At 50.2% G+C, this 68,490-nt stretch overlaps 4 protein-coding genes across 7 annotated transcripts; 1 reads left to right on the top strand and 3 right to left on the bottom strand.

The window, feature by feature from the left end:
- Positions 1-2,596: 2,596 nt before the first annotated feature.
- Atg2a (autophagy related 2A) lies at positions 2,597-22,295 on the bottom strand. 3 transcript variants are annotated; one of them, XM_076847516.2, is made up of 41 exons: positions 22,022-22,295; positions 19,620-19,782; positions 19,381-19,533; positions 19,160-19,262; positions 18,621-18,756; positions 18,433-18,531; positions 18,040-18,136; positions 17,800-17,964; positions 17,560-17,700; positions 16,765-17,002; positions 16,528-16,675; positions 16,354-16,446; positions 15,852-16,007; positions 15,503-15,746; positions 15,138-15,234; positions 14,856-15,015; positions 14,191-14,333; positions 13,972-14,111; positions 13,707-13,867; positions 13,200-13,350; positions 12,908-13,107; positions 12,725-12,805; positions 12,349-12,455; positions 12,148-12,240; positions 10,297-10,367; positions 10,001-10,077; positions 9,342-9,506; positions 9,081-9,207; positions 8,786-8,997; positions 8,144-8,352; positions 7,764-7,899; positions 6,167-6,370; positions 5,910-6,011; positions 5,737-5,821; positions 5,498-5,630; positions 5,340-5,412; positions 5,091-5,173; positions 4,722-4,843; positions 4,427-4,581; positions 3,343-3,495; positions 2,597-3,259 (listed from the first exon to the last, which is right to left on the bottom strand). In XM_076847516.2, exons 1-41 carry the CDS (start codon positions 22,190-22,192, stop codon positions 3,023-3,025), a joined length of 5,784 nt encoding a protein of 1,927 aa, XP_076703631.2. In that variant the 5' UTR covers positions 22,193-22,295; the 3' UTR covers positions 2,597-3,022. The 3 variants fall into 3 exon arrangements, with proteins under 3 accessions (XP_076703631.2, XP_076703632.2, XP_076703630.2); XM_076847517.2 differs by having other exon boundaries at positions 8,786-8,949; positions 9,336-9,506; XM_076847515.2 differs by having other exon boundaries at positions 9,336-9,506.
- A 6,429-nt stretch (positions 22,296-28,724) lies between these two features.
- On the top strand, positions 28,725-36,996 carry Ppp2r5b (protein phosphatase 2 regulatory subunit B'beta). 2 transcript variants are annotated; one of them, XM_076847519.2, is made up of 14 exons: positions 28,725-29,066; positions 29,502-29,958; positions 30,637-30,833; positions 31,335-31,436; positions 31,588-31,680; positions 31,806-31,936; positions 33,050-33,109; positions 33,210-33,318; positions 33,811-33,864; positions 33,936-33,986; positions 34,101-34,220; positions 35,382-35,509; positions 35,737-35,838; positions 36,200-36,996. In XM_076847519.2, exons 2-14 carry the CDS (start codon positions 29,760-29,762, stop codon positions 36,345-36,347), a joined length of 1,494 nt encoding a protein of 497 aa, XP_076703634.1. In that variant the 5' UTR covers positions 28,725-29,066; positions 29,502-29,759; the 3' UTR covers positions 36,348-36,996. The 2 variants fall into 2 exon arrangements, with proteins under 2 accessions (XP_076703634.1, XP_076703635.1); XM_076847520.2 differs by having other exon boundaries at positions 29,507-29,958.
- A 193-nt stretch (positions 36,997-37,189) lies between these two features.
- Positions 37,190-39,611, bottom strand: Gpha2 (glycoprotein hormone subunit alpha 2). The gene is made up of 4 exons (XM_076842941.1): positions 39,594-39,611; positions 37,729-37,831; positions 37,382-37,566; positions 37,190-37,291 (listed from the first exon to the last, which is right to left on the bottom strand). Exons 1-4 carry the CDS (start codon positions 39,609-39,611, stop codon positions 37,190-37,192), a joined length of 408 nt encoding a protein of 135 aa, XP_076699056.1.
- A 925-nt stretch (positions 39,612-40,536) lies between these two features.
- Majin (membrane anchored junction protein) lies at positions 40,537-57,258 on the bottom strand. The gene is made up of 7 exons (XM_076844756.1): positions 57,158-57,258; positions 53,378-53,423; positions 48,168-48,259; positions 46,605-46,668; positions 42,374-42,446; positions 41,201-41,309; positions 40,537-40,582 (listed from the first exon to the last, which is right to left on the bottom strand). The coding sequence occupies exons 1-7, from the start codon at positions 57,256-57,258 to the stop codon at positions 40,537-40,539; spliced, it is 531 nt and encodes a 176-aa protein (XP_076700871.1).
- Positions 57,259-68,490: the final 11,232 nt, after the last annotated feature.

Here is a 68,490-nt window from a genome sequence, read left to right on the forward strand (position 1 = left end):
AACCCCAGACCTGCCTCATAAAGCCGGGAGTGGCCCTGGTTTACGACTCCTGGGCAGCCTTTGCCCACTCTGACACCACACGCCCTCTGTCCCCGAGTTCTTTTGTTTCCTCATTTCTTTTCCAACCAAAGTTGGGCCTCTTTCGGGTTTGGCCACTGTGGCCTCCACCCTCTGCCCTTTGCCCACCCTCCCTGCTGTAGCCATAGGCAGAGGGACAGCCCGACATCTGTCCTTCCCCAGGAACCTCTAAGTGCCCACCTCTGTGAGGGTGGCCCTGTACACGACTGGAGACGAGAGAAGAGGGGGAGGGGAGGCAGGAGGAGAGAACTGGAAGGAGGGCAGAGAACTGGAAAGAAACTCAGAGAGGGGACAGAGAGGAGGCGAGGAGGGGGTGACCAGGGAAGACAGGAGACTTGCAAAAGTGCCCGGGGCTGGGTGCAGCTCAGTGGGAGTAGCTTGCTTAGCCTGCGTGAGGCCCTGGGTTCCTTGCCCAGCACTGCAAATAAAAAAAAGGAAAAGATAACAAAAAGATGCCGACACCCAAATCTGCCTGCCAATTCTAAGAACTGGGCCGTGAGCCGCTGCCTACAACACTCAGGACCTCAGTAGCCTGAGAGCCAGCTGTGGCCCGGGAGCTGGGTGACCTTGAGCAAGTAGCTTGACCTCTCTGATTCCTCCTGTACAAACCAGGGCTTGTGAGGCTATCCTGCACTCTGCTCTGGACTGGTGGAAAGCCACCCATCCTTTGACTCTGAGTCAGTCCCCACTTCAGGGAGGGGAAGGAGCTGCTGCTGGGGGCCCTAAGCTGGCCTGGAGCACAAAGAGCAGTACTTCTGGGAAGTACTCTTTCATCCCCACCTCAGGCTCTGGCCTGAGAGGCTTCAGTGATGGGTACTGGTGCCTGTCCTGCTGGGACCCAGTGGGCATCTGGGAGAAAAAGGAAAGCTTCTAGAATGGATGGAGCCAGGCTCACATTTGTCAGGGGTAAAAAAAAAAAAAAAAAGAGGATCAGAGAGGCAGAGGAGGCTGCCCAGTGTTAACAGAGCAGGGCTCTGGGGTGGGTGCTGCCCTGGCAACCCCCCTCCATGTGGCATCATCTCGAGATGCAGTCAAGACAGGAACAGGGACCCGTGGGTAGGATCCTGGGAGTTGGGGCCTGTGAATGAAGACGCCAGAGCAGGTGACCATCAATGCCCCCAAACCCAGCAGACCCTCCCAGAGGCCTGGCCACAAAACGCCAGGCCACTCAGCTTGACACTGCAGCCCCCTTCCCCCAGGGTGGAATCAGGCACAGAGCAGGAGGCTAGCCCAGGGTCAGCCAGGTCCCTTTCTCTCTTGTTCAGAGGCTTTGTAGAAAGGCACCTGGGCTCAGAAGCACACGGGCACAGTGCTGCAGGGACACTGTCGGGAGGTCTCTTACCTGGGTGCCTGGCTGGCCCTCGAGGCACAGAAGGAAGTGGGGACACCCTGGGCTCAGCGCCTTTTGAGTCGTTGGCCCAGCCCTGGTGGCGGTTAATGTTTAGCCCACTGCCGTCAATACCGATCACAAGTGCGGTTCGAAGGGCAGGAAAGCCTGGACTGTGCCCGGGCAGGTGGGTGGGTCCAGGAAGCATCGGCTAGGCCCCATCTGCCCATCCTGGTGGCCTCAGACCCCAGCCATGCAGTCATCTCCCTCTGGGCTTCAACCTCTCTGCCTTCTTGCTTTGCCTACTTCCTACTGCCCCAAGTGACCATGGGCAGCTAGAACCTGGTCAAAGCTGCTGCCCAATCTTCCCCCAAGGGGCCAGAGAAGGAGCTGGTGGCCCTCTGCTAACTTCAAAGGGATCTGCAGGCGCGGGCTCTCCAGCCCTGACTCCTAACCCAGACCCATCCCTCCACGGGCCCACCTGCTTCTGAGGGTTGCTCTGGAAGAGAGTGGGGCGTGGGGAATGGCTCCCTCTTTCTTATTCACAGAAACAGGGTGGAATGGTGGGCAATGGGCATCTTCCAGCCTCATGGGACGTTCCGTGACCCTTCCAGCCACAGCACTGCACCCCAGCACCCTTCTTCTTCTAATGTTTCATCACCCCCAAAGTCTTCTGCTACAGATGGGGGAGCAGCCTCCAGGAGGCTCAGGGCTCAGCCTTTGAAGAATAGCCCCAAGCGACAGTCTAGACCCTGGCTGGTAGGCTGGGACCACCTGGAGGAACCCGAGGCTCAGAGCGTGGGCCACATCAGTGCCTGTGCCTTCCTGACTGGCTCACATCCTTGCCCTTTGCTCTGGTCTGAACCTTGGGGATCCAAGGGCCATTCCTACTTCCCTGGCAGCCCCAGGTGGCTCCTCCCAGCTTCATTCAGCCTCTGCCAGTAAGAAGTGGAGCCAGGGTGACGGCTCCCTGGCGGGGTGGCCAGGTAGAGCCCAAGCAGAGGCAAGTCAGGTGAGGGAAGATGGCTGGAAGGTGTGGCACCCCCTGGTGGTGACAGGGAGGAACTGGGTACAGGGATGGGATCGGTCCAGAAACCAAGGGGCAGGCGGAGGGGAGGGCCAACAGGGGCCCTTCAGGCACTCGGTATCTGGGAGAGGGACTGGCGGTGGGCACAGTTTATTCCACTTCATGCAGACACTGACCCACGCGCTCAAGGAGCTTAAAAATAATACAGAACCATACGGAGTCTGTCCCCCACCTCCCCACGAGACATGGAAAGACACTTGGCTGAGTGGGGCTGGAGTCCGAGGGTCCAGAAGCCTCGTCTTGGGACAAGGCAGCAGGTGGCCCAGATGGAGGGGAGGGGCAGGGCCCTTTCTCCCCAGAGAAAAAGTGCACAGACGGGGTCAACCCTAAGGCAGGGAACCCCACTCTCACAGCGGATTGGCAACAGGCAGGCCGGGCAGCTGTCCTTCACAGAGGCCATCCCCTGAAAGGCCCAGGACTGGCCCAGCTATGGGTCGCCACTCTCAGGAGGTCTGGGAGCTGGTGGCACCACTGGGGCAGGTGGAGAGGGTGGGTGGGCAGTGTCCCACCAGGTCCTGAAAGCCCTGGTCTCAGTCCTGGGCCTCCTCGGAGCGCCACTTGAGAGCATGGTCCTTGTGGGCATCAGGCAGGATCTGGTTGCGCATGCCCCCGAGCAGATTGGACGTGGCCTCCGTGGCTAGGATGAATGGCTTCACCACCGTTGGGGGCAGCTGGCGGATCACCCCTCCCACGGCGCCTGTCAAACCCTTCTGCTCATGGCCCCGTGACGCCACATCACAGATGGTCTGAGCTGTGTCCAGGATGCCCTGTGGAGGTCAGAGGTCAGTGCAGGGGTCTGAGTGAGGAGGTGGGTGCGGGGTGACTGGGAGCAGGGTTGGGTGTCACTCACCTCTCGAACAGTGTCATAGGCCTTGGCCACGCCTTCCCGGAGGTCAGCGGGCTGCTGGCCCTTGCGCAGCCTCCGAGCAGAGCGCTTGTCCTGCAGGGAGCGGGAGATGGGCGCCGCCGGGGATAGGATGTCGTACACTGTCTCAGCTGTGGCCTGAAGGACACAGGAGAGTTGGTCAGGCAGCACACTGGCACCTAGGCCCCCAGGCCAGCTCAGGGACCCTGCCATCCCTCAGCCTCTCCACACTCAGCCGTCCACTATGCACCCCAGGCGCCTGTTCCCAGCCATTTTCCTGCTCCTCCTTTTCCATGGCTCCTGCCCCCCAGGTCAGGGAATTTCAAACATACTCCTCATGTCTCCCCAAACCGGAACCTTTTCCCCACTAATTGCCACACCCAGGGAGGCTTCTCGTGGCTGCCACCAACGAGCTCACCTGAAGTGGACTGTGCTGCCCCCGACCCCGTTCCTCACCTGGCCCCGGAGACCCCACTGACCATCACTGAGCCCCAGCTTCCTCTGCCCTTGGACTCCTCTGTTCTCTTTACCCCCACATGTGCCCCCGGTATCACTCTTTCCCACCCAACTTAACACACTTGGGGCTCCCTGGGCTTGTCTCCCCAGGTTCCCATTTTGAGACCTTGTCCTCAGCTCTCCTGGGTGATCCAGGATGCACCGTGCCTCCACACACCTGCAGGCTCACCGCGCCCACAATGGTCACCCCCCACCCCAGGGATGACACACTGTGTGCTGCTGCTGCAGGACTGTCCTCACAGGCCAGCTCCCTGATGCCCTTGAGGACCCCTTGGTCCTGGCGAAGTATATGGCCTGAACAAACCAGGGCCAAACTTTACAAATAGTTCTCCTCCTGCCCTCCTTCTCAGACACCCCTGAGCATGAGGACACAGTGGGTGGAAGCCACTGTGTGCCTCAGGGCTACGCAGCTGCAGGCCATCATTGGGCCTCTCCTCTCCAGGACCGTTTCTCTAAAACGAGGGCGCAGTAGCTTTGTGGGCAGACTGAAGGTGCGGGAGGGGCAGGGGGCTTCTGGTGCTTCCTGTCCCCAGTGGCCAGAGCCTGCGCTCACCTGGATGGCCTGCACCAACCGGTTGCTCAGTTCCAGGGCAGCAGAGGCCGTGGACGAGCCGAAGGAGGCGGCCCCCCGCTGCAGCCCTCGCATGAGGCGCCCGTCCTTCCTGTACTGCTCAATGGGCAGCCACAGCAGGTCTCGGAACCCTTGGACTGGGGGAGATGGGGCTGTCAGAGATGCCTGAGGCTGTCCTGCCTCCATTTCCACTGCCTGGCGGCCTCTTCCTCCCTCCCCCATGCAGGTGTCTCGCCGTCCAAGCATAAGGCAGTCAAGGGTCCTCAAAGCCACTTACAGAGTTGAACGACTGAGTGCATGGGGCCCACACCGCCCAGCAGGCCGGGCAGCTGGTTCTTGCGGATGTCCTGTAGCCACTCGTTGAGAGCGTAGCCCAGGACCTTGTCCACACCCAGGAGCCTGGGAGGGATGAGGAGGGGGAGGTGGGGGAGAGTTAAGGGGCCCGGAAGGACCAAGGATCGCTCTGGCAAGTACCATGGGCACCTCCCATGGTCCCACGGGCGTGAGCGGAGCAATGACTGCGCCCATTACATAGAGGAGAAACAGGCCGGGGAGGGTTTTGGACAAGGCTACACAACCAGCGAGAAGCACAGCAAAGGGAAGGTCAGGGACCTGGCGGGCAGAGCGCTGGGGGCTGGGGGCTCACCCGTGCCGGCAGCAGAGTCGCTTTAGCTTCAGCTCGGAGCAATTGAGCTGGGCCAGGCCGATGAGGAGGCCAGCGAAAGTGCCCTAGGGAAGGGGGTCCAGTTCTGCGTGGGCACAGGAAACTGGCCAGCCCATGAGCCACTAGAGACTGATGCAAGCCCTGTCCCCGGGGAGACTTGGCCATAGCTGAGCAGAACTAGGACCCCTAGAGAGCCCAGCCCACCCTGACCTGCCTGATGGCCCTGCTTACCACTTGATCCATGGTGACGTGCTTGCCATGATAATCCAGCCAGATGGGCACTTCAGATGTGAAGCGGAACTCCCTGGGTGAGGAAACAGGGAGAGAGTCCTTTGGGCACTGACCGGTCCCCAGCAGCCTGGCCCAGGATACCTGGGCTACATCCCTACCTGAAGTAGATTGGTTGCTGCTCAACAGAGGAACCGTGTCCACTGCCAGAGGCCTCTTGTGAGCTGCTGGTGTCTGTGCTCTTGGGCTGCCCTTCCTGAGGGCTACTGGGCCGGCCTCGGGTCTCAGGGTGAGCTAAGGCGAGAGAGGCCTCAGACCAGGGACAGACCAGGGATGGCCGGGTGCCTGGCTGCCCAGAGGCAGATACCTGGGCTCTCCCCTCCCTGGCCCAGCCTCTCACCCTCCGCAGAGGTCTCTCCTGGGACCAAGGGGTTGATGCCAGCTGCCAGACTAGTGAAGAAGTCCTTGAGGAAGAAGAGGGCATCCTGCACAGAAGTGTTTGGAGAGATCAGACTCAGAGTTATGGAGACAGCAGGGGACATGCTGGGCTCTGCCTTCACCTGGTCTGCTCACCTGGTCCACATTGAGCCGCAGGGGCATCAGCGAGACACGGAGACAGCACTCAGGTCCACCCACATTGGTGGTGGGGGCCACGTGCAGCGCTTTGATGGTGAGCTGAGGGCAAAGAACGAGTTCTGTGCTTGCTGGGCCTCTGGGGTTCCTGGACCCTTCCCACTCCATCAGGCCCCTTTGTGCCTGCACTGGTCCCCCTGCCAGGCCCGCCCGAGCGCTGCCCTCCCCGGGCCCCCACAGCACGTGCCTGCACGTACCATGTTGGAGTGGGTACGCCGCGGCAGCTGCTCGCTCGTGTGGAGGTGCAGGAACTTGTTAATCTGGGAGGTGGCCAGCCGGTCGCGGATTTCCAGCTCTTGCACAATGAGCACCTGGCGGGACAGTGGCCGCTCTTCCAGCTCCTGGCTAGGGACTGTGCCTACAGCCGGCTCCTCTGGGTACACCTCATGCTGGAAGCTCACCTGTGGAGTGGACCCCGGAGGGAGGGAAGGCCTGGCGCAGGCCCCTTCTCTCAGTGACTCTGTGCCCGTTCCCACCTCAGGCCTGCATCTAGCTGCCAACTGGAGGCTTCCACGTGACAGTTCCACCAGCGGCAAATGACCTGGCTGCGCTGAACTCCAACACCTTCCCCACATCCACCTGCCCTGTCCCCACAGCCTCTGTCCCCCCGTGGCTCCAGCCCACCCTGCCACCAGTAGGGCACACTTTGGCTCCACTCAGCGCTCACCCAGGCCGCCTTGGAACCTTTTTTTTTTCCTTAATATTTATTTTTTAATTATAGTTGAACATGATACCTTTTACTTATTTTTATGTGGTGCCAAGGATGGAACCCAGGGCCTCGCACATGCTAGGCAAGTGCTCTACAGCTGAGCCATAACCCCAGCCCCTCCCTGGAACACCTTTGAATCTTGGACTCGCTCTCCATCATCCTCCCTCCACAGCTGCCCTCGCCACCTGCCCTGGACCACTCCTGTCCACTCTCCACATGCCCAAGAGGCCATGAAGTGCTGAATGTCCCCTGAGTGCTGCACCCCAGTCTAGACAAGCATGGCCTTGGCCTTGTTCTTCCCTCTAGACCTGCTGTCCCCATGCTCCCTGTGCCCCTCCAGCCTGTGTCATCCTCAGGCCCTGCCTCTGTGCTCCACTGCAGAGAACCTTCCTGTTAATCCTAGAGGGCTGCTGGCTCCTGCTAGGTCTCAGGCCTCTGGTCTCTGAGCCCTCGGTGAACCCACTGCTCCCAACAGCCTGGGTGCTGTCTGCCTCCACTCAGAGGGTGGGGCCTCTCCTGCACAATTTCTTAGGACAGAAACCCTCTGAAACATTCTGTGCCTCACATACAACGTAGACCAAACCAGTGTTTCTTCCTGCCATCTGGTCCCTCCAGAGTCTGCCCATCCTCACCATCCCACTGTCTTGCACTGAGACAGCCTCTCCAGGCCCCAAGGGGACTCTGTAAGACCAAAACCATTTGTGCTCTCTGGGCTCTATGAGGTCCTTGCCATCTCTGGCCTCACCTCCTCTCACTCTCTTCCCTCACTTGGCTTTGGCCCTGCTGGGGCCTGGTGGCTCCTGGAAGACCCAGCAATGCTCCCAGATGGCAGCGCTCACATCACTCCGCCGAGGCTCCTGTCTGCCTTTGTTCGAAGGTCTCTGTTTCTTGAAAACAGGGCTCTTCCACCTGATCTTCTTGCCTTTGGCTTTTCCTGACTGAGTCCCACCATTGGCCACACTAGGGCCATCTTGCTTGGCTGCTCCACTGAGAAGGCAGGCATTTTGTCTGCTTCGTTACAGGAAGCATCTAGAACCTCAGCCCAGACGTGCTGACAATGCTGTGCACCCCTCAGCCACACTCACCTTGCTCAGCTGGATCTCCATGAGGACCTGGTGTTGCCGCCCACTGCCTCCCTGCGTTCGCCAGGAGTTCTGGGGCCGGTTGGGACCAGAGCAGCGGGAAGGGGAGCCCCTGGGGCCTGTGAGTCCAACTCTTGCTCTGGGGAACAGGATGAGGGACAAGGTGACAAAGGAGTTCCTGCCCTGCCCCCTGCCCCATGAGGCCTTCCCTCCTGGGGCAAGAGACCTTCTCCCTTCTGAGTCCTAAGAGGCGGCTGGGACAAGGAAGGGGACTCAGGCCAGTGAGGGTTGCATGAGGCTCAAGGTCACTAGCTGCCATGTCAGAGCTGGGCTGGGCCTGGGCCCTGATCTCCACTGGTTGCCACCTGTACCCTCCTCCTCACCTGTGGCCAGGGTGGGGGCCAAAGTCTCGGCCCCCATAGAGGTGCCAGACCAGGGAGACCTCACGTAGCACCACACGACTGCTGGGCACTGGGAAGTGGGCAGGTGCCCGCAGCAGGTCTGTGCTCCCCAGCGGCCGGGAGAAATGTCCATCCTGCACGACAATGGGACCTGGATGCAGCTGCGTCACCACGGGTTCCCCATCTCGGGGCTGCCAGGAAGTCAAGCAAAGATGCATGAGCACAGAGGCAGTCCCCCGCGCGGTGCCCCTCAGTCTCTCCCCAGTCCTTACATCTCCCTCTCCTCTACTTGTTTTTGACAAAAGATGGCCCTCTTGGGCTACCATCCCCAGAATTTGTGTCTCAGTAATCTGACCAGGAAGGGTCAAGAGTCCATATCTCCCTGGCTCTTCCTACTGGCCTGGCAGCCACATGGTCCCCTGCTCTGCTAACCGCCCCTCCTCTTCCTCCATCCCCCATTGTCCCAGTCCCTCTGCTCAGGATGCCAGGCCTCCTTTCCTCTGGAAACCCACGTGTCCCTTCCAAGCCCAGTGCCAAGGCTGTCCCTGCCTGCTCTCTCACTGAGGGGGCTCCAGAAGGGCTGAGCCTGAAGGGTGGCAACAAGGCAGCCCCCACCGCACACACCGGGATGCCTAGGCCAGGAGCGTCGAGGATGCAGAACTCGTCACTGTCCAGGGTGTCTCCATCCCCCTCCTCTTCCTCCTCTTCCTTCGCCTCAGAGCAGGACCCTAAGCTGCCAGCGGAGCCTCCAGGAGGGGTGAAAGGGGGCTGGGCCCCACTCCGTTCACCTGGGAACAGGTAGACTGAGACGGGCGAGGCCTGAGGGAGGGGCCCACCTACGGGAGACAGAATCCAGTTTAGACAGATACCATTGTGGGTGCCTAATTGTGTTTGCTGTCCCAAAGTGTCCCCAGCCCACCTGCAGGCTGGGCCAGCTCCCGCAGGCTGCGCTCTGTGTCCAGAAGGGCATCAGCCAGGTCCCGCTGGTTGATGAGTGCTGTCTCCACTGGTGGGCACGAGGGCAGGGAGGCAGGGCTCTCGGAGAGCTGGCTCGGGCAGGAAGGAGTGATGAGAGACAGGAGGGAGTCCCCAGGGATCCCCAACCCCCCACCCTGAGGGCCATGCAGGGGAGGGACCTGGCCAAGCCCTGGTAGCCTGTGTGGCCAGGCCTCACCTGTACCTTCTGGCCGGCGATCTCCGTGGGGCTGGGGGGCCGGGGTGGGGGGTGCAGGTCGCCTGCGCTCATTACGTACTGCAGCAGATTGGCCAGCATGGCGCAGGAGTCGGCGCAGCTGTGCACATGAACCACATTGTTGGAGCAGCGCAGCTCGAACAGTGGCTGGCTCTGTGGGCAGATGGGCGGTGGCATCAGTACAGGCCCCACTGCCCATCTGGGGCCCATCCTGGGAGGGCCCACAGGTCTGCCCCTGCCACAGGGAGCGCTGGCCAGCCTTCCCTCAGGTGGCAGGGAACACCCATTGAGCACATGTGCAAACTCAGAGAGTGACGGGGCCCTAGCTGAGGCCACCCTGGGAGCAGGAGCGCAACCACCCATCACCTCAGGCCCTCTGCCCCTACCTCAGTCCAGTAAAGGGGCCTGTTTCTCATGAACAGAGGAGGAAACTGGGGCCCTGTAGGGCTGTCAGTGTCCCAGGACCCCATATGGGCCCTCCTCACAGATGCCCTTGGGTGATGGGCTGAAACCTTTCCATTCAGCAAACAGTGTGGGGCAACCAGGGGCCTGAACCTTCCCAAGCAGGTGCTAATATAGCCATCAGGGCAGGGCAGGCCATGCGACCCCCTCAGACCTCCTCAGGCCCCAGTGAAGGCTACACTCACCAGTTTGCCCTCAGTGCTCCCCTTCCACGTTTTGATCACCAGTTCCAGGAGGTCCACGTCCAAGACACAGACATAATCTGAGGCAGGAGGTGGAAGACAGGTTCCTATGGTCTCCCTCCAGCCAGTCCCTGCCCACCACCAAGGGGAGGATCAGGTGCACTTGGTTGTGGCCCCTGTGTGTGCGCATGTGCACTGAAAACCCGGGCAGCAGCGGGGTGAGGACACCTCACTGCTCTGGGTATGGCGGGGGCTGTGGTCTCTCAGAGGGAAGGGAGCCAAGTCCAGGCCCTGCCCACCTCGCCGCAGATCCAGGGTCTCCACCTCACACTTATCGGACAGGTACAAGGCGGAGTCGTCAAGGATGAACCTGGTGGGGAACAGGGCTGAGAAGGGCCAGGAGCCACTGCAGCGGCAGCTTCACGGGAGGCAGGCAAGCGTGGGGCTCCTGGCAACAGGCAGAGGGACCCAGCCCACAAGAAGCTGCTGTGTGAGGAGCCCTCCAGCTTTGGTGCTCCTGTCTGTACAATGGGCAGAGCCTGGGCTGCAGACCCTGTTGGCCAGCAGGCGCTGTGGAGGGCCACACTCGGAGTTCTCAAGGTACTTCCCGCTCCACCACCTCACGTGGGCCTCACACAGACGTGGGAAGGGAGGCAGGGAGGGGTCCTTTTCCCTCTACAGCATGACTGCTCTTTTAAAACAAGTCCTTAGTCAGGTGTGGTGGCACATGCCTGAAATCCCAGCAGCTCAGGAGGCTGAGGCAGGAGGATCATGAGTTCAAAGCTAGCCTCAGCAACTTAGTAAGGCCCTAAGCAACTAAGTGAGACCCCGTCTTTCAATAAAATATAAAAAAGGGGGCTGGGATTGTGGCTCAGTGGTTGAGTGCTCGACTAGCACAGGCGGGACCCGGGTTTGATTCTCAGCACCATATAAAAAAAAAAATAAAATAAAGGCATTGTGTTGTGTCCATCTATAAAAAAGATTCTCTCTCTCTCTAAAAAAAAAAATTATATATATTTATATATATGGGCTGGGGCTGGGGCTCAGTGATAAAGCACTTGCCTAGCATGCGTGAGTCACTAAATTTAATCCTCAGCACGACATAAAAATAAATAAAAGTTGGGGCTGGGATTGTGGCTCAGTGGTAGAGCGCTCGCTTAGCATGGGCGGGACCCGGGTTAAATTCTCAGCACCACATAAAAAAAATAAAAAAGAAATTGTGTTGTGTCCATCTATACCTAAAAAATAAATATTATAAAAAATAATAAATAAAAGTATGGTGTTCATCTACACTAAAAAAATTTTTTAAAAAAAGGGCTGGGGATATGGCTCAGTGGTTAAGTGGTCTTGGGTTCAATCCTTGGCAAATAAATATATAGAGAAAAATAAAATAAAACAGGCCAGGTGATTAAGTTCTTGAGGCTGGCTTTGAACTCATGATCCTCCCACCTCAGCCTCCAGAGCCACTGGGATTACAGGTATGCACCACTGCGCCTGGCTATGTATGCTTCTTTCCAGTCTTTTCTATGCAGTCATATGTGTGTTTGTGTGTGTGTGTGTGTGTGTGTGTGTGTGTATTCACCCACCTGCAGGACCAAGGAACAAACCTTACACATGCTAGGCAAGCACCTTGCCACTGAGCTAAACCCCCAACTCTCATTTTTAAAATATTTTTTAACATTATTCCTCAACTTTATATTAATGGTTACACAGTATCTCAGGGGTGAAGCATATTTATTTATTCAATGGTGATTTGGGGACACTTAAGTTTGAATTTTAATTTTTTAAATTTTGCCTTGCTAAGGATGGAACCCGGGGCCTCACGCGTCACGCAAATGCTCTGAGCTGTGTCCCCAGCCCTAGTTTGGACCATTCTGTTATACTACAGAGACTTCCACTCTACCTCTCTTATCCTCTTATCCTCAGGCAACCCCTAGAAGAGAGATCACCAGGTCAGAGAGTATCCCTTGTAAGGATCTGATTTGGGGCAACCAGCTCCACTCTAAGAAGATGGAAACAACTCATATTCCTGCAAAAGGTACCATCACCTGAACATCAGACAGGCCCAGACGGGCCTGAGGACACAGAGCAGGTGGGCAGCCACAGCCCCACTGGGGTGGGACTGATGGCATGTGGGGCAGCCTGCGTACCTGAGCAAGAAGGTGGATGTGTCCATGACGATGTTGCTGGAGAGGGTGAAGGTCTCAGCAGTAAGAAGGACACGAACAGGGAGGTAGAGGGGCCTAGGGGACATACTTGCGCTGGGGCAGGCTCCTTACACCTGAAGCCTGTCCCTGGCTCCTTCCCCAGCCTGGCTCTGGCCCTGACCCATGCCCACCCAGCCTGGGTACCTGTAGTCCACAGCGCAGGAGAACAGATGTGTGTGCAGGACAGTGATGACTGTTGGGGGCAGATAGCCCAGCACGGGGTCATCCAGCACATCTAAGAACTCCAGCAGCTTTGGAAGCCAGGCCAGGGAGGGATAATGAGCACGAGACAGCCCCTCTTCCAATACCTCCCTGTCCTGGCCCCTACCCAGCACCCCACCTGCTGCCCCTGAGCTGTGCACCACATCCCTTGCTAGGAGGTCCAGCCAAGGTCAGGTCCAGCCAAGGTCAGCTCCAGCCCAGCTGGTATCCCTCACCAGCTTCAACCCCTTTGACCCGCCCACCCAATCCAAAGTCCAAAGTCCTGGGCCAAGTGACTTCCCAGGCCCCTTCTGTTCACCTGGGAGTGCCAGCTCTGTTCAGGTAGGGCCATGTAGTGGCGCAGGGTGGCTTTGTGCAACCTGAGTGTCACCAGGAACTCCTGAGGGGGGGAGCAGTCAGAGCAGTGGGAGCCCAACCCCAGCAGGCCCTGAGGAGGTGGCTGCCCAGCCAGGCGGGAAGGTGGAGTCAGGAAAAGCTGTACCTTGACATTCTTGTGGGGGTCCAGGTGGATGCGCACAGCGGCAGACAGCATGGGAGGGCCCTGGCCCTGGCCCTTGCGGCCTGAGGCTCCCCGCTCAGTCACCCCTTCCTCTGAGGGGTAGATGGTGGGGGCCAGCTGGGTTGGGGGAGTAAAGCTGGGCAGTTCCAGGTGACTGGATAGCAGGTAGTTATCCACAGCCGCTGCAGAGGGATCTCACTGAGCCCATGCCAAGGCCACTGGCCACCCACTCTGCTTAGGGCCCCATTCCCTGAGAGCCCCCCACCCTTCACACCTCGGTGGTAGAGTGTGGCCTTTTCAGCCTCGAGGCAGAAGTAGCCGAGCCCCGGCTGGCCGCGGTACTGAGAGACACTGAAGATGGTGCCCCGTTCCACATCCAGCACCAGCTCCCCATGTGCGACCTCCAGCCGCCTCCCACCTTCGTCCTGCAGAGACAGAGCACCCACCTGTGCCACCTGCTTCGTTCGGTGGCTCCAGGCCTTGGGAGAAGTGTCACCTAGAGGCCTACCTGCCAGCACTTGCCTCTTCTGATATATGAGAATGATCTCTGCCTCCTGCTCCGTCTAAGGGACCAAATTCCCACCTGCCCCCACAGCATGGTTTCACCCAGAGGGGGTGTCAGGAAGTTGCTGACAGGCACAATGGAACTGGGTGGCGGGTGGGTGCTGGTGGCCACCTGGCCTTTTGCTCTCCACATCTCTGCCCTGGAGCTGCCATGCTTGTGCTGTCCCCTGTCACGGGGGTCTGGAGCAAGAGCTTGTCTTGCCAGGGCTGCCCTCACCTTGGCTTCACAGAGGGCTGTGATCCGACCCTTCAGCACCGTCACCAGCGTAGAGAAGGTACTCTGGGAGTGACGGCGTCGGGGCTCAGGGGCGGGGGCCTGGTGGACACCTGAGGCCCCCACTGAGAAGAAGTGGGTGTCCTCATCATCCGAGTCAGAGTCTGGCAGGATTAAGGTGGCTGGTGGGATGGAGACCTGGCAGGCTGGCCCAGCCCTGCCCACACGTGGGGTCCTCCCGTCAGCCTGGCTAGAGCACCCCTCATACCCAGCTTGAAGGCTGACTTGCACATCTTGAAGTTGTCATGCCAGAAGCCGGAGGAGCCCAGGAAACCAGGGGGTTGAGTGGCGGGGTCAGGGGTGGGAAGCAGGTCCGCGGGCTCCCACATGAGCAGATCATTGTTGATCCTGAGAAGGGAGGGGGGAGGACAGGTGAGGGAGGACAGGGTCCGACCCCCGGCCCAGTCCGCCTGCCCCGTGCTGCCACCTGTTGTAGATGCTCTCGTAGACCTCCTTGCTGGGCAGGAAGATGTGGGCGCTGGGCAGAAGCACCTCCAGGCTGCAGCGGGACAGCGCCAGAGTCCGGCTCTGGAACGTCCTCATCTCCTCAGGGTCTCCAGGGATCACCATCTGGACAGGGCGAAGAGACCCCCAGCAGGACACTCATCTCAGCCTGGCTGGGCCTGTCCCTACTCCACACTTGTTCACTCACTTATCCACTCACAGGAGCCCTTCTCTGTGTGAATGGGTGATGCCCATCTGGGACCAGCGCTAATGGCATGCCAACCTTGCTCTGAGGGCACAGACTCTTTTACCCTCACAAGGGCCCTTGAGACAGAGCTCCTTGTGCCTACTTCCCAAAAGAGAAAATTCATCTGCAGGCAACACTCCAAGCGGTCAGAGCCACGGAGAGGCCCGGCCTGCCACAAATATAGGAGTGTGGCCCACAGAACAGTCCCTCTGCTGCCCCTCGCTCAGCAACTTCAAAGAGCACCCTGAGGCCCGAGTATAAACTGCCAACAACAGTTGAGCCGGGCTGCAGGTCTGATCTTCCCGATCACTGGGCCTGCCCTTGCCAGGGAGCTTCCTTCCCTACCCTGAGCAGAGATGGGGTGGGGGGGGGGCAGGGAAGAGGGGGCGGGGCAGACTCACCTCCTCCGTCTCATACATGGTCCTCTTAGAGGAGAAGGGCGAGGGCTCAGGCTCCCGCAGCTCGCACGGACTCTCGGTGGACAGCTCCAGGTCTTCTCCCTTCTCTGGGGCCATCTCCCACTGTGTGCTGCCGGACTGGGGGTCCAGGATCAACACTATCCTGCCAGGGCAAAGGCCTGTCACTGGCTTGTAGGGCCCCTGGGACCCGGGCCTTGGCTGGCCTCCTGCACTCCAGTGACAGGACCCTCCCCTCCAGCTGCTCCTTCCAGAGACTCCACTTACTGGGGGAGGAAGTACTTGTGTCCAGTACTCTTGGGGTCCAGGGCTTTGGAGACACGGAGGCAGGGGACTGGTGGCTTTTCTCCATCTTCATAGATTCCTGGAGGAGATGGAGAGGGGTGAGGATCATCACTGAGACCTCTCTCTGTTTTTCCCCATTGCTGGGTCCAGTCAGACACTCACAGACTGCGGATAAAGGGTCCCCTCTGCCTGTTGCCCAGGAGGCCAGGGATAGTCACGCTAGTGTTCCCAAAAACTGGTAAGAGCCTGTGCCAGGGTCTGCTCTAACTGTGACCTGCCTGCCCCAAGTCCACCTCTCCCCAAGGCCCAGGCCCCCTGCCCCGGGTGTTGTTCCCAAGGGCTCTTACCATGCAGGTCCGAGCAGGTAAGTTCCAGGCGGGTGGGGGCTGGGGGGCCAGGCCCACTGCTAAGCTCTGACCGGAATTGAGGATCACTCAGCTCCAGCCGCAGTTGCTCAGCCCGCACAGCCTGGCCTGCCCAAGGGTCCCGCTCGGGCCTCAGGTCAGCGATGGGGAATCGCAGCCTCAGTGTGGCCCGGGGTGCTGAAAGCCGAAATACTGTCTGCTGCTCAGTGGCTGGTGGAGGCTCTGCCTGCAGAAGGGTCAGGCGTCAGAGATGCCAGGGCCCTTGATACTATGGTCAAAGGCCAGAGGATCAGAGCTCTGTTCCCCATCCCAGTTCATTGGGATGTCTCACCAGAAGGCCAGCAGGAGGCTCAGGGGGTGTGGTGGCCATGTGCAACAGGGCAGCCAGGCGATCCAGGGCCCCCAGCTCCACATCTGCTTGAAAATCGGCTAGGTCCAGGGACAGTTCTGAGTGGCAATGGCGGGCAATGGAGCGCCGGGGCCGGCTCTGTGTGGGGCAAGAGTGTTGGACTGGTGAGGGCTGCAGGGCAGGTAAGAGCAGGACAGGAAGGGGCTTCCTCAAACAAAAACAAAACCTGAGTCCTTCCTCATGGTAGAAGAGCTTGGTAGGGGCCCAAGGAGACTGGGACTTTCAATACCATGCCCTATTGGATGACTCGCTGGTTTATTTAATAAAAGCCACCCAATAGTTGCTCCTCCCACCTCAGAGGCTCAGTAGAGAGCAGCCATGTTGAGACTCTTAGCAACCAGGCTAAGGGACAGCATGGATGGAGCACGGGGTCCATGACCCTGGGAAGAACAGAGCCTCTCAGCCCGGGATGGGAGGTGGTTACCTTGGGCACCCGGCGCAGAGTCTGTGTGTGGCGCAGGTGGGCACAGGGCCGAGCTGAGGCCTGGGAGCCCATGTTACTGGGGAAACTCAGGATCTGGGATGGGACATGGCCAGTGAAGAGGGTCAGGTAGGCCTGGGAGCCCACCTAACCCCCAGGCCCTGCCTCCACCCTCACCTCTGTGTACTCGGGCTCCAAAGTGCCCCTGGGCCACAAGCATTCCAGCACCTCCAGCTGCCCAAAGTGCACTTCTGTGCTGCTCGTCCGCCGGCCCCTACTGCTGGTCCGCAGCTCCCAGGACAGCTGCACAGCTGTGCCTGTGAGCCTGCAGGGAAGAAGACAGGCATCAGAGGATGGGCTTGGGGATTCCAGGAGTCTCTTTACAGGCCCCTTCCTCGGGCTTGTGGCTTATACCGAACATGGCTACAGGGGCAGGCTTTCTGGAAGCGTGGCCGGAGATGGTGGAATTCTCGGGAGCCGAATGGCCCATCCTTGGCAGCATCAAACTCAGCAAAAAAATGGGTAGCGAGGTCAGGTGGTCCAGAAGATGGGGCAGAAGTCTGAAGCAAAGTCAGGGTCACACCCCCCAGGGTCATCTTCAGCAGCGAATCAGGGCGCATGGTGTCCGGAATGGGTGTGGGGGCCGCCTTGCCTGAAGGGACAGAGGTTTCATCAGGGGCTCCTGGGAACTTGTGGGCACCCCAGGTGGTGTGAGAGTCAGCCACAGAGCTGGCCAAGCTGGACTATGGACTGGCCAAGCTGGACTATGGGGGAGGCCAAATCTGCCTCACCATATAGCTCTGGCAGGGGACTCAGTCAGGCAAAGGTGACAATAAATACCTTCTGTACACCAGGCCCTCTGCCCAGGCTGTTTAACCTCCTCAAGGTGCTAGAAGGATTCACTGATATGATAGGCACTCAGCCCAGTGCCTGACCCACAATAAGCTCTCACACCAACCAAACAACATCCAGATCTTTCATATATATATATATCAGTCTCAGAGCTTAAATGCTTGACCAAGAGTGCTGACTTAGATCCTGAGGCCCTATCCATTACATCACCAGCTTCCCAAATTAGGTCTCTGGGGAGCCATATCACAGGTGGCAGGTGTCTCCAGGCATCACTGGGGTCTACTATGAGATCCTAGGCATCCAGGCCTCTTTTAGCCCTCCTCACCTCTGGAGGGCTGTCCAGGATACTCAACTCACCAGCTGCGGGGGTAGGGGCAGAGAGTCGGCGGGAAGCCATGTTGCTATGCACAGAGGAGCCCAGGTCCACATCAGAGAGGGAGAGCTCAGAGACTGCTGAGGTCACACTGCTCGTAAGGCCAGTCATGGAAAAGAAGAGGTCTAGGGACAAGGCGAAAGGTGTGAGGGACAGAAGCTGGGCCCCTGGACTCTTGCACCCACATACAGTGCCCCTCCAACCTGCATCTGCCCTGCACCCACCAGTGCCGTCCAAGTTGACAAGAGGGTTAGAGAGGGGCTCTGGGCTGAGAGGCTCGGCCACAGCACCCGCCTGCAGCTGCTGGTTCAGGTCCTGCTCGATCAGCCACAGGTCTTCAGCACCGAGCGGGCGGCTCTTGTTCAGCTTGTCAGCCAGGCCTTCAGGGTCTAGGGGAGGGCATTTCAGTCCAACCTGGCTGGCACTCCCTGCCATCCACCCCCTGGACCGCCCAGAGGCCTCACCTGCAAGGCTAACAGCACTGAGCAGATCCTGAAGCTGCTGGAGCTGCCGTGGGGTCAGAAGCAGGTGCAGAGAGCCCAGCTGTCCTGCCACCTCCAACTGGGTGCCAAAGGGACAGCCATAAAGTCTAAACTCACCACCCGCCCCCTTGAGATGTGACGCCCACCTGTCCTCACCCTGGGGAATCAGGATACCACACTGATGAGGATAACATCTGTTAACAACTAGCTGATGAACCTGGCCACAACTGAGTCTGGGACTCAGTTTCTCTAGTTGCAAAGAGAGTAATAACTTCCCCTGCTTGACATCGTCCCTCTGGCCTGGGCCCGAGCAGCATTGCCAAGGATGAGTCTGGGATGGGACACACTGCTCCAACCCCAGGGCCTGGGACCCACCTTGGGGCCTGGGAAGGCCTCGTTTTGCTTCAGCTTCACCATCAGCTCCATGTACCCTGAGCAGCTGCCTATTTGCAAGGGCGGCTCTGGCGGTTCTACCTGGGGGCAGAGAGTTGAGAAAAGTGGGTGATGGCTGAGGGATGGGAGCAGGGTGAGGGGGCTCAAAGGTGTGGGAATCATCGGCCCACCTGCGGGGGGAACTCCTCGAAGTGCAGACGCACCCCTGCCAGCTGCAGCAGCTTGTGCAGGAAGGCTGGTGGCTGGTGCACGTCTACCGGTGGCGCCTGGCTTGGGTCCCGCACTGCCTCGTCACAGTACTCCAGTCTGGGGAGTGTAGGGTCAGCCCTTGTCCTGGCCACCCCAGGCCTAGAGCCCTTTCTCCACACAGTGTTCTGTTCTAGGGGCACGGGTTGGGGAGCCCAGCCTGCAGAGCTGCCCATCATGCCCATGGTAGCCATCCTGGACCACCATGTCCACCTTGGGGGCTCAGGCCAGGCTTTAGTCCTCTGACCCTCAGCAGCTAACCTGTCTTTGGGGCTCAGTCTCTCCAGGCCTGGACGACAGTTCCAGGCTCCAAACACAGCCCACCCCTACAACTTCACCACTGCCCAGCCTTACCCTGCCCTGCCCTGCCACTTCCCAAGAGCCTGGACCAGGGACGGGGGTCAGGGCAAGACTATCCAGCAGCCTCCCCCTGCCGAGCCTACCCCATGTGGCTGGCACCTACCTCTGTACATGGACCTCCACAGCCACGCCGTGCTCCCCATCACCTGGTGAGTGCTCCACCCTCACAACAGTGTTCAGGAAGGTCACCTTGATTCTCCGCAGCACTGGGGGGTGGGGGGTGGTCTTGGATCAGGTGGGGTGACAAGATGGTAGTCTCCCAGCTGGGCAGCAGGGTTACTGCCTGGGCCCCCTGTCCTATGGGCCCCGGAGGGGTCTGCTCACCAGTCTCAATGGTCTGGGCAAACATCTCCAGTCCCTCCAGAGGCTGTGGGGGCTCAGAGGGCTCAGGGTACCCCTCCCGCAGACACTCCTGAGCCAGCTGCAGGCTTGTGGTCATGCAGGAGGCCCAGCTCTGTGAGTCAGCAGCCCCTGGTCCTGTGGGAAAGAAAAGGTTCTCAGGGCAGACGCGCTCGGTCAGCTCCAGACTACCCGGCCCTGGCCTTGCCTTGCCCTGCCCTCACCTTGTCCCTGGCGGGGCTGCAGGGTAAGCTGGAGGCCTGACACGCGCACGGTGCAGTGATCAGTGAGCAGCGCAGCCCAGGGCACAGCCACCTCGATGGAGCCCACAAAGCCTTCCACCAGCTCCAGTGGCGACTCCATTGACTCCAGAACCTCATTCACAGACTGGAAACGAGCAGGGGACAAAGTGGCTTAGTGAAACCTCACATCCAGCTGACAGCCACAGCCTTTCCAGTTACTGTCACACAGAGCGCTCAGCTTTCCATGTTCCTCCATGTGCTATCTAACCTTGGCTCATGCTGTTCCCTGCTCCTGGCCTGCTCCATCATCTAAAGCCACTCAACCCTTTAAGCCAGCTCAAATGTCTCCCTCTATGTGAAGTTAAAATTGTTTACTGAGGCCAGGCACAGTGGCGCACGCCTGTAATCCCAGTGGCTCAGTAGGCTGAGACAGGAGGATTGTAAATTCAAAGCCAGCCTCAGCAAAAGTGAGACACTAAGCAACTCAGTGAGACCCTGTCTCTAAATAAAATGCAAAATAGGGCTAGTGATATGGCCCCTGAGTTCAATCTCCAGTACCAAAAAAAAGTTTATTGAGCAACTTCTATGTACAGATGCCAAGGCTCTATGGGTATATGTTCTAAACATGGGGAAAACACACACACAGGCCTGGCAGAGAGAACAGCAGCACCCCACATTCACCTTGGGCAAACAGAGTTCAAGGGAAGAATGTCCAGGAGAGGGCTGACCTGAGGTGGGAAGGAGCCTCTGAAACCCAGACACATGGTGTAGCTCTGAGGCACGACGCTAAACCCCTAGTGAAGACATCTATCTGTGCTGGCTTTGCACCCTCACCAGTCTGGGAGCTCCTCAAGGGCAGCAGCACATTTGCCTTCTCCCTGAGACCCCAGGTGCTCTGGGTGCTAATACCAGAGAGGGCTTCAGTAAGCATCTGCCTGACCAGTGAATGAACAGGTACCAACAGAGCCACAGAGTCCAAATTTCCTACCCAGAGCCAATGGATGGGGAAATTGAGGTCTGGAAAGAAGGGGCTATTTGTCACCCTTGTACTGTGAGGACTGAGGGTGGGACCTGGGCCTCTCTCCCCATCCCTTTTGAGTTCCCAGACAGGCAGCCTCTTGGGGGCCTTTAAGGTGAGCTGCAGGCTGAGCACCTGGGAGGACAGCTGGTTAGCAATATAGTGCCTGCATTTTCCCCAGGTCAGGAGGAAAGCAGGCTAGCTAGGAGTCCCATGGGTCCCCAACAAGAGGGCAGGGCACAAAGGAATAGGGGTGTTTTCTGTTGTTGAAAAGAGAAAGGGAAGTTCAGAGGTCTGGGCCATCTTACAGGCCAACCTAAGAGGCCAAGTTCAGAGATCTGAGGAGACCTCCACTGGAATTCACAGACCACAGGCTGCTGGGAAGTGCCTCCAACTCAGGGCTCAGCTCCCCACTCCCCTATTTGCTCCCAAGTTCTGGCCACCTCTAAGCCTTAGCTCTTCCTTCTCAGAACTACAGATCCCTGGGGCCAGCCAAAAAATGAGAAGGCCCTGCCCCCACGCCTGACCTGCTGCTCTGGAACTTAAGGGCTGACCCAGTACCAGCCTTAAACTGGTGCCTCTAATTGGTGGCTCCTGGGCTACTCCCCAGGTCAGCTGAGCTGTGAGTCAGGGGCCCCTCACCCACTACCCCCCAGCCTCAAGCCTCGGACAAGACCCAGGCTCACTCTGGCTTCCCCAGCATCTCTTTCAACTTCCTCCTTGCCTAAGGCCAGACCTTCACATCCTTCCTAGAGGGCTGCCCTCCAGGTAGAGATGATGGGTCCCAAGTCCCTCCCTAAACCCAGGCTTGGTCCCTCCTACTTTCCCTAAAGCAGGAAGTAGACAGCGGCAGAGTCACACGAGGTGTTGATCAACACGGGTGCTGACGCCTTGTTGACATCCACATCCGGAGGCGAACCCCACCCACCGGCCCAGGATCCTGGGGTCAGGAGGTCGGGGCGCACTTTCCACAAGTGCCCCCACAGGGCTCTGGACCACGACAGCCTTTCCTACCAGCTGATTCAGCCCAAATCTGTCGCTGCCCTGGCCCCACTACATGGGAGTTCCCGTTCCTGAGCTTTCTCTTCACCCACTCTAGCACCTAGGTATCACCCTCAACTCAGCCCCCAAACCCAATGTGACCATGCTGTCATTCTCCAGACAAGCGACATCTCCTCCCCTAGCTTGTTACTCTGGCAAGGAACTGAAGCCACCAGCGGGGTGCCTCCGACTCCTGGAGAGGGCCCTGCTCCCCTGGCCTCTCACACCGATGCCTGCTCTTTCGGCCGGAATTGATCCTTTGGCAGCCTCAGGTCGCTGCGCTCCCGCCCTCCGCGCCTTCCCAAGCTCGGGCCTGGCTTCTCACCCAGGTCTCCAGGTGGATATCCCGCAGAGCAACGCTGCCCTTGTACAGATCCAGGCTGAGCTGGTCCAGGCTGAGGTGTTCCTGAAAGAAGTGCCCCAAGTAATGGTGCAGCAAGTATCGGCAGACCCGCTCTTTCACACAGTTCGACCATGGCCACAGCCATCGTGACATCTCGGAGACCGTCTGGCCCCGGCCGCCTCCGCTTGCCGCCAGCCGGCGATCCCTGTCCGGCTACGCTGTTCACTAGAGCCCCCGGCTTGCCCCACCGCTTCTCTCAGCGCCAGGCCGCGCCCCCAGCTGTCCAGCCACGCCCCCATGCTCACTGCCATTGGCCATTGGAAAGGGCGAGGCCCGCTGATTGGCCGCAGGGGGAGGAGCTTTCGGGAGCGAAAAAGGGACTGGGCTTTCTGCACGATATAGTGCCCTCAATCATGATTTACGCTTGCGTATAAATACTGTGTGGGAGGACCTTTAACCTCCGTTCTACAGACTCTGGAAGGGTGTTGTTGTAGGTTGCGGGGAGGGGGGGGGGCGGTCCCGCAGAGGGATGCGCATGTGCCGACTCGTCCGACTACTTTTGGTGGTTGGGAATAATTTAAAGGGACAGTATCACATCAAACTTCGTAGAAGGCTTTCAGAGGCATCAAGTCAGCAAGGTATCTGTAGCATGCCTCTGTGGAAACAAGTGAATAAACATTTGCGTTTTATGAAACCCTTTACCATTCTGTATGTCATTTAAACTTCTTAACTCTCTAAAGTAGTGATTATTGTCATCAATTTACAGGTTTAGGGAGGTTGCTGGGTCCACCAGGAAGGTCTTTTATTCCACTCCTCACCAAGGAATGTGCCACAGAAGATTAGCTGACCCACCCTTCTCTCTGCAGCTGGTCAGGCCTTGGGGCCCTCTCTAGAATAATAATAGCTTTTCATATCTCTAATCCTAAAATCAATAAAGATTGGATTCTACCTCGCTCCAGAGAGGCATTCATTGTTTTTGAACAGCCTGTGAGTGGAGAACGGTTTTTACATTTTTAAATGGATGGGGTGGGATGGGGAATCAAAAGAATTGACATTTCATGACATGAAAAATCATATTTCAGTGTCCATGAATACAATCTTATTGGAATATGGCAATACTCTCTTCGAATGCTGTTCTGTGCTCTTTTCTAGCTGCATTGGCAGAGTCATACACTTGAAGCAGAGGCCTGCGAAGCCTAAAATATTTGTTTTCTGGCCCTTTACGGAGAAACTTTGCTGACTCCTGCTCTACAGTTTGGCCACAAAATCTCTTCCATCATGGGAGACCTCAGGGGTCCACTGATAAATGATTATTCTATTTTAGCTTTACTGAGGAGTTGGAATCAAATATTTAAGTCTAATGCCAAAAGTCAGCTGGAAGCATGGGTGACCAACCACCCTGGCCCAGGGGGTCAGGGACCTGGATCCCAATCCCAGGCCTTGGTGTCCTGAGGCAAGTCACCACTCTTCTGTAAGCTTGGATTTTATCCCTGTACCCTTTGGTGAGGATAGTTGGCTCATTACATGGAGAAGGCTAAGGATCAGCCTCCAAGAGGTTCCAGGAGACATTGGGAAGGCCCCGTTGGGGGAAGTAGGCTGACATGGCCATTCAAAAGGTATTTGTGGAATGATTCAAGAGAATTCTGTCTTCCATGACAGGTTAGGGGCAGGACTGTGCTCATCAGTTGTTTATTAAACGAATACTAATAAAAACAATAGACCCTATGAATTGAGATCATGTGATGTTCTCTGTCCTCGTGACCTTACACACATTATTTCTTCTGCTCTTCTCCATAAGCTCATTATGAATACCCCCATTTTGTGGGAGAGGAAACTGAGGCTGCATGCCCAAGTGCCTGTGGAGCAACTGAATGAATGAGTTCCACTGTACCACAGGCGCTGGGCACAGAAGGGTATATTCTCCAAGAGTTCAGGAAAGTGTCCAGTCTAGTAGGGTCAATCACGACTCCCCTGCTGTGAGATTGGGAGCACTACCTGCAGTGGGACACAGGATCACTCCCTAGTCCCAGTGTTCCCTGAGGTGGCAGGGCCAGGCTGTGTTCACATCTGCTCTCATTGTAACTTGATTGGCTACCACATGTGCCTCTTAGAAGTAAGTGCCTGGGAGTCCACCCCTGAGCCCAATTCCCAGTACAGTGTGGGAGCCACAGCACGGCACTAGGAAGGAGAGGGGACACAAAGTTCCTTCTGCCACCTTCCCCAGATAATTCACCACAAGCTCCAAAGAAAACCAACTCCAAAGAGTGGTGCCCAACCGAGCCTAGGCCCTGGAGCAGCCAGAAGCAAATCAGTGAACACAAAATACTGGCAGAATAAAAGAGCCAGTAGCCTCTTGGGAGGGAAGGTGGTGTTGAGGTCCCCGCTGGGGTGTTTCTGGGATGGAGTCCCAGGCCCCACTTCAGGTCCCAGCTGTCCCAAATACGTAGGCCCTGGAACCACATCGGAGGACTTCTACTGGATGACAATACTGGATCCCAGGATCCAGTTTCCCAGGAAACTCAAGGGGTCTGGGGAGGGATGCAGCCAGGATTCCTCCCCAGAGGGAAAACAGGGAGGGACAGGCTTTTGCCCAAGGGGTCCTAGGAGGGGCACCTTAGATAAGGTGGAAACACAACACGTAAAGGTGCTCTAGGCTTCAGGAGACTTCAGAATCTTCCTAGGGAGGCCTACCTTTCAGGATCCCACCTGTAGGGTCAGGATGGGTGTGGAAAGAGTTGTGGCTTTTGATTTGGCCCTTGATGGAGGCCTGGATTTTGTCAGAGGGAAGAGATTTCTAGAAGGAAGATAAGCTAGAACACAAGGCTGGGTGGGGTTGGAGGGAGGATTCCAGGAAATGGCAAAGAACAGGGGTTCAGGCCAAAGGAGCTCATTGAGGGTAGCTCAGAGGCAATCAGATACAGTGAGATCTTGATGCACCTGAAAAGAAATTCTTATCTGAGTATACTAAACACCACTGAGTTGACTGGCAGGGTGGCACACGCCTATAATCCCAACTAGTTCTAGGAGGCTGATGTAGAAGGATCCCAAGTCAAGGCCAGCCTGGGGCAACTTAATAAGACCATGTTTCCCTCCCCCCACCAAAAAAAAAAAAGTTCTGGGTATGTACCCAGGATTGTGGGGTGCCCTGGGTTCAACCTCCCAACTGAACGAAACAAAGCAGGAACCACTGAATCCTACAACTGAAATGGATGAAGTTTTTTTCATATTTTCTTTTGTTTTGAATATATTTCCGTCACTGCATATATCACAATGTGATACATTTTGTTTGAATTGTAGTAAAACACGCCATATAAACTTTACCATCTTACCAGGGACAGTGGCATGTGCCTGTAATCCCAGTTGCTGGGGAGGCTGGGGTAGAAGCATCATAAGTTTGAGGCCAGCCTGGGCAACTTAGGGAGACCTTGTCTCAAAATAAAAAATTTAAAAGGGGTCTGGGGTTGTGGCTTGGCAGTAGAGCACTTGCCTAGCATGTGTGAGGCACTGGGTTCGATCCTCAGCACCACATAAAAATGGATAAATAAAGTAAAGGTATTGTGTTATCTACAATTAAAAAAAATTATATATATATATATATATATATATATATATATATATATATATATATATATAATTAATTTAATTTAAAGGGATAGGACTGGGGATGTGGCTCAAGCGGTAGCGCGCTCGCCTGGCATCCGTGCAGCCTGGGGTTCGATTCTCAGCACCACATACAAACAAAGATGTGTCCGCTGAAAACTAAAAAAAAAAGAAAAGAAAAGAAAAAAATTAAAATTCTCTCTCTCTCTCTCTCTCCTCTCTCTCTCTCTTAAAAAAAAATTAAAGGGATAGAGATATAGAGATGTAGCTCAGTGATAGAGTTATTGCCTAGTATGTGAAAGGTCCTGGGTTCAATCTCTAGTATAGAAAAAGAAAAAAAATAAAAATAAAAAAACTTTTCCCAGCCTTTTTGTTTTGATACCAGGGATTGAATCCAGGGGCACTTAACCACTGAGCCACACCCCCAGCCCTTTTTGTACTTTTTATTTAGAGACAGGGTCTTGATAAATTGATGAGGCTGGGGCTGGGGTTGTAGCTCAGAGGTAGAGTGCTCGCCTGGTACTTACGAGGCCCTGGGTTCATTCCTTGGCACCACATAAAAATAAACAAATAAAATAAAGGTATTGTGTGAAAAAAAAAACAAACATGCTGAGGCTAACTTTGATTCACTATCCTCCTGCCTCAGCCTCCCAAGCTGCTGGGATTACAGATGTGTGCCACCATGCTAAGTTTTCTTCCCATCTTATGCTGTTTTTATTTTGTTTTGTTTGTATCAGGGATTGAACCTGGGGGTGGGGTGCCAACAACGGAGCCATATCACTAGCCCTTTTTGTTTTTCATTTTGAGACAGGGTCTTCTAAGTTGTTTAGACCCTCACTAAATTGCTGAGGCTGGCCTCATACTCATGGTCCTCCTGCCTCAGCTTCCTACATCACTAGGATTATAGGCTGGCACCACCATGAGTGGCCCACCTTAATTAATGCTGTTCTTAAGTGTACAGTTTGGTACTTTAGGTATATTCACACTGTTGTGTACGCCATCCTCAGACCTTTTTCATCTGGCAATACTGACATAATACACCCATTAAACAACTAAAAAAATGGTAAACTTTATGGTATGTCTATGACATCTCAAGAGAGATATTAAAAATAGAAGAAAAAAATTTTAACACTGCACCCCCCAGTTGACATTGTGCTTATTTTGAGACCAAGTTCAAATGTCACTTCTGGAGCTGGGGGGTAGCTCAGCATCAGAGTGCTTCCAGCATGGGAGAGGGCCCAGGCAGACCCCCAGCACCAGACACACACACATATATACTTTCTCTCTCTCTCTCTCTCTCACACACACACACACATACACAATACCCCCCAAAATAAATATCACTTCTAGAATCTTATGACTCTCTTCTGCCCTTTTTGTACCCAATCTTCAAACAGAGCACCTACTTTGTACAAAGCCCCCACCCTCCATGGTTACCCTGGCCTTCAGACCATAGTCCAGGGGTCTACAGTGGGAGGCTGAAGTTAGCTGGGAGGTGGAGGCCTGGTCCCTGGAGGCTGTAATCTAGAGGAGAGGCATACTGGGATGGACCAGGGAGACTTTACCACTGATCTACATCCCAGCCCTTTTAATTTAATGTTATTATTATTATGATTACTGAGACAGGGTTCTCACTAAGACGCCAAGGCTTGCCTCAAGCTTGTGATCCTCCTATCTCAGACTCCCCAGTTGCTAGAATTACAGGAGTGCACCTCTGCCCTCAGTCCTGGTCACTGCTTTTGATGATAGGCTGTGTGACCTTGGGCAAGGCAATCTTGCCTGAACCTCCAGCTCCCGGCCTGGCAGTAGGAGGCTCTGTGGGTCTGTTCCTCTCACTTGTTGTGCATATGGGAAAGTCTTTGCCTTCTGAGCCCGGAGGTGAGTAAGCAGAGAGATTTGGGACTCCCCTTTGCAGATGAAGACACCAAGGGCAAGGCTGATGAAGATTTATGAGCAAGAGGGGCGCTGTCCAGGTCTCCAGGGATAAGGTCCTGGATCCCACCCAGGAAACTGTGGCCCTTAGTAAAGGCCTCTGCCTTCTGTTGCTCTAGAAGGTGGGTATCTCTTGAGCACCCAGGTTTCCTCTGTAGCATGGAATGGTCACAAGGGCTCAAAGCAAGGTGGCACAGACTCTAAAAAGGCCCCAGAACCTCCCTGACCTCATTGTCCAGCTTCATTACCCTCTCTTGCTGCTCAGCATAGACCAGTTGTTCATCCAGACAAAACTTCAGGGTGGAGATTTCACAGCAGTTCAGGGAAATAAAGAGGATGTGGGGACCCCACGTTTCAGTAAGGGAGCCCAGGACTGCAGACTGGGAACTTCTGTCCAGAATATCAAACTTCTGGAATTCTAGCTGTGCCTTGGATACCAAGTCATACGGTTTGGTTTTGTACCTTCCTCCCCAGCACATCTTGAGGACAGGATGGCTGGAGACATCCACCTGGGAGGTCAGGCTGCCTGGGGTGGGTGGCAGCTCCGGAGGAGCACCTGCTCTGATGCTTTGCCACTCCAGGACTGGCCCTTTAAACCACAGACCATGATGTCACCGCAGACAGCAAGAGGTGGGAGGGGGACTGCAGGCCTGAGGATGGACTGCATTTCCCAGCAGCCTCTGGCAAACCACACCCCTCCCAGCAGGCATTGGGGCACCTCGGACTATTAACTGGTCCTGTGCCGGTTACAGAGGGTTTCGGAAGTGCCAGGCCATTGGGGGTGAGGGCGGGGGTCTTATGAGGATGGCCTGGGAGCACAGATGGCCCAGGTCAAATTCTCCGGCCTGCTATAGCGCGCTGGGCCTCCTTCCTGCCAGCGTACTGGCATCATTCTCAGTTTCCTGGTGCAAACTCCTGCGTCCTCCTCTTTCCCTACGCAGAATCCAGGCATCCAGCCCCGGCTGGAACCCGTCCCATTCCGTTCTCCGGGTTCCAGAGCCTCAGCCCCTGCCGCGGAGCCCGTGCTCAGGTGTTACCCCTTCGCTCTGGTCGCTCCCTTTAAGCGCGGCGGGGACTACATTTCCCAGCGGCCCCGGGTCCTTCCTGACGCAGCCCCCCCAGTCGCGGGGAGGTGCGGGCCGGGAGGGGGGAGGTGACTTGATGTCATCCTGAGCAGCTGGGCGGCGGGTGCCGGTGCGCCCAGAGCCCGGGCTCCCCCTGCGCTGCGCCGCGCGGCACCCGAGTCCCGGGACGTCAGCAGAGGTCCGCGCGCTGCCCGGGCCAGCCCCGAGCCCGCCGTGCGCCCGGCCCCGACGCGGGGCTGAGCCGGGGCATGCTCCAGCCCCCCCGGAGCCCCAGAGAGAACCCAGGAGCGCCGCCGCCCAGCCCCAGCGCCCCGAGCGGCGGAACTGCTGCGAAGGAGCCCTGAATCGCCTCCCCGCTCCCCAGCGGGCAGCCCCGGGAGGTCCGCGACCAAAGTCTGGGCTTCTGAGAAGTGAGTGTCCCTGCTCTATGAGGTTTTTGCAGGGCCAGGAAGGAGGAGCTGAGTTTTGGGGAGGGTGTTGGGGTCTAGAAAGGGCTGGCATGGGGACGGGGTCCCCATTCTTGGGTGAGTCCACGGTGGCCCGCACTAGTGGAGCAGGATCTCCCATTTCTCTAAGGGATTAGGGATGAGGATGCCACCCCCCACCCCCCCACCCCGCAATCTGAGTAAGGGGCTGGCTTGGGGAATAGGCCCTGTTTTGGAAGGGTTATTTTAGAGCCCTGGAGCCTTTCAGTCAGGGAGAAGGGAGGGACCTGTCCATAGTGGGAAGGGGATGCACCCCTATTTGGGGGTATGCCAGGGGTTGGAGGGAAAAGAAGACTGGGCACCCAGCTGCAGCAGCCCAGGTCGTCTCTTGCTGACCTTCTTGCCTTGACTTCTCACAAGAGCAGAGTGGGAACCCTGACTGGACTCTTCTGGACTCCCAGGAAGGACCTGAGGCCTGAGCCATCTCCTTTCCACCCTGCCTGCCCCCCAGGACTGGGCAGTTGCCTAAGGCCCTGGGGGGGGGGCCCAAGACTGTGGTTGTGCCCCCCCCCACACAACAGAATGGGCCCAAGTTAGTCCACTCAGCCTCACCCAGCATCCTCTGGGCCCTGGGGCAATCCCAGGGGCTCTGAAAGCTTGAGCTGCTGCCTGCCTGCCATGGAGACGAAGCTGCCCCCTGCGAGCACCCCTACCAGCCCCTCATCTCCTGGGCTGTCGCCTGTGCCACCACCTGACAAGGTGGATGGCTTCTCCCGCCGTTCCCTGCGTAGGGCCCGGCCCCGTCGCTCCCACAGCTCCTCTCAGTTCCGCTATCAGAGCAACCAGCAAGAGCTCACTCCACTGCCTCTGCTCAAAGGTGAGCCAGCTGCTGACTGCCAGGGTACCTGAGCCCATGAGGGGACCAGCAAGGATGGGGGCAGTGAGAGGAGAAGCAGCCGTCAGAGGGAGTTTGGTGGTCCTGCTGAGTTTGGGATTCCACCATTGGAACTGACCTCCAGCCCTTCAGCCCTCTGCTGACGCATGGCCTGACTGGCCTGTCATCCCTGGAGGTGGGGCATCCGGAGGTGGTGCCACTCTGGGGGGCAGGCCAGGGCCAAGGGTGGGGCACACAGCCTGGGTTCCAGGAGGCCACTATCAGCCCAGCCAGCTGTCTGTGTCCTGGGGCAGGTGCTTGGAGTGGTTCCTGGTGATCATCATGTAGTCCCCACGTTCACCCTTGAGCCCCTCCCCACTTCTGGCTCATTGAACAGGGTGCCACCTAGGAGAGGGAGGCAGAGGCTATTTTTGGAAAGCCCATATAACCAGGCTTTGTGGTCTTGCTTAACATTACGGAGTCTCTGAACCTGGATTAAGAGAAAATGAGGAAGACCCCTGACCCCCAGGAGTGGAGGATGGGACAGGAGATGCTTATTCTCTGCAGGGAGTAGGAGACAGCATTAGAGCATGGGGTCTGGGGGCAGCAGAAGCTGGCCCTAGGGATTAGGAGCCCTGGCAGCTGGGTCCAGGCTCAGCCCCCCTGTCTGTCCCTCCTTAGATGTGCCAGCCTCTGAACTGCATGAGCTGCTGAGCCGGAAGCTGGCCCAGTGTGGGGTGATGTTTGACTTTTTGGACTGTGTGGCTGACCTAAAGGGGAAGGAGGTGAAGCGGGCGGCACTCAATGAGCTGGTGGAATGTGTGGGGAGCACCCGGGGCGTCCTCATCGAGCCTGTCTACCCAGACATCATCCGCATGGTGAGCACCGGGCCCAGCCTCTGAGGGACTGCTGGGGGGATACATGAACCCCTACTGACCCACCTGTAAGACCCTGTGCTAAGAGTAAACCCTACACCCTACAGCTTGGCCTCAGAGCCCATGTCCTCTGTCTCCCCTGAACCCCACTGCTGCCCAGAACCCACTCGGGGCCTCCTTGTACATCCTACCTCCATACCTTTGCTTATGCAAGCTAGACCTGGAGCGACTGTCCCCCGTGTCACTTAACTTCTGTGGCCCAGCTCTGGTGGTGTCCCTCCTATGAAGTCTCTTTCAGTGACCAAGCCGGAAATCTCCTTTTTCTTGCCCAGAATGCCTGTGGGCTTACTGCTGGCAACCATGTCTCCCTCACTGTTGCCCCTGCCCGAGGAGTGAATTTGGCACCTTGCTGGGGCAGGTGCCAGTTCTGACCCATTAGGACATTGGATGAGGGACCTCCCCAGCTTCTGCCTTCAAGGAATCATCCCTGACTCTGCTCCCCAGATCTCAGTGAATATCTTCCGGACCTTGCCACCCAGTGAGAATCCTGAATTTGACCCTGAAGAGGATGAGCCCAACCTTGAGCCTTCCTGGCCACATCTGCAGGTGTGAAGGGTGGGGCAGGCAGGGGTCCACACCTCAGAAGAGCTTCAGTCAGGGAGGGTCTGCTTAGCCCCTAAACTATTAGATGAAGGTCACAGGGTGGGCTGAGTGGGTGAGGCTGTGGCTGGATTGATCTGTTTGTCCCTTCCCTTAGCTGGTATATGAGTTTTTCCTGCGTTTCTTGGAGAGTCCAGACTTTCAGCCCTCCGTGGCCAAGAGATATGTGGATCAAAAGTTTGTCCTGATGGTAATGTGGGGAGCCCTGGCTGGGTGGTACCATGGGGCAGGGGCAGGCTCTCCGAGGGCCATGCAACAGGATGGAAGCCGCCTGGTGTTGACCTCTCACCTGACCCCACACCCTGTGTTCCACAGCTCCTGGAGCTCTTTGATAGTGAGGACCCCCGGGAGCGTGAGTACCTCAAGACCATCTTGCACCGCGTGTATGGCAAGTTCCTGGGTCTCCGGGCCTACATCCGCAAACAGTGCAACCATATCTTTCTCCGGTGAGTAGCTGCTGCCTGCCCAAGAAAAGCCCTGGGAAGGAGGGAGACAGACCAGTTGGGGAGAAGACTGAGGCCCTCCTAGGCTTTGGGGTCTGTGTGGGATTCTGGTTTATCAGGTTCTTTCCCCATGACCTAATAGTGATTATAAAAGGTTGAGACGTCAGCAGAGGATGAATGTTTATTTGCATTTCATAGGTGGGAAAAAAGAGGCCAAGAGAGTAGTTTTCTGAGACCAGGGGCGCCTAAGAGCTAGATCTTTTGATCCTTACCATATTGATCCTTAGGACCTGGAGAGATTCTTTCTGCAAATATGTATTGAACACCAACATCCAGTGAGTGTTGGAGACCCACATGACCGTGTAGTTGAGCTCATGGCTCTAGTGTTAGATGGTCTGCTTTTGAATTTGGTTCCAGTATTTGGGGGAACTTGGGCAAATCACTTAAGCTTTCCTAATTTCCTTAACTTTGAAATGGGGATACTGCTTAAACTAACTTGGGGCCCAAGGAGAGATGAAGGGATGTCTTCAAACACTCAGAATAGTTCCTGGCCCAAGGCAGGGACTCTGAAACATTAGCTCTTATTGTTATTAGCAACAAAGGAGGTAAGACATGATCCAGGTCCTGCAGGAGCTTGGAGTCCATTAGACTTCCCATTTATTAACTCTGGGGCAAGTATCATTTAGTTGCTGAATCTCAATGTCTTTATCTGTGTAATGGCTCTCATATGCCCTACCTCTCAGGAGAATTTTATGAATTACTGGGTCCAGAGTAGATGCTCTAAGTGTTTGTCATTTCTTTGGTTGACCCGTATGAAGAGTGAAGGTCGTAGGCTGGGTGCCTGCTGGATGTGTGGGGATCAGGTAAAGAGTGCCAGGGCCAGTGGGAAGGCAAACAGGAGCACCTTGTAGCAGAGAGATGAGGTTGGCAGAGGTGGCTGGGCTGAGGTAGGTGTGGATCTCAGGGGGCCTGATCTGGGGCCCTGAGAAGGGAGAATGGCCTCTGAGTCGGAGAGTTGGACAGGTGTGCAGTGTGGGTGGGTGAGTAGGTAGGATAGCTGATGGGTGATGGGCTCACCCATGCTCTGAGCCCTTCCACATTCTTCTCCTCCCACAGATTCATCTATGAACTGGAGCACTTCAATGGTGTGGCCGAGCTGCTGGAGATCTTAGGAAGGTTATTGTCCTGGGACCTCAGCTAGAGCTCAGGGTTCTGGGAGGAGGGACTAGGGACCTGGTCACCTGAGCCCTGCTCCTCTCTTCTGGCCCCTCCTTAGCATCATCAATGGCTTTGCGCTGCCCCTGAAGACTGAGCACAAGCAGTTCCTTGTTCGCGTCCTGATCCCCCTGCACTCCGTCAAGTCACTGTCTGTCTTTCACGCCCAGGTGAGGCCCAGGCTTGGCCCTGCCTCAACAGAACTTCTGACAGAGTCAGGGCTGCCCACAGGACCAGGAAGTGGCTTGACACCGGTGGGATCCTATCTCACCTTGGTTGTCTTCACTAATTCTTTCCACTTCAGGGAGTTGCCACTGGCCCTTTAAGGCCAACCTCAGACATCAGCTCTGAAGCCCCCCAAGGCCTTCCCTCTACCTGCTCTAAGCTCAGCGAAACTCTCCTCCCTCCATAAGCCCAAAGATTGCGATGTGCAGCTCTATTATGGAATCTTTTGCAAAATTTATAAGGGTTGGTTGCCGAGCGTTTCCCCTGTGAGGTCATCGTGCATTCCCAGCTCCCTGGCGGGTACCGCCCTGGCAGGCTGGCAGTGCTGGGCCAGCAGAGTGAGAGGCAGTGGGTGGGTGAGCACCTGATGGGTGCCCAGCAGTGGTACCTGGCCCCAGATGACCTCTGGCTTCCTCCCTCTCCCCCCACGCCCGCAGCTGGCATACTGTGTGGTGCAGTTCCTGGAGAAGGACGCCACCTTGACAGAGCACGTGAGTTCCTCTGGGGGAAGGTGGGCCCCTCACTCTGCAGGTCTGACTTTCTTCTGCCTCAACCCCCACAGGTGATCCGGGGGCTGCTCAAATACTGGCCCAAAACCTGCACCCAGAAAGAGGTATGAAGAAGGGCTTTGATGCCCACCAAAGGGAGGTTGGGGGCCATCTTGCAGAGGCAGGTAGGTATGTGTGTGTCTGGGGAGCTGTGAGCTATTGCCACTCTGTCCCCTTAGGTGATGTTTCTGGGGGAGATGGAAGAGATTCTTGATGTCATCGAGCCCTCCCAGTTCGTGAAGATCCAGGAGCCCCTCTTCAAGCAGGTGGCTCGCTGTGTATCCAGCCCCCATTTCCAGGTATGGGGCAGGGACAGGTGGGGTAGAGGCAGTGCTGTAGTCTGGGAAGGTTGGCCCATTTACCTGACATAGTTCCCTCTTCCCTCAGTTTCTCCTCCAGTCTTGGGTCTGATAATAGGGAGATGCTGGGTTTAGGGTCAGAAGATGTAGGGTCAAACCTCAGATCTCCTTCTCCTGGCTGCAGAGCCTTGGGCATATCACCCCCCACTGTGAATCTGATTCAGGTTTCCTCATCTGTAAAATGGGCCAACAACAGTTTCTTCACTGGGTAGCAATGAGGATCAGAGAGATCATGACCGTAACATGATAAACTGAGCCAGAACAGGATGGAGTATTATCACTTATCTTAGTGGCCTTAGTATTTTTGTTGGTTGTGTTTGTTTCTGATTCAAGATTGAAACCAAGAGTACTGTACCACTGAGCTACATCCTCCTCCTTTTTGAATTTTTGTTTTGAGACAGGATCTTACTAAGTTGCTAAGGCTAGTCTTGAACTTGCAGTCCTCCTAAATCAGCCTCCCAAGTCACTGGGATTACAGGCTTCATCCCCTTATATTTCATTAGTCCCACTTAAGAACCCAGCCAGGTTTCCCTCATTATCCCAGCTATTGTAACTCTTGCTCTTCTGCATGTATACAGAATCTCTTCTAGTCTTTTTAATTTTTCCCCATGGTGCTAGGATGAAACCCAGGGCCTAGCACAAGCTAGGCAGGTGCTCTGGCCACTGACCTACGTCTCCAGTCTTCTCTTATTTTTATGAATCCTAACCCTATGGATGTCACTTCTTCCTTCAGTGACTCCAGTAGCTTACCTTCATTAAACAGTCTGGTATTTCATTTCATTCTTACAATAGTCCAGTGGAGGTAGGTATCATGAGCTCCATTTTATAGATCAGACAACCGAGGTGGAGACTGGATTCCTCCCAGGGTCCTGTGGGTGGCCTGGAGTCTGTCAGTGAGGATTTGCCTGGGTGTAGATCCCAAACGTGGTGCTGTGTGTTTTTCTCTCTTCACCACATTGTCTCCCTCAGTGGATCAAAAGAGCCCTTGGGGTTGGGGATTGTGGAGGTCAAGGGGCCTGGTCTTTAGGGAGAGATGGATGGCCATCCTTGCCACGCAGAAGCCACTACCAGGCATTCTCTGTACCGCTTTGCCTGGCTCAGGTTGCAGAGCGGGCTCTGTATTTCTGGAACAATGAGTATATCCTGAGCCTCATTGAGGACAACTGCCACACTGTGCTGCCTGCTGTGTTTGGGACCCTCTACCAAGTCTCCAAGGAGCACTGGAATCAGTGAGTGCCCAGGCTTTGACTTCACCCTTAAACACTGGGAACACAGCCAACCCAGCCTCTGGGGCTGCTCCTAGCTGGAGAAGATCAGAGACAGTGGCGGAGGATGACCAAGGTGGTGGTGGTGCATGGGCAGAGAAGCAGGGTGCTGTGTGGGGAACAGGATAGGCAGGGAAGTGGGTCAAATTGGTGTTGTAATCATCTCAATCCCCATCCTTGACCACACCAAGAACCATCGTGTCTCTGATCTACAATGTGCTCAAGACCTTCATGGAGATGAACGGGAAGCTATTTGATGAGCTCACGGCCTCCTACAAGCTGGAGAAGCAGCAGTGAGTGCTGGGCGCTGGGCATGGGGGAGGGGGAGAAAAGCAGGAAGGAATCTGACCCTCGGGTTGGACCCTGAGGTCGGCAGAAGACCCCCAACCCAGTGCGGTCAGAAGTTCTAAGTCCCTCCCTCGTGTCCCTGCACCGCTGCCCACTGCGCCGTCCAGCTGTTCTTCCTGCTCTGATGCCCTGCAGCTCCTAGACCACAGGCTGGGCGTGTTCTCAGCTCTTTCCTAAGCAGAGGGTTCCTCTAGAGTTAAAGGACAGAATATGATTCTGTGCCCCGCCACCCTGTTTTGCAGGGCAGGGTGGAGGATGGAGTGTGGGGGCCTCAGTAGGGGGAGCTGCCTTATCCTCTCTCCCTAGGGAGCAGCAGAAGGCCCAGGAGCGGCAGGAGCTATGGCAAGGCTTGGAGGAGCTGCGGCTACGCCGGCTACAAGGGACCCAGGGGGCCAGGGAGGCCCCTCTCCAACGGCTTACACCCCAGGTGGCTGCCAGTGGGGGTCAGAGCTAGAGAGCCCCCAAAAGGGGAGAAGCTAAACCCAGACCAGAGCTGTCGGTCCCCCCATCCCTTTTCCTGCCCAGGGGCCCAGAGAGGCGCACACCTACCCCTGGCCTTGCCAGAGTGGGCTCTGAGGACTTCCTGCCCAGCCCTGTGTGGGCAGCTTTCACTGGGGGACAAGAGGACAAGATGGTGGTCTTGGCAGCAGAACTCTCAGGCCCTCTTGGCAAGACTTGACCAGGGCAAGCTTGGCTGGGAAGCTGCCATCAGGGACATTCCCCTGCTCAGCAATGCAGGGCTTCAGGCTGCAGGGGATGCAGCTCTGCCCCCAGCCTAGGACAAGGGCACTGGGCGCCTCGCCTGCCCTTGCCCTGGGCCGGCATGAGGTCCTTCCTCGTCTCCACCATGGGGTCCATGATCTATTTATTCTGCCCTGTGCACCCTCAACACAGGCACTGTCCTGGCCCTGGGGCATCCTCCTTCCCTCCTGTCCCTTGCCCTGTACTTCCTTGTCCCCTTTTTATTTATTGGGCAGGGGGAGGGGCGAGGGCACAGGCAAAAAGAGATTCACAGTGTCCTGGGGTAAGGGGGTCACAGTAACCATGGTCTATCCTCCTTCCCCTGGCTGGGGGTAGACGTAATAAAGAGAGAAACTGAACAACTGCTTGCTTTATTTAGGGGTGGGGCATGACGTGGACTGGTAAAGGGGGACAGGCAGGGACGAGGCAGAGGCAAAAACACCCCTCTTCTCGGGAGGTGACATCACAAACTCAGGAGGGTCAGAGCTGGAGCAGCTCCTCATTTAAAAAAATTCAATAGCAAGTCACTAGCAGGATGGGAACTCCTTCTAGTAACTAGAAGCGAGAGAGGCGACACATGTCACACTGGCAGGCCCTGGCCGTGAAGATCTCGAGCTCCCGCCTCCGGTCCCCCACACACTGCAGCTGTACCTTTACCTGTGGTGGAGGGGAGCCAGCCACGTTCTGGACCCTCCAGGCCACCTTCGACCCCACCTCCTCTGTCTCCACCTCCCCAGCGCCCCTCACCTTCTTCAGGCTGCTGATGGTGCAGCACTGGGAGACAGAGGTAATGTTGTGTCGATAGCCACTGGCCGCCAGCACAGAATACCGGGAAGGGAAGGCACTGGATTCACAGTGGCCCACGCAGGCCTGTGCCACATGGGAGCCCTGGCAGGTGCCTTGGCGGTCACTGCGCACTGTCACGTTGAAGGCTGAGAGGAAACGGAGCAGTGGACTGTGCCTCTGGGAAGGCGAGCCCCAGCACTCTATCTGTGCCTCCCCGGGCGTCCCTCTAGGGTGCTGCCTGCCCATGTCCAGTCTGTCAGCTCTGCTCCCACCCTCATTCCTAGCTCTCTGGTCCCAGAGTTACTCACGGTGCAAGTGGCAACCTGGGATGGCTGCCTCCTGATCCCAGCCTTCAGTGACTGCCAGGACCAGCAGGCAGATGAGCAGGGCTTGAGGGGACGCCATGGGCACCTGAAGCACAGTGGGCGGAAGTCTCTAAGGGGGTGTGCAGGTGGGAGAGAGAGTTCTTTAAATAGCTCCTGCCTGCAGGTAAGTGAGCCGGAGCTGGCTGGTCTTTCTGACAGGTGAGACATGCCTGAGGGGGCTGTTTTTTCTCTCTGCCTCCCTGCGTGGGTCACTCTGGATGGGACTTGTGTGTCCATCCTCCAGCCTTCTGCAGTGATTCTGCGCTGGAATCATCCTCACCATCTGGACTGCAAACATCTTCCTCCCTCCACCTGCCCCATCTTGGCCTGCAGGGCCCTTGCCTGCATCTCCCGCCCTCTGGAGCTCCTCCTGCCTCGGCAAGCTCACCAGCGCAGGCCAGGAACTGCTGCTTGCTCCGGGCGCCTCCTGCTGCTCTAGAGTCTGGTGCCAATTCTCTAGGCTTTTATTTGCCTGTTTCAGAGCCACGCCCTCTTGGAGATCAGCTTTCAGGCGCCTCCTGGCCTGAGCCCTTGGAGCAGTCCACCTGGGAGATCCTTGCTTGGCGGTCCAGGGCTGGGGGAAGTAAGGTGTGGAGAAGAGCCCAGGAGCTGGGGGAGGGTGCAGTATGTGCATCCGGGGAAAGGGCTCAAGACTCAGTTGAGCTGTGGTCACTTGTGTCCTCTCTGCTGTGTGAACTTAGTCAGGACACTACCCCAGCCTCAAAAACTCCTAAAACAAGCCTTGCCTATTTCTTTTACCGACTACAAAGGAAAGAGATTGCAGGAGATTCTTATGGACAAGTGAAACACCAGTGGGGGGCTCTGGAGCTGGGCTTGGTGGCAGGCAGAGCCAGGGGCTGGGTCTACTGAGTCCCCTTCAGAGCCTCCCTTCCAGTGTCAGCGGATGTCTTCCACCCTGTGAGCCAGCTACAGAGCAGAGCTTGGGGTAGAGGGCTCTCTAGACCCTAGAATAACAGCAATGGGACTCCCCAAAGAGCCCGAGGCAGTTAATTCCAGGAAATCTGATTATTTGAGTCCAGCTCTGGTTTTACAGACAAGGTTTCTAAGGCTCAGAAAAGGGAAGTTACTTACTGAAAGTCACACAGCTAATGTTAAAGTCCAGGCTGATTTAGAACCCAAGTTTTCTGCTGTACTATCCAATAGTGCTAAAATAAACTTAGGGCAAGAATGTGGCAAGTTGGGGGGAAAATACCCTAGTTAGCAGGAGCCAGAGATTGGGGCAGGACAGAGACCAAAAGGATGGCTGTGGTGGTTCTGGGAAGCCCCAGTCAGGGCCATTGCCTCAGTGACCTACTCAGAAAGAGCAGGCAGGTCACACAGACTGCCAAAGCTAGATGGCCCCTAAGAACTCATCAAATCCCACCCTCTCATTTTCCAAGTGAGAATGTCCCCAAGGCCACACTGTCTACTAGTCCAGGTCATGATGGGCATTCAGATCTCCAGATTTGGAGCTATACCCTTTGCAGCTCTGTCAAGGAGGCCATGTTTGGGACAGTAAGGCAAGGGCTGCAAATACAATCTGAAAGGAGCTGGTGTTATCAGTGTTGCTGACCCTCAAGTCCCCACTCTATCCAGTGCCACCTCTGCTCAAGTTCTGGGCCCTCCCTCCCACAGTAACCTACCTCTTCTTTTCTCTCCACCAATGTTAGGGGTAGCCAAGCAAGGGGACATGGAGGGACCTCAACAGTCCTGCTCCTATGCTCCTACTCTCCCACACAGTGTAGCAACCCTCAGGCATGTGACAGATAATTAGCTGTTTAATGACTCCAGGTGAAAGGGCTCATTACCTCACCAAGGTAGCCCATTCTCATACTGGACCCCCCCCCCTTTTCTTTCTTTTTTTGTGGTACTGGGAACTGAACTCAGGGGCACTCAACCATTGAGCCACATCCCCAACCCTGTCATACTGAACATCTCTAAGAGTTAAAAAGTGACTCTTTTGTTCTGAGCTAAAATGAGTTTCCTTAGATTTCCATCAGTTGTTTTGGTTCTCTGAGGTCACCCAAGTCTAAACTGTCCCAGACTGGCCAGTTGGTTGAAGACAGTGTATGTGTAGCCTTGCCTTTACCAGGGGCCCTACCTGGACTGGCTTCCAATTAATCTGATAAACTAATTTGTGCTAACAACAAGGCACCACAGGAATAGACAGGTGGGAAGCATTTTATCTGTGGAGAGGCTATTCCTTGGGGCCCATAGAAAGAGATCCTTTCTTTTGGGGCAGCAGGGTTCCAGACAGTGAGTTTTGCACAACCTCATTCCCTAACCCCTAGCAGTGGAGCATAAAGTTTGGAATCAGGTAAGACTCCTCCATCCAACCTCATCCTGTAGCCAGCAGCAGGGGTCCAGGGCAAGTTTCATGCATTGCTTCTCTGTATCTTGAGAGAAGTTTGTTCTCCTTATCTGCTTCACCAAATGCAATCAATAGCTCTTCATGAATAATTTATTGGCATTAGGATCCTAAGTGCTGGAGGCAAAGGACCTATATTGGCCCTCAGGGCACTGAACTTCTTATATCATAGTATTTTAGAAAGCCCCATTTTTTTCCTTGATGTCTTAACTAAAGAAAAAAAAATTATAAGGGATGAAGGACAAGAAAAACCCACAAGAGGGCTCAGATAGGGGCCATCATCCCCACAACTGAGGTGTTGCTAAGATGCAGTCGGAGGAGGAACAGCTCTGGAGGGGTTGCTGCTAGAGAGGAGCTTCTCCCTGCTGCTGAGTCTGGAAGGCTCACTGGCTGTTCTTTCTGAAGAAATATCGAAATGGGAAGACAGTGCTGCAGGAACAAGAGCAGAGTAGGCTGAGACTAGAGATCTCCTTCCCTTCTCCCCAGTTCCCATTAATGACTCATTAGCCAGGGCATTTTGCTCTGGGGAACCACTGAATGGAAATTCAGGTCCAGAACAGCATTTGAGAAGGTAGCTAAATTAATTACACGAAGAAGGGAGAAATAAAGGAAAAAGAATTGCAAAAGGATGGCTGAACCCTAGACAGGGAGGGATTTGCTAACTGTTCTCCACAAAAAAGACTCTGAAGACAACCTAGGTTCAGAGGGAAGGATAGAAATGTTTTGGAAACTGTATTATCTGAATGGCCCCAGTAAAACATGAATAGTCTCTATTCAAGCAAGGTCTGTGAAGCCAGGCCTTATTCTTAGTACATTAGAATGGGGGTGAGGTGCACAAAAATGAATGAGATGGTATTAAATTCCCAGTTAGGGCCCATGTCCTCAATCTCATTTCCACAATCTATCCTGGAGATCACTGAGACACTTCTGCAAGTCATCTGTTTTTACTCTCATTTCCCCTGAAAGACTCAATGAGGCAGCTCTGGAGCTAGACCACTGCTTGGATGCTGGATCTCAGTTTGATGGCAGGAAAGAAGTCCTCCTTACCTTAGAAACCCAAAGAAACCACTGGTTCCTAGCTCTTTAGGTGGAGGTGGGTTGTTTTGCTGTAATGGTGGGACAACTGGCCCTGGCAGACTGTGTTCCTTTTTAGAACCTGTAAAGAAAACACTCAGGCAGGAAAAACATATTGGTCCATGGGCTACTTTCACGCGATTAGGAAACAGAACAGCCTCGTGCCAGGATTTCTTTAAAGCCAGGTGAATTATTTGCTCTGACCTTTCCAATTTCATCTCAGCTCAATAAGATGCTAGTCTGACCTTGCAGTATTTTCAAAGCCAGGATCCACAGATATTTACCCAGCTCAACTCCCCAGCTATCCACCAGGGCTGGTATGTTTTCACACAGAATGACAACTTGCCAAGTAACTCACTCGCGTTATATTCTGCTTCTGGGATAACTACAGTCCACACTGAATCATCATGCTGGGTGAATGATCAGCAAGTCGGAAGGGCAATACCTCCACATGCATTCCCAGGTCTTGCAGAGCCCCCGTCTGTGCTCTTAGTGTTAATACTAATACCTGAGGGGGAGGGGAGAGAGAGCTCCCCAAGATGGTTCTCCAACTTTTCCATAACACTTCCCACCTTATTCTGAAACATTTGGAGGGGCTGGGGTTGTGGCTCAGTGGCAGAGCATTTGCCTAGCATGTGAGAGGCATTGGGTTCGATCCTTAGCACCACATAAAAAAATAAACAAATATAATAAAGGCATGTTGTCCATCTACAACTACAAAAAAAATTTTAAAAAGAAACACTTTGGAACTGCAACTTCACTATCAGAAGCAGAAGAAGGGGGCTGGGGCTGGGGCTCAGTGGTAAATCATTTGCCTAGCATGTGTGAGACACTGGGTTCAATCCTCAGCACCACATAAAACAAACAAACAAATAAAATTAAGGTATTGTGTCCATCCATAACTTAAAAGAAAGAAAGAAAGAAAGAAGGAAAGAAAGAAGCAGAGGAAGAGCACGCATTATTGCCTCCCTCATACCTTTGGGAGCTGGGAGGGGGATCCTGTTACTCCAAGTCAGTCCCCCTGGAGGACAATCACTGGTGCCTCTAAGGGTGAGAGGAACACACACGGAATGTGCACAAATTCAGAGCACTAGAAGGGGTAGGACATTATTAAAGGAAGGTAAATATGAACTTCCCAGAACCTACCCTGTTCCTGGGCATCAGTGGTATCAGAATCTAGGTTCGCCTGCCATTCCTGCTGGGGTTTTCCTTCCTTGTTCTGGTAAAAAGAAGATCAAGAAAAGTCCTAAGTTTTACTCCTATATGGCTGGTGACCTGACTTGCTATTTTCTGATGAACTGATTTCACATCAGCACCAGGGCCTGGCTTCTGGCTGCCCAGGCAGGTCTGAGATTCCCTGCTATAGGACTGTCCTTTTTCATTTCAGCTCCCTAACCATTGTCTGTCTAAAAACACAAAATTTAAGAGCTGAGAACAAGCCAAGCTGGGCTTACCTTACTGTTCCCTACTGTGGAGAGTGCTCACTATTACTGACACAATGTCGAGGCTTCAGAAACCAGGACAACCTTACCATTACCTTGGAGAACTGTGTAACTGTTAGATAAAACTGACCCATAATCCATGTGCCACAAGACAGTCTGCTGAGGCTACCTCATGAGTCTCTAGACTGGCCTGGTTGCTGGGGAGGACATGAGCAGAGTGGGTGGCAGTTGTCAAGGCTTCATAGGGAGAGTGACGTCTGGACGGGGCCTGCATGGATGAGCGGGATTCTCATCTTGGGGTGAGGATCTGGACAGTGAGAGCACAGCACTCTGGACAGGGACATGATGTAAAGGGCACAGTACCAATAAAGAGTAAACGCAATCAGCATGACTAGTGCCAGGCCCGGCAGAAACAGGGCGATGGCCTTAGCAGCCAGCACAATACAGTGCAATCTTATTATTTCTCCATGTGCCACAGCCTGATAGGAATTCCTCTACACTCTGAAGAAGACATTCTACAACTGGTTTCCAGGACCACAGCATTTCTCAGTAAACACCCTGAGAGTCAGAAACATGGTGCATATATTTTCTTTGGGAATGTGCCTGAGAGAGTCCAGCAGAGCCCATGTTCTCGAGCTGTGACACTGTGAATTCTAGAGCAGAATGGGCTCAGGGAGGCAGGCTCAGGGAAGACCTCAGGACATGCAAGACTGGCCCCCCACCCCAACCATAAACTTCAGGTTAGAACAGTAGATCTTTATGAGGTGAGATTCTTCACAAACCCCTCAAATATAGTCCATAGTGGCAGCCCCCTAAGTCATATTCCCCCAAAAGTGACAGGGAATTCTAGAAAGAAAGGACATAGACCATTCTTACTTTTTCTAGACAGAGTGGTGACAGGATTTAGAGGGCCTAGCTCTGGTTTCTGGCTTGAGGAAATAATTCTTACAAGTTTGATGAAACGATGCTCTGGAGCTTAAATTTTGCTATATGGAGTAGCCCCAGTAGAGTGGCATCTATTAGGGCTGGAAACAGGGACCAGAGGGCAAAGGCCTGGGGACAGAGGTAGAGTCTGCTCCAAGCCAGGGAGACAAGACTTGTGAGGACAAGACAGAGGCCTTTGTGCGCTCCTTTGTGATCCTGAGGGAGGTTTTCCCAGGCAAAGTTGTAAGAGAGAAAAAACAGCCTGAAGGAGACTGAGGGTTTCATCAGGGACCTCCAGCAGAATAGCACGCTGAACCTCTATATGTCCAGGGTTGGATCTGTTGAGAAGTGGCTTCAGTGGAGGGGGAAACAAGCTATGAGCACCAGTCCGTTTCACTTCTAGGCCATTTCTATGTTTATCCACACCCCCACTTCCACCTTTTTTTTGTCCTTCCAACGTCTGGGTCTCTAGGTGTAGGGTCTGAAGGAGCAAAGGGAAGAGATCTACCTTTCCTGCTTATTCTTCCCAAAATCCAAAGCACCGTTCATGAGATAATTGTTGTATTCAGCTAAGCTCTCCCTGTGCAGGTTCCCAATGTGTTTAGGCATGCACAGGCTGCACTGGCTGAGATCCTGTACCCTAACTTCCCCCAGAGGGGAGAGAAAATATCAAGCATTGGACATAGGCACAAATTCAATTTTTCCAGCTCAACTGACTTACACTGAGAGTCACTGTGATCATTTTAATTTAGGAGAAATCCTCTCCCTGGGAACAGGGTCTGTGATAGAGGCTGTCTTTGGGCTTTGAGTCAAAATCAATAAACATGCTTCTTTTACTCAGTTTTTTTCTAAACCCAGAATCAGGTTGAAAAGGTAATTATGTTGAGTAAGAAGCTGTGGGTACAGTTCTTGAGGGAGATGATGTGTCAAACTAAGAATAGGAAGGTATGAAGGGTAGGGAGTGAGGGAAACGTTCCTTTAATAATAATTATCTTGGTTGTATAAAGTGTCTTTGTTCCCCAGAGCTTCATGTACTCTTCTTGTACTTTCTCATTTCTTTCTTTTTTTCTTTCCTTTTTCTTTTTACCTCTAGAAAGGATGGGAGGTAAAGAAGGGGGTGACTTTCTTCCCAAAGTCACTCAGTGGGCCACTTGGCTATGGCACAACTGGGGCTTGTCCTGGACCCCCAGAGGCAGAGGGCTAGAACCCTTCCCGATGCACATTATAAACTCCTGGAGAGAAGAAGCCAGGTTTTACATGTGTTTGTATGTGTCCTACCATATAACATAATATAATATCTTACAAACAGGAGGCAGAATAATGGTTTAGAAATGTAAATTGCAGGATGGGGGTATATAACTCAGTGTGAGACCCAGGTTCAATTCCCAGTACTGCAGAAAGGAAGAACTTTTCTTTTAAAAATGTTTTAGGGAGGGCTGGAGCTGTAGCTCAGTGGTTGAGTACTTGCCTTGCATGTGTGAGCCACTGTATTCGATCCTCAGCACCACATAAAAAAAAAAAAATAAACAAAATAAAGATATTGTGTCCATCTACAACTAAAATATTAAAAAAAATATTTTAGGGAGTTGCACATCTATAATCCCAGCTACTCAAGTGGCTGAGGCAGGAGAATCACAAGTTTCAGGCCAGCCTGGGTAATGTAGCAAGAAATAGTCTCAAAATAAAAAGTAAAAAGGACTGGGGCTGTAGCTTAGTAATAGAGCACCCCTGGGCGCAATCTCCAGTACTTAAAAAAAAAAAAAAAAAAAGGTTTTAGGAAATTCTTGTGATCTTGAAGTTGACCTCAAAGCCTTCCATGATCCTGCTGGCCTGTCCAGTAACATTTCTGGTCCTGTGTTCTAAGCTCGAGGTGGGCTGGCTGCAGTCACCAAACACCTGTACTCTTCCCTCTCAGCCAGAGCTCTTTCAGTTCCTCTGAGCTCCTCTGGAAACCCTTCCTTCATGGTCACTTTGTGTTCTCTTTGTACCCTGTGCTTCCTTTTCCCCTGTACATGCCTATCTATAAGTAACTATCCACCTGGCCTGATACTACTGGTGTTTTTAGGGGAGCACACGGTATTCCTGGCACTTGGCACACAGCAGACACAGTGAAAATTCGTTGAATTCATGCACATGTGCTCAATAGCTGAACATGTTATAGGTCCTGGGAAGGTGAAGGAAATGAGTTGGTAGTGTTTGGAAACTTAGGGTCAGAGCTACTTTGGACACATGAAGTGAAAAGAAAAGAGGAAAGATCTATAAGGCAGGTATAACAGCTAACAGCTATTTAAAGAGGGAAAGAAATGTAAAAAGGCACTGCTTTAAGGCTGGGGTTGTGGCTCACTGGTAAAGTACTTGCCTCACATGTGTGAGGCACTGGGTTTGATTCTCAGCACTACATATAAAAAATGAATAAAATAAAGTCCAACAACAACTAAAAATAATATTTTAAAAAATGGGCACTACTTTAGAGACTATTATGAGAAAAAAAGCCTTGAAATGGAGGAGAAGCAGATATATGAATATTCAAATGGGGAACAGACTCCATAAGTAGAATCAAACCAAATGGTCAGGGGCCAGCACATCACTGCTTCAGAGATTTTCTCTTACCAATTCCAATGCTGATAATGTCTAGCTCATCTGTTAAAATTAGACATTCCCAGACTCAGACTCCAGTGTAGATGAAAGCAAAAAGTTTTCTAAAGAGAAAGTTCTACCCTGGATTCCACCTCTATTTAATACAGACCTATTTTCTTACTTCAACAGGAAAGTACAAGCAGCTGCTTTCTAAGCTGAGAAGAGAGATGTTTTAACAAAAGGATTTATCCACATGTATATTATGCAGCCACTTTGGGGATGGGTTGTGGCAAGGGGGAAATAGCTGAAAGTTGTTCTGCAGACAGTGAAACCTGAGAATGCACTCAGTCAGTTCCATCTGCAGTAACAGGAACCTTGCCCTGCAGAAGAGCAGGAGCAGCCAGGAACCTCAAAGCCTCCATTTTGGTGCTCACCTTCCTGGTTTCCATATGGGGCTTCTTTTTGCTGCTTTCTTGACTAGAAGTCCCTATCTTGGCCCTGAGTGGGGGAAAAAGCCCAGAAAATGTTACTGGCAGTGACAACATTACCACATTCTAGCAAATGTGGCCCAAATGAATATTTCAGCAGGTTGGCTATTTTTATACCACTCCTGGCTGGCAGGAAAAATTGTGTGGCCAAATTTTCTTTGGGTGCTGTTTTAATTCACAGTAGAATCCCATTTGAGACACTTAAGGATATGAGGTTTGAAAAAGGGAAAATGTGACTGACAGTAGGTTTTTAGATTCTGAGATACTTGATTGAGCATCAAAACTCAGAGAAAGGGAAAATCTGAGGCCTCAGCTCTGTGGAAAATTCATTCAAATGGAACACAGCAAAGCTTCATTCCCTCGAGTACCCTCACATCGCCCTAGGTTGGAAAGGAACTCCTTAGCTCTGCTCTTCCAACGTGTACACCTGGAAGGCACAGGGCAACTCCTTTGTGGTCTACTCTAGGAACCCACATGGTCCCAGGAAAAGAGCAACTGCTTTCTTTGAACCTGGGTGAAAGCACTGTGGGCTGGGCAGCAAACCACACCTTGGACTATTCCAGCAGGCCTCTCTGGGATGCTAATAAGGAAGACCAAACTATCTTGCAGACTCCTTTTATCCCTGAGAATTAAATGATCATAAGTAGCCTTCACAATAGCAACTTCAATGTTCCACCTCATAACTGATATACTCAACATTCCACCAACAAGTGATATGTAATAATTGATACTTCACCTAATAATTGATACTCACCCTTTTGCAAGCATTTGTATTTCTCCCTGGACTACCTTTAAGGTTCTAAGAGCTTGATGCTCACTAAGTAAAACAGAATAATTATATTTTATTTTATTCTCTCTTTTTGTTTTTGGATAATGTTCTGACTTCATAATTTCATGCCCTTCAACTGGGCCTTCTATAATGCTGCCATAGTAAGCATTCACTTGTAACAGGGGTTTACTTGAAACTTACATGTTTTTTTTTTTTTTTTGTCCCCAATCTTCTTCTCCCTGATCTTCTCCTTCCTGATCTCTCCTCCCAAATCTCATTTTTTCTGAGTCACCTCTTTAAAAGTCCCCTGTTCCTGAGGATGGGCAGAATCACAGCCTTTGGAAGAGGAAATCCCCTGTGTTTCTCTTTTGTTAACAAAGCAATAAACCTTCTTTTTCCTTTTTCTCAAGACCTTGTTTTCATTATTGGATTGGTGTCAAGGATGAGGACCAAGCTTTTGGTTATATACTGACTTCATTGAAGTCAGTTCTACAGATCCAATTGTATTTCCTCTCAGCCTTCATCTTGAACAGAACAATCCTACTTTACTGAGAAAGGGAATGAGTTCAAATTACATCATAAATATCAACTCGCTTCCTTTCCTTAGCCCACTCACTGGAATAGGCAGGTACTATTTAAACCCCCCAAAAGAAAGTGATTTGCCCAAGAACAGAACCCACTACAGCCTAGGTGGCAAAGCCTGCCTAGGAGGAGTCAGCCTCCCAGACCCTGCCACTGACCTGTGCAGCCCTGTCCTGCTGGGGGAGCTTGGCTCTTCCACAAGTCCTCGTTTCCTCATGGAGGCTCCTGCTGCTCTCTTCTCAGTTAGAAGCTTCAGGGAAGAACCAGATTTCTGTGAGCCTCCTTTTCCAGAGTGTCTCACATTCAAGAGGGTATCATGGAAGGGCGCTCCCCATCTTTTTTTTTTTTTAATATTTTTTATTTGGACACAATGCACCTTTATTTTATTTATTTTTATGTGGGTGCTGAGGATCAAACCCAGCACCCTGCATATGCTAGACAAATGCTCTACTGCTGAGCCACAACCCCAGGCCCAGGAGCTCCCCATCTTTAACCTGCCAAAGGCAACTTAATTTTTTTGGCAATGCTGGGGATGGAACCCAGGGCTGCATGTTAGGCAAGTGCTCTACCACTGAGCTACAGTTTCAACCTTCAAAGGCAACTTTTATCAACAGCTTTGTAGCAAAGATAGATAGATGTTCTGTTAGAGACATGGTCTCTGAAATCTAGCCAAGGGGACATATAGGGTCTCCTGCCTACAATTCTGATGGGACCCAGGCAGTGACCAATCAGCAAAGTCTGAGGAAGTCAAAAGCAGCACTTTGGGGAAAATGGGAGGTGATTATAGTGATTTTAATTTTGTACAGAAAGGGTAAACTTACCAATCCAAGAGGAGTGTCATTTATTGGTTTCCCTACAATAGGAAATTTAAAGGTTATAATGGATCAAAACTTGTTTTGCCTAAATTTCTGGCTACTATTTATTTCTCAGAACTGGCCCCAGACAAAACCTCCCATGTACCCTTCTCCCTTCCACCTGGTACCACTTTCCCCAGAAACAGTATCTTCAAATTCTCATCCTCCACTGCTCCAGAAGGATTATCATCTACAAGTTGAAATGGGTTTGATTCACATTATATTTTAAAGATATATCACTTAAAAGGGGATAATCCTCATTATAAAAGAAAAACTGTGACTTTAGGCATCAATGACAAATGAATTAGAGAGATACTTGAAACAAGGCCTTTGCACCCTTTTTAAAACACACTAGCACGTGTTTTCTTGTCCCTCAATAAATAAAATTAGCCATGGCCCTCAGAGATTAAAAACTGGGAGATACCTTTAAGACATCACTAAGGTGAGTCACTGGATACTCAAAAGTGAAGAAAGTGTTTATAGAAGACTTACCTTCTATTGAGTCTGACTTTGTATTTTCCACCTATCAGTATTCATATCATCAATCTTTTTAACAACTTGTGAAGTGGTACTAGTATTTTTCTTCACCATTTCACAAAGGAGGCACAGAAAGACTAATTGATCAAAGGTCATACAGCTATTAAGTATCAAAGCCACAGATCTGAACCAGGCTTTGGAGAATGTGAGCCTGGCTTTTTCAAGGCAGTTGGGGCCCAGTCTGGCAGAACCTTTCACCATATTCAGCTTGTACTGCTAATGGCTTTCTTCTCTGCCACCCTCAGTCCTCTCATGCTACTTACCAGGTGACAGGTTTTCTTGAAACCATTTCATCTCCACATATAGAGTGAAAACAAAAGGGTAGGGGATCAAGATGATTTCTCCATGTTTGAATTTCAGGTGGGAAACTCTCTCCCACTTGCTTTTATCTGGGAAATGGTGCTAAGGAGTGAGGACAGATACAGCTGCATTCCCTGAGGACTACTTTAGGCACTAGATTCCCTGCCCCTTTCCATGACCCACCCTCCAAACTGCAAACGGTTCTGTTGTTTCCACTGGAATCTACAATGGGAGCTATAGCTCATGATAGCCAGAAAAGAAAGGATACAGGGAAACACAATGAAGTGTTCTGTAACAAAGGGCTGCAGATTGTCCAAGTTTCCCAAGACTGCACGGATGGAATCCTGAAAAAGATATGTGAAATGACTTCAATACTGTCAAATCTCATCCAATCTTTCCATTTATATTTTTCACTGCTTCTCACATACCCTGTCTTCTAACAAAACTGAACTACTTTCTATTCCCTAAATGTGCCTTCTGTCTCTCCATTTCTGTCCTTTTCCTGTTCCCTCTGCCTGAAATGGGCTCTCTACCCATCAGCACACCTGTCCATATCCTACCTTTCCTGTAAGGTACAGTTCAAAAGTTATCTCCTCCAGAAAGCTTTCTCAAGTTGTAATTAACTGTTGTCCCAAACTTCACAGTAGTTAGCCTGGGGCCTCTATTAAATTTCACATATAGCATACACACGTTTTATTTTCCTTAATGGGAGATCTAATTGAAGTTGAATACACAACTGATTTATCTTAGCATCCCTTCTCCGGTGTCTACAATAGGAGGTGATGCAAAACAAGCTCTTAACAAATGGATATGCAAATGAATAATACCAATATTTATCAATATATAGTTATTTTGCTTTTGCTTAAATCAAACCTTTTCTTCTACTCTCTTTAAATCTTAATTGATTAGTCTCTAGTTAACAGTGATTATTAGTTTATGCTAATTAAACACTTGGGTATTATAAAAAGACTGCTGGATTTCTACAGGAAAAATGTGAATTTTAGTTCCAGCTCTGTCATTTCACCTGTCCAAACCTCATTTTCCTCCTGTTTGGGCTCTCAGAAGTAAGAAACTGTGTCATTGGCTGGGCGCAGTAATACACACCTATAATCCCAGTGACTTGGGAGGCTGAGGCAGAAGGCTCACGAGTTCAAAGCCAGCCTCAGCAACTTAGCAAGGCTCTAAGCAACTTAGTGAGACCCTGCCTCAAAAAAAAAAAAAAAAAAAAAAAAAAAAAAAAAATATATATATATATATATATATATATATATATAAAAGACTGGGGATGGGCTGGGGATGTGGCTCAAGTGGTAGCGCGCTCGCCTGGCATGCGTGCGGCCCGGGTTCGATTCTCAGCACCACGTACAAACAAAAGATGTTGTGTCCGCCGATAACTAAAAAATAAATATCAAAAAATTCTCTCTCTCTCTCTCTCTCTCTCTCTCACACTCTCTCTTAAAAAAAAAAAAAAAAAGATGTTGTGTTAATCAGCTTGGTGGCATCCCTGTGGCAAAATAACTGAGAAAATAAATCTAAAAGACAAGATTTATTAAAAAAAAAAATAATAAATAAATAAATAAATAAATAAAAGACTGGGGATGTGGCTCAGTGGTTAAGTGCCCCTGGATTCAATCTCTGGTACCCCTCGTCCCCCAAAAGAAAAAAACTGTTGTTGTTTATCTTTGTATTCTCTGTAGGAGCATGGTGTCTTGCTTATAACAGCTAATTTTATTCAGTAATTACTATGGCAAGTGATTGTTTATATATATGTATCAACTAAACACTCATGAACTCTCTATGAGATAGGCAGCTCTATTATTCCCATTTTACAGATAAAGAAACAGAGATAAAGAGAGGTGAAAAACACTTATTCAAGATTTACCCAGTTGGAAATGATGGAGCCAGGATCTAAGCCCAAGCAGCAGGGCTTCAGAGCTCACACTCTTAACCATTAGACTAGATCACCTCTCAATAAATATTCGTTGACAATAAATAAATGAATGCAAGACAGTGATAACACTGCCCCCAAACTAATGAAAGTAAGACAAAGAGAAGATGTAAAAAGCACTTTGAAAAAAAGTTTTACATTTTTAGTTTTTACATTTGTTTTATATTTTTTAGTTGACAATAGATCTTTTATTTATTTATATGTGGTGCTAAAGGATCAAACCCAGGGCCTCACCATGTCAGGCAAGTGCTGTATCACTAAGCCACAACTCCAGCCCCCTGAAATTCTTTTTTTTTTTTTTAAAGAGAGAGCGAGAGAGATAGATAGAGAATTTTTAATATTTATTTTTTAGTTTTCGGCAGACACAACATCTTTATTTGTATGTGGTGCTGAGGATCGAACCCGGGCGATCGCGCTGCCGCTTGAGCCACATCCCCAGCCCCCTCTGAAATTCTTAATACAATATAGAAATATATGTAAATACTCTCTGGCTACTACTTATAGGGCTGCTGGTAGGCACTGCATACATCTATTCCTAATCCTTACCACAATCTTGAAAATAGGCATCACTTATTAACCTTATTTGATAGGTAAGGGAATAGACTTAGAAAGAGTAGGTAACTTGCCTCAAGTCACATACCTATGTTTGAATAGAACAACTAGATTTCAAATTCAGGTTCTCAAGTCTGTGCTCCCTCCACCCACTATGCTGTTTTGAGCTTTTCTCTGTCCAAATTAATTGAAGCAAAGTAACATAAAGTTTGCTCTGCTCAGAATTTTAAAAAGCAGAAAAATTTCATGGTTCTATGTGGAAATAACTGTTATTTATAATGATGTCCTTGAGGCCTTGTAAAATCCTAATGTATCTTTTAACATGTAGCTTGAGAGCCACAGGAACTTTTAAGGCTATGACTCAAATATATGCTTTCTTGGAGTTCTGTGGTAAAGTGCATTTAATATATTATAATTCTTTGCAATGTGGAAGTACATCTTAGTAAGTCACTTGTCCTAAATCCCTGAGTTGTGAAGTTAGAAGAGGATAAATGAGTTCTGACCTCTTGTTTTACAGATGAGGCAATTGGAATCCAGATTGGCAAATGATCTGCCAAGGGTCACACTGTTTATTAGTGTGACTAAACCAGGACTAGACTCTAAAGCCCCCAGAATTCCAACTCATCCAATGCTTTCACCAATTTACAAAACTGTCCACCTGCTCAGTTGTCTTTTGGCTGTAAAGCCTAAAACTAGAGAAGCTGGGTAGAAAAGGAATGAAAATGAAATGGGAATAAAGCAACTGCAAATGTTTCTAATTAAAAATAAAGACAGCAACCTTATCTATGTATTTACAGTTGAATTTCCTGGACGTCAAGTACCAGGCAGTGGTTGGGATGAGGTTTCCCAGAGTCCTTGTAGGTGGCAGGGCTCCTGAAGTCTTCTATGTGCCAGCCCCCACAAAAGGGTTTGTGTGTGTCTGGGAACTCTGGTGGAAACAAAGTAACTCTCAGCCTCAAAGGTGCTGACAATTCAACTAGAATTGAGAAAGGATATGGGCTTTAAAATTTCCTAGAAAAACAGTAAAGTTTCTTTGCAGAGGAAGTGTAGGAGGAGAAGCCAAGTTATCAAGTGGAGTTTGTGACTCAGTTTGTAGGAAATAATTAGAAGTCTGGATGTGGATGTATCCTTGGCGGAAAGAATAACTTTCCCAGAAGTTGTCTGCTTCTTTCCTCACCTCCAGCTCCTGGATGATGACGTCCTTATTTTCTATCTCTTCTCCTCTAGAAGGTAAACAGATAAATGATGACTAACAAGGAAAGCTCTGGCAAGAACAGATTTTGGTCTACTCTTTAAATAGCTGAAGAGACATGAATACATAACAATTGTGTGTGCTGAGGCTGTTGCTCAGGGGGAAGAAGTGATCACCTAGGTGGTGTGGTCTGAGCTTCTTAAAAAGTTGTACCAAAATGTCTTCTCGGTTGACCTGCCAAGATCTGAAATCCCTGCTGTGACAGCTAATAATTCATTAGTTCAGTTGCCCTCCAAGTGTGGTTTGGGGGACCCTAGGGGTCCTCAAAAACTTTTTGAGGCATGTCTAAGAGCAAATCTACTTTTATACTACTACTAAAATGTTATTTGCCTTTACAATTTTTCATTCGTACATTAATGCAAAAGCAACAGTGACAAAACTGCTGGTGCCTTGGCACAAATATAGCTAGCTGCACTAAGCTGTACCAGCAATCACAGTAATTATTACTGCCACATGGGAGGAAAAAAAAATCCAGTTTCATGTAATACCCTTGAGAAAGCAATAAAAAATAATTATAGAAAACCTCAACCCCTGACTACGTCTCTTTTTTTATCTTCAAACTTATATAAATTTATTTTAGCTGATATATAAAAACAAAAATTGTACTTATTTATGGGGTTCCATGTGACATTTTGAAACATGTATGAGTTGTACAGTGTTTAAATCAGAGTAAACATATCCATCTCTTCATTTATCATTTATTTATAGAGAAAACATTCAAAATAACTTCTTTTAGCTTTTTGACATACACAGTACATGACAGTATCTTTTAAAACATGTTATGTGATAACACAGGAAGTATGCATAAAGTTTTTCTTTTGCTTACCAGAATATACCAGGTTCAATATATAATGGCTGACTTGAGGAAAAGCACTCATGTGATTCTTTAAGTTGTCAAACTGAATGAGCTGCTTTTTCCATGAAATTATATTTTACTTGAATGATCAGCTAACAAACAAACTATGGTTGTTATTCAGACTTGGGAGTTTGATAGACATTTTCTCAAAAATGAATAAAGTGAGTATGTCAACTCAAGGGAAACAACTGACAGTATTTGTTGTCAATGGTATTTCTGGGGCTCTCAAGAGAAATTTTGAATTTTAGAAAACTTCTATTCACCATTGTAAGTTTGACAGTGTCAATCTGATAATATTGGTAGTGACATTAATTTTTTTTATATTATATAATGAAATGTGTCAACTTTTGGAAGATCTGAGGAGGTCGGTGAATCAAAACTTTCTAGGGGCCGGGATTGTGGTTCAGTGGTAGAGCACTTGCCTTGCTTGCGCGAGGCATTGGGTTTGATCCCCAGCACAACAGAAAAATAAACAAATAAAATAAAGGTACTATATGTCCATCTAAAACTAAAAAAAATATTTTAAAAAATACCAAATGATAAATGGAATTCACTAATATATTTGCAGAAATGTAAAATGATGCCAATCTTCTCACCATTTTATTTTTTCACTTTAGAAAATATTTTAAAATAAAAACACATGAAAACTTCATGGATATATCATTTTAAAATTAATACATTTAACAAATTTACCATTTGTTCATTTTGAAGCATATAACTCACTGGTATCACTTCTACAATGTGGTATTGTAACAGTGGTCCATTTTATGCTTTGAATATAGTCCCTGCTGCCCTGGCCCTGCAACTTATTTTAAAAATAGACATTTCTTTCTCTTCCTCTCTCCCCTCTCCTCCCTAATCTCTCCCCTCCCTAATCTCAAGGGAGATAAGATTACCTTTTTCCCCATCCCAGGTAGAGTTATCTGTCCCAGAGTACACACCCACCACAGGAATGAAGTAATCCAGATTTGGGGGATGGCACCAGAAGATCTCAGAAATGACTATCTCCCAAATTAACAAGTTTTCCTACAGAAAACGTGTGGAATATAGCCTTTGAGTCACCTCTTTAAAAGCCCCCTGTTCCTGCTGATGGGCAGAATCACAACCTTTGGAACAGGAGTCCCTGTGTTTCTCCTTTACTAGCAAAGCAATAAATCTTCTTTTTCCTTTTTCTCAAAACTGTATCCTTGGGACTGGGATTGTGGCTCAGTGGTAGAGCGCTTGCTTAGCATGCGTGAGGCACTGGGTTCGATCCTCAGCACCACATAAAAATAAAATAAAGGTATTGTGTCCATCTACATCTGGAGAATAAATGTTTAAAAAAAATGTATCCTTGTTATTGGATTAGCACTGGGGACAAAGATTGAGCTTTCGGAAACAGTACGCCCATCACTACTATTTCCAAAATTTTCTATCATACCAAGCAGAAACACTGCTCAAGCACTAAGTCTCCATTCTTCCCTCCTCCCAGCACCCATGTCCTCTAATCTACTTTCTGTCTCTGAATTTCCATTTCATACAAATGGAATCATACAATATTTGTCCTTTTGTGATTGACTTTTTTTTCACTTAGCATATACTTCAAAAAATTATCCTCCTTATACATATATCACAACTTCATTCTTTTTTGCAATTTCTTTTTATGGACTACAGATAATCCATTGTGCATATATACCATTTTTTTTTATTCATTTATTCACTGATGGACATTTGGGTTGTTTCCACCTTCTGGCTACTGTGACCAATGCTGCTATGAGCACCATTGTACAAGTTATCCAAGTCTCTGTTTTCAATTCTAGGAGTATAATTGCTGGTCATATGGCAATTATGTTTTAAATTTTTGATAAACTGCCAATCTGTTTTCTATAGCAGCTGCACCGTTTTACATTCCCACCAGCAATTTACAAGGGTTCCAAATTTCTTCACATCTTTGCCAACAGTGTTACCTTCTGCTTTTTTTTTTTTTCAGCCATGCTAGCAGGTATATTGTGTTTTTTTTTTTTTTTTTAATTACAGAAGGCCACTGTTTTTTTTTTTAATTTTTTTTTTAAGAGAGAATTTTTTAAAATATTTATTTATTTATTTATTTATTTTTTTTAGTTATTGGCAGACACAACATCTTTGTTTATATGTGGTGCTGAGAATCGAACCCAGGCCGCACGCATGCCAGGTTTGCGCGCTACCGCTTGAGCCACATCCCCAGCCCTATATTGTGTTTTTTTTTTTTTTTAAAAGATAGAGAGAGAGAGGAAAGAGAGAGAGAGAGAGAGAGAGAGAGAGAGAGAGAGAGAGAGAGAATTTTTTTTTTTTAATATTTATTTTTTAGATTTTGGCGGACACAACATCTTTGTTTGTATGTGGTGCTGAGGATCGAACCCGGGCCGCACGCATGCCAGGTGAGCACACTACCGCTTGAGCCACATCTCCAGCCCCTATATTGTGGTTTTGATATGTATTTCCCCAGTGATTAATGATATTGGGTATCTTTTCATAAGCTGCTGGCCATTTGTATATCTTCTTTGGAGAAATGCCTATTCAAGCCCATTGTCTGTTTTCTAGTTGGATTGTTTATTTTTCTGTTGTTTAGTTGTAAGTGTTCTCTATATATTTTGAATATTAAACCCTGATCAGATATATGATTTGCAAATATTTTTTTCCATGCTGTGGGTTGCCTTTTACTCAGTTAGGTACTTTTTATTAGATCCAAACCATAACAGAGAATCCTATAATATGCTAATCCAACAACTGGATGGCAGTCTCCTGAACAGAATGAAGACAAAGAGGGGATGAGCCTGGAAGAATATATTAATTTGGGCTTACACAGGCTACCCTCCTATCTTGAAAATTACCTGATGCTGTTGCCATATCTGATTTTGAATTTGTACACGTTGGATCCTGCGTGAAGAAACCTCGTCTCTGGAAATGGGTAGGTAAAAGGTTTTAAACTCATTGCTTCCAAATGGTAGCCTAAATGAAGTAGAAATATTAGAGAATTATTAAAAGGGAAAATATTGTTCCTTGCATATGGGAAAGGGAGCTTATTCAATCTGTAGTATCTTTTCTCAAGTAAAATGCCCAACACTTAGTACCATTGCCCTTGTACCAGGCTCAGGTCTGCTATTAGTCATTGGGACCATTCTCCTACCTGCATGGGGAAGATTCATGGTGTGTTGGGATATCTCTGCTTGAAGGCAAAAGACCAGAATGTAAGTTTTGTTGTTTATCTTATGGCCTTGTGCAAACTACTTCTCTTCCATAGACTAATGATGCTAACATCTGCCTTGATTATTCACAAAGTTATGGTTACAATGAAACATTTCTCCCAAATATTTCTCGAATCTATTATCCTTCCCTATTCCCACTTCTCCTGGAACTCAGGTGGGTATAAAGAGGCTCAAGTTAAATAATGAGGCAATTCAGAGGATACATCATTAATAGGCATAATGAGAAGGACCTCTGCCATTAATTTGAGATGAAATTAAGGAATTAGCACAGCTCCCTGACACAGCCAATGCAACAGATAAGGATGTACACACTAAGGTTTCCCTGTCTTGTAAGAAATCCCTGCCTCTCAATTATTCTTCCTCTCTATCACTTGTGGTGAGGCTTCCCTAAGCCCCAAGAGTGCCTACTATACCCCTAGCACTACTACTTTTATTTTTCTAATTCCAGAATCTCTGACCACCTAAGTTAAATTCCACAGGGAACTCAGTAAAGGGGTAAGATGATATGGGGAGGATGGCACGCTGCTTCTCCAAGAAGGCATCTGCATGTGCTCAAAGGTACACTGTGATTTTTGTCACTAGGGCTTTGTTGTGACACTTTACAGAGATAATAAACCTTGCATTCCTTTTGTCTCTTCGTATGCAACTTTAAATAATGAGTAGAGGAGGAAGTCTGGAATTCTAAAGGATCAAAGCTACCTGTATACAACACAAGGTATTGATTTCAGAGAGAGCTGAGATAGAGTAAACAGAATAGTACAATGTAAGATGAATCTGAGTTTGAATCTCAGATCCAGTGACCCCTTTAATTTCTCTGAGCCTTGGTTTTCTTACACAACAACAAACAACAATGACTTTTTTTCTTTTTTTTTTAAAGTCAGGGGTTCACTATATTTTCCAGGCTGCCCTGAACTCCCTGGGCTCAAGCAATCCTCACACCTCAGCCTCCCAAGGAGCTGAGATTATTGGAATGTACCACTGTACCCAGCTAACAACTTTGGCCATGCCCTATTCTAATTGCTGTATATATTATCTTATTTCATCTTCACAAAAAAATATGATCTAAGTAGTCTAAGTTTGATAAATGAGGAAACTAAGGCACTGAGAGGTGAAGTGACCAGTACATAGCTATGAATATTGGAATCTGGATTCAGACTTAAGTATAGACCCATTAACTACTCTGCCAGTGGAATATCTGGGGAATATTAGGAGGAAAAACAAGTTAATAAACAAAATAATTTTGTAAGTAGTAAAATATCATTCACACATAAAGGACTATTTCCATTATTCTTCTTTTCATATTACCCTAATGTCATTTCTACTTTGCAGGGAAAACTCTTGTATGTTGAAGTCAGCAGATCTTTGGGCCCAAAGAATGGAATTTCCCATAGTTTCCAAAGTTTAAGTCTGGGTTGCCAGTAAGGACAGACTCCAGGGTCTGATCTTGGCTCTGTGGGATTAGAATGAAAGGAGAGTGGAGCCAGAATTCATGGGACTATTTAGACTAAAATTGCAGTCAAAACTAAAAAGTAGTTGATGCCAAGTCAAAAGTCGCTGGAGTGGAAATATTGTTTATATCCTAAGAAAAAAAAAACTTGCTGATGCCCTTTGTCCAGGGTATAGCAGGAGCTCAATCTAGATTTGATAGAGTTTTGGTGCCAAATGAGTTTTCTATGTAGTAGGCAGGGAGCCACCTGGTGAGACTTAGTTGCTGCCACAGAACTTTAGTCCTGTTATTCAGAGTTCTTCTAAGATGTAGTCACCTGGGGCCTGGGGGCATCAGAGCAAAAGAAATGAAGAACATTTGCTGGATGTGACAATCTAGAGAAGAAATGTCACGTGCTACACCATAGCTGGCTGTTTGAAAGAAGAAAAAACAACCTACTTCTAGCTGGGGCCTGTTCCTGTTAATTGCTGGCTGCCCACTTCAGAAACAAACAGCACACGCTAATTACCTCATGTGAAAATAAAGATTAGACAGCATAATCCAAAACAACAACATAGTAGTAATGGTTCAAAGATTTCACAGGATTATTTTCCAACATTTTCTACTGTAGCCATGGTGACTGACCTTATGTCCCAGTAATTGAGTTGATATTACCTTGCAGAAAAAGGTCAGATTCTAGACCCATTTTTAGGTGACCACAAATCATGATGGCTTTTAAGCAAATGAAGAGAAAATTATAGAAGAATGGGATGGTGCAAAAGACATAAGATTTAAAATTGGAAGACCAAGGCTTAAGTTCTACTTTTGCCCCTCATTAGTCATTAGCAAATCAATTAGTCTTTTCATTTCTTAGTTTCTACATCTACAATGGGAATTGCACCTACCCCTGAACCGTTGCAGGAATTAAATAAGATAATGTGGTAAGCAGCTACTCCACAAATTCCGGAGTATAATATAAAATACCAGCTATTATGATAGATTTGAAGAGTTTCTTTCTAAATGCTTTACAAGAAAAGTGAATCCAAGAAAGCAAAGTTGATTAGCTTTAACCTCAGTGCAAAATCTGACAAATCCCAGCCTAGAACCTTCCTTGAAAATACCCAAGTATTGGGCTGGGGATGTGGCTCAAGTGGTAGTGCGCTTGCCTGGCATGCGTGCAGCCCGGGTTCGAGCCTCAGCACCACATACAAACAAAGATGTTGTGTCTGCCGAAAACTAAAAAATAAATATTAAAAATTATCTCTCACTTTTTTTTTAAAAGATGAAGATTCATCAACTCTAAAAAATCTTTAAAAAAAAAAGAAAATACTCAAGTATTAGATTTAAAAGACACACAGAGCCAGGCATGGTGATGCACAAGTATAATCCATTACTTGGGAGGCTGAGGCAGAAGGATTGCAAGTTTGAGGCCAGCCTTGGCAATTCAGTAAGATCTGGTCTCAAAATAAAAATTAAAAAAGGGCTGGGGATATAGCTCAGTGGTAAAGTGCCCCTGAGTTCAATTCCTAGTATCAAGGGGGAAAAAAAATGAAAGTAACAACTTCCACAAAATCACATAATCCAGTATGGACCCAGGAATAGTCCCTCAAGATTGTCAACCCTTCTGGTCTCTGCATTTTCCCATTACAACCTATCACCTTGTCATTTTAATCTACAACCTGTTCACACTCATGACTAAGGATGATCCCAGGCAAATTCATTCTGGACAAAGATATTGAAACAAAATATGAACTTTTCTGATGAATGGTTCATAGGATTATAATTTGGAATGTAAACTCTTATATTCACATTTTTTGTCTTCAATCTCCATTTTCAAAAGGAACTATTCTGTTTCTTCACAATGCAGGGTGATAAGGATAACTAATAAAATAATGCATGTATAATTGCTCACTGAAGTACTTAGCACATAGGTTACCCAATAAGGAAGTCATAAGTCATATGTGTGTATGTGTATATGTAATATATAACACATATAATATATACACACACACACACACATATATGTGTATATATTTTGCATGGGGGGGGCAATGGGTACAGGAGTTGAACCCAGGGACTTATTCTTGCTAGTTAAGTGTCTTACCACTGAACCATACCCCAAGCCCAAGAAATTTTTTTTTTTAAACAAAGCATTAAGATACAAGACAGAGATTGATGAGGCTACTTCCAAGCTTACTGACATCATTCTGTTTTCTCAAAGGTTTTCTCCCCCTTTCTGGTAAGATGTAACCTTTAAAATGCCACTGGCATTCATGCAGGAATAGATTTGCCCTTGGACCTGTTTCAGGTTTTGTTTGGGGGAGGAGGGAGAGTAATTAAACTTAATAGGAAGAGAAACCTCACATGAAATCAAAAGGTCTTAGTGGACATCTCAATAAACCAGAAATGAATCTAAATTAACCTCTTAAATTACTCTTCACACCTAAGTGCATCTTCTACTTCCATCTTAACCCTAAAAGTTAATGAAAAACTTGCTTTGGTCAATAGATCCAGGATTGTGCTCTTTATCCAAAAAAGCAGTGGTTCCTCATCTCAAGACCCACCTAGCAGTTGTGACTTGTCACATGAAAATCATCAACCACTGCATTAGCATTCACACCACCCTGAACTCACTAAGAATCCTACCAACCCCAGGAACCCAAAAAGCATTTGGATGTAAAATTGCAGGCAGTGAGGGACATTTTATTTATAGTTATACCACTGGGTGACCTGCCCTGAAGGATTACACGTAGGGAGAAGATTAAAAATGAACAGGAAGGGGGGCTGGAGTTGTGGCTCAGTGGTAGAGCACTTGCCTCACATGCGTGAGTCCCTGAGTTAGATCCTCAGCACCACATAAAAACAAATAAATAGGGTTGGGGTTGTGGCTCAGCTGTAGAGTGCTCGCCTAGCACGTGCGAGGCTCTGGGTTTGATCCTCAGCACCACATAAAAATAAATAAGTAAAATAATGGTATTGTGTCCAACTACAATTGAAAAATAAATATTTAAAACAAATAAATAAATAAAAATAAAGATATTGTGTCCATCTACAAGTTTTTTAAATGAAAAGGAAAAAAAAGCAGTATCAATAGTTTCAAAAGGGCAAAGTGGTGGAAAGAATATCCTCAGTTGAAGAGAAAGGAAGCACCTTTTACAACGTTGAGCTATAAACTGAGCCTCTAATGTACATACCTCAATAGTCTTAGTGGCAGAAGATACAGGGAAGTGTAAAAAGAAGCCTCCAATATATACTTTATTCTTGGCATGAAACAATGGTAGATTCTGAGGAAATTAATAAGAAAACAAAGTGCTGGGTGAAGTGGGGCAGGCGTGTAATCCCAGGGACTTCGAAGGCTGAGGCAGAAATAACACAAATTCTAAGCCACCCAGGTAATTTAGTGAGATCCTGTATATTACCTTACAAACTGACCTAGACTCAACATTAGCTGTAATTCTTCATATTTTACCACTTCAGCATAATGAATTAGGCTAATAATTGAAAAGAAACAGAAAGTTTTGCACTCTGAAAGGCCATCAGACCACAGGGATCTGACAGCGAATAGGGCTTACCCAGGAAAAAAAACAAAATACAACCCTCTTTCTTTCTTCTTTCTTTTGCAGTGCTAGAGATTGAACCCAGGGCCTCATACACACCAGGCAAATGGTCTACCACTAATTACACCCTCAGCCCCCACAATATCTTATTTATAAAGCACTATTAATTTATACATAATGCTTTCAAATGATCCAAAATTTTCTACTGAAGTAGGCAGGGCAGATTCAGATAGCACTTATGCTCCGTGCTCAGTGTTTTTTTTTTTTTTTTAACTTTTACCCAAATTTGATTATTTCAATCTTGTGTTCATTTAACATTTATTCCTTTGGTTCACAAATACCTGCATCCCCACTCTGTGCCAGAAACTAAGAACTGGAGGTAAAGACAGTAAGGTCTTGATTCTTGCCTGCAAAGAGCTTACAAATGGTTTTAACAGCTACATACAAAGAGGGTGATGTGGAAAAATCAGAGAATCCTAACATACACTGGAGTCAGGGAAGCCCAGTGTTGTTTTTTTTTTTTTCTTTTTTTTGGACTGGGGATTGAACTCCAGGGGCACTCAACCACTGAGCCACATCCAAGCTCTATTTTGTATTTTATTTAGAGCAGGGTATCACTGAGTTGCTAAGTGCCTTGCCATTGCTGAGACTGGCTTTGAACTTGCAATCCTCCTGTCTCAGCCTCCCGAGCTGCTGGGATTACAGGTGTGTGCTACCACACCCAGCTGGGAAGCCCACTCTTAAGGGATTCATTTCTGAGCATCAAGTACAGAGGCACAAATGGTGAGTAGGTATGGGGTCTGGGTTCCAACAAGAAACAGCATGTACAAGAGTCCTCAGTTAGGAGAAAGCATGGGACACTCAGAAGTACAGTAACCTGGAACATAGTGTGTACGTGCTGAGTCAGATTAGCCGTGAGTTAGTTGTCATACATCTTGAGAACCTACTGTGCACTGGGCTCTGTTCTGGGAACTGATATAGTACGTAACAAGAGAGATGTGATTTTTCATCTCTAATGGCTTACATTAAAGGAGGTGTGGAGAACAACAATAAGCACACAAAAATTTAAATTATTTGAGTAATATGAAAAAAAACATATTTTGTGGATATGTGTGTTGGTACCATGGATTGAACACAGGGGCACTCCATTAAAATGGCCACATACCCAGCCATTTTAATTTTATCTTGAGATGGGGGTCTTGCTAAGTTGCTGAGGTTGGCCTCAAACTTGCAATCCTCCTGCCTCCACCTTCTGACATGCTGGGACTATGGGGATGTGCCACCTCACCTGGTTTAAAATAGGCTTTTAAAGTAGAGTCATTAGGAGACTGCTTTAATGTGACCAGTGAGGGATTTTCAGAGATCACAAAAGACAAGGCCATAATGGAAAAGAAACAACCATGCAAAGATCAGGAGAAAAAGCATCCCAAGCAGAAAACACAGCAAGCACAGATGCTCTGTGATGGGCAGTTTAAGGGACAGAAAGGTCAGTGTGACAAGAAATTAGAGAATGAAGACAGAGTAGAAGGAGACAAAGTCAGTGTGTTAGGCAGAAGCCAGACCATGCAAAGCTTATAAGTCATTAGAAAAAGCCCAGAGTTTATACTAAGGGCTTTATAAAGGGGGAGAGAAATGATTTGTTTTAGAAATTACATAAATATCTGGTTGCTAAAAGGAAGAAAACTGTAAGGCAACAAGATCAGAAACAGGGAGATCAGTTAGGAAGCTGCTGTAGTATTCTAGGAGAAAGATGCTATTGACGTGGACTTGGGGTTTTATAAGTCATGGTTGAATTTGAGGTGCATTTTACATTAACTCATAGATTTTTATGGGACTCTAGGATGACTCTTAACAATTAGCTGGATAGTGGTACATACCCTTCGCTGAGACGGGGAAGATGCTAGGAAAAAAAGATTGGGATGCAGAATCAATAGTTCTGTTTTGGTTAAGTCTGAGAAGCTCTATTAGACATCCAAATGGTTATGATAAGGAGGAAGACTCTTTGTGTGCAAGGGATGGAAACCAGGATGGAAATATAAATTTGAGTCATCAGTGTTTAGAAGGCATTTGAAGCTACTGAAATGGATGAGATCATCTAGGAAGAAAGCAGAAAGAAAGGATGACAGCCTTCCTCATAAGCTGAAATTGTGCAGTAGATCCTAAGAAAAATCAGAAGGCACTGAAGGGTATATATATATATAAAAAAAAAAAAGACACATCCAGAAGGCTGTTAATGTGGGAAACAACCCAGAACAAGAGACGAGAGGGGACCAGCGAGGAGACTCTAGCAGCTTCAGGGAGAAGCTTACTGTGGCTTGGACTATGGTGATATAAGTGGAGATGAAGAAAGGTGGATCTGATTGGCAAGATGCCTCGGAAGATGCCCAATTTGGTGACTTCTTGGGGAGGTAACAGTCCACGGTGACTCCCAGTGAGCTAAGTGACCCCTCCTAAAAAAAAAAAAAAAAAAAAAAAAAAGCCTGGGAAAGTTTGTTGTTGTTGTTTTCAGTTCTGGGCAGTGCTTGAACCCATAGCCTCAGGCACGCTAAGCACTTGCCCTACCTTTGGGCTACACCCCCAAGGTCCAAAAGCCAAGTGTGGAGGGGAGGATGCTGTGTTCACATTTGGACATGCCCAGCTTCCAGGTGCCCATGAGATACCGTACACTGTTGGGCACTGTGGTTTCCCTGCAGGCCCGCAAATGAACTAGAGATGAGAAAAGTGGTGGTCAGCACGGTGCACCGGCCTGCATCTTTCTGTCTACCTATCCAGATGCCAAGATTCTACCTTTTTAGCTCCCAGGAAGCCCTGGGAGCTGAACCATGACTCAAATATTTACTTCCCAGGCGCAATCAGGCATTTGAAAGCCAGAGATTCATTCGGATCATCAAGACATGATGTGACAGGAAACGTTTCAATGGAAGAAGTCTCGCGTTCATGGCAACTGCTAAGCCTGACTTAGAGGGTGGAGATGGATCAAAGGAGCCCTTCTCCAGGCGGGAGTTTCTGGGTGCGGGGAGCGGGGGCCTCGGAGGGCTGGGTGGGCAGCAGCACGCGGGTCCCTCGCCAGCCGTGCCCGCGCTGCCCACGGCGCCCTGCAGCATCCCCGGGGCGGCAGGGTGACCTCTCAGGAGGCTGCCGAGGGTGAGGCCGAGCCGCGGGAAAAGGAAAGAGTCACAAAGCCAATCTCACGGGGGCCATTACCTCAGCCCCCGGCAGCTACGAGCTCAACCAGGCTCTCGCGCACTGACTAGGCGTCCGCCTCGCCTCAGGAAAGTGGTCACGGACGGAGGAGTATCGGCTAAGAAACGCTCTCCAAGAAGGGCGGACGCCCGGCTCTATGCGCATGCGCAGCTGGACATCTCACCCCACCCACGCCAGTCGCGCCTTGATCGCGGTGGTCTGCGCGTGCGCCAGCAGAGCCCCTGCAGGAAGCCCAGCTGGAGCTGCACGTGTCCCACCCCTCAGATCAGGTAGTCCACACGTGGTTGAGTTGCTCCTAACCGTATCCACCGATTTTTTTGTGTGTGGTGTCCGCAGTACTGGGGATTGACTCAGGGGTGCTGTGCTACTGAGGCCACATCTCCAGCCCTTTTTAATTTGGAAACCGGTCACACTAAATTACCAAGGCTGGCGTTGAACTTGCAAACTGGCATGCGCCGTCACCCCAGCCACCTTGCCTGCTAGGTCCCTGGCGAGTCCTGTCGGGTAGAAGTGGCTGCAGGGGGTGAGGGGGGGGGCGAAGCTCCTGTGTGCAATGCATTGTGCAAGTCACTGCCTGTGCCTGTTGTCTTTTAATCCTCACCATCGTGCTCTAAGGCAGAACTTCACGCCCCAATTTGAAGGACACCCAGAAATGGGAGAACAAGGACTTGAACACAGTTTGTGTGATTACAAAGACCAAGGAACTTTCCCTTCCATTTCCTATTGATAAGTTCTGACTGTGTTGTGACTTACCAAGTAATTTGGCTCCCACATCTGCCGGGTGTGCTGGCTTGGTGATGACGAACCTGTGCACTTGGGTGATCTCTGCAGCCACATACATAAGCCCGTGCGGTTTCCTCTTCTTGGACTGCCTCCCCCTACCACTTTATAAAGTCCTACTCCCATTCCCAGGTAGTAAATCTTGTACATCTTTTTGCTGTTGTTGTTTTGACCACAAACGGTCCTTTTTCCATCTTGGAATTTTGGAACCAATAATAAGACTGAGTGCTGACTGAGCAGTGAAGGCAGGCTTCTTCTTGGCCAAGACAGAGAAATGGAAGATAAATTCTCAAATCAACTTCTTGATCTTGGAGTCAAGAGGTTATAGATAGAGGGGAAAAGAAACAGGGGGAGGAATAAGGTAATAAAGGGGGAGTGGGCTGAGACTTTCTGGGAATTCAGGTGCCACCTATTTTCTGTCCTTCTATGTTTTTTTTACAGTTGTAGCCATGGCAGTTGTCAGCTGTCAAGGTGCTGGGGGCAGGGTGTGGTCTAGCAAACCCATGGGATTATAATGTGGGATCACTTGGGTCCCATCTTGGATCCAGCTGGTTTCAGCCAGCCCACCCAAAGAGGGAACTTCTGGCCTACAGACTTGTGATCAAAAATAAACAAGATTAGGACCCCATAGAAATTCAGCTGGGTCATCCCAGGCAGTAGAAGACCAGGTCAGGGTAATATTTTTACAATCAAGACATTTAATTATGGATGGTAGAAATGCCTGGGAAAGCAAGGCAGGAAAAGGAAAGAAGTAGGGGTGGAGTCGGGGGTTATTGAGAGGAAACTGGATCTTGGGAGGGCACCTGGGGCTGGAGATGTAGCTCAGTTGGTAGAGCACTTGCCTAGCTTTGCAAGGCCTTGGGTTTGTTCCCAGACACTACAAAAATTAATTAAAAATAAAGAGGGCATCTGCCATCCAGTCTCCCACTGAAGGAAAGCCTGGGGGAAGTGTCCCTTTTTCATGCCAGATCTGACTTTTTAAGAGCAGCTGGAGGTGTAATTTTCATAGGAAATCTTCTAATTTAAAAATGTTGGCAGCCAGGCATGGTGGTGCACACCTGTAATCTCAGTGGCATGGGAGGCTGAGATGGGAGGATAGCAAATTCAAAGCCAGCCTCAGCAAAAGCAAGGTACTAAGCAAATCAGTGAGACTCTGTCTCTGGCTGGGGATGTGGCTCAGTGGTCAAGTGCCCCTGAATTCAATCTCCAGTACCAAAAAAAAAAAAAAAAAAAAAAAAAAAATCTTGGCAACTGTGAGGATGGCCTTAGGCCTGAGCCTAAGCAACTCCATTTTAAAAACTCCAGTTTGAAACCTGCAGTCTCACCAGGCACATCCAACAGATCCCTCCAATATGGCCTCAAACAAGTCACTTCCCCTCACCCTGATAACAGAGTGAAGCCCCTGGCAGGCTGTACTGGCCTGATAAGAGGGAAAGGTGAGAAGATAAGGGTGGAGACCACCAGACTAGATGTTTCAAACCCCAAGGTAAATGATATCATGGAGAAATCCCTGGTAGCTGATAAGTATTACAAGGGAGTGTGAAAAGCCCCAAAATTTAATATAAATAATAGAGCTAATGAATAGGGATTCAGCCAGCTGAAACAAGGATGCACTCTAGCTGGAGAGCCTAATGAGGACCTGGACTGACATCCCATCACTTGTCATTGTTTCCTGACCCTCTGTGTGATCCTCACTGCTCTCAAACCCTACTGCCTTGTCTGGACTTTGGTGAGAGCCTCACCTTCTCCCTACGACCCTCTCCTCTACCAATTGGTCGTCCACTCCATGCAGGAAAAGCCTGCCTTGGTTCTGGACCTGGTCACCGTGGTCTGAGTGAGTTTGCATCTGCTGGACACAAAGCCTAAGGCGTAAGACTTTTGAACTTAGCCTGCAGAGGAAATGTCTGTCATGAGCCTGTCATAATTAAGTGTGTTTGCAGGGCTTAGAATTAATCTAGAGTTGTTTGCTGTGAATTGATTATGTCTATTGC

Source organism: Callospermophilus lateralis, chromosome 2, assembly GCF_048772815.1.
Source record: "Callospermophilus lateralis isolate mCalLat2 chromosome 2, mCalLat2.hap1, whole genome shotgun sequence".
Classification (NCBI taxonomy): domain Eukaryota; kingdom Metazoa; phylum Chordata; class Mammalia; order Rodentia; family Sciuridae; genus Callospermophilus; species Callospermophilus lateralis.

Coding starts and splice junctions, on each gene's coding strand:
- Atg2a (XM_076847515.2), bottom strand. CDS start 22,192: ATGTCACGATGGCTGTGGCCATGGTCGAACTGTGTGAAAGAGCGGGTC. Junction 19,783..22,021: donor ATATCCACCTGGAGACCTGG/GTGAGAAGCCAG, acceptor GCTCGTTTCCAG/TCTGTGAATGAGGTTCTGGA. Junction 6,012..6,166: donor GGCGTACCCACTCCAACATG/GTACGTGCAGGC, acceptor CTTTGCCCTCAG/CTCACCATCAAAGCGCTGCA.
- Ppp2r5b (XM_076847519.2), top strand. CDS start 29,760: ATGGAGACGAAGCTGCCCCCTGCGAGCACCCCTACCAGCCCCTCATCT. Junction 30,834..31,334: donor ACCCAGACATCATCCGCATG/GTGAGCACCGGG, acceptor TCTGCTCCCCAG/ATCTCAGTGAATATCTTCCG. Junction 31,437..31,587: donor CTTCCTGGCCACATCTGCAG/GTGTGAAGGGTG, acceptor CCCTTCCCTTAG/CTGGTATATGAGTTTTTCCT.
- Gpha2 (XM_076842941.1), bottom strand. Junction 37,567..37,728: donor CCCAGGTTGCCACTTGCACC/GTGAGTAACTCT, acceptor GTTTCCTCTCAG/CCTTCAACGTGACAGTGCGC. Junction 37,292..37,381: donor CCATCAGCAGCCTGAAGAAG/GTGAGGGGCGCT, acceptor CCTCCACCACAG/GTAAAGGTACAGCTGCAGTG.
- Majin (XM_076844756.1), bottom strand. CDS start 57,258: ATGAGTTTAAAACCTTTTACCTACCCATTTCCAGAGACGAGGTTTCTT. Junction 41,310..42,373: donor CACTGATGCCCAGGAACAGG/GTAGGTTCTGGG, acceptor TTTTCTTTACAG/GTTCTAAAAAGGAACACAGT. Junction 40,583..41,200: donor GGTTTCTTTGGGTTTCTAAG/GTAAGGAGGACT, acceptor TTGTTCCTGCAG/CACTGTCTTCCCATTTCGAT.